A 72,089-nucleotide genomic window follows, 5' to 3' on the forward strand; every position below is an offset into this window, starting at 1 on the left:
ATATTGTCGCACTCCTCTTCAAAGGCAGTGCGAAGTTGCTGGATATTGGCGGGAACTGGAACACGCTGTCGTACACGTTGATCCAGAGCATCTCAATCATGCTCAATGGGTGATATGTCTGGTGAGTATGCATTATCATGCTGAAATGGTAGCGGATGAATGGCACGACAATGGGCCTCAGGATCTCGTCATGGTATCTCTGCATTTAAATTGCCATCGATTTTAAAATGCAGTTGTGTTCGTTGTCTGTAGCTTATGCTTGCCCATGCCCTAACCCCACCGCCACCATGGGGCACTCTGTTCACAACCTTGACATAAGCAAAGGAATTGCCCACTCAACACCATACACGTGGTCTAAGGTTGTGAGGCTGGTTGGAAGTACTGCCAAATTCTCTAAAATGATGTTGGAAGTGGCTTATGGTAGAAAATATACATTAAATTATCTGGCAACAGCCCTGGTGGACATTCCTGCAGTCAGCATGCCAATAGCACACTCCCTTAAAACTTGAGACATCTGTGGCATTGTGCTGTGTACCAAAACTGCACATTTTAGGGTGGCCTTTTATTGTCCCAGCACAAGGTGCACCTGTGTAATAATCATGCTGTTTAATCAGCTTCTTGATATGCCATACCTGTCAGGTGGATGGATTAACTTGGCAGAGGAGAAATGCTCATTAAAGGGATCTATCATTTCAACAATGGCCTAAAAACAAAGGCAAAGGATAGATCCAGTTTTATCTAGTCCCATGTTTGCCCACCCCTCTGTCTCTATAGTCATGAAACCGGCTTTCAAGAATGTGGTCGCGCCTGTTCATTGTGAGCGCATCGCTTTTCCTAGCATTTCCTTCTCAATCTCTGATGATTTATCAAAGTGAATGTAGGGCTAATGGAAATTGGAACGGACGACTTTTATTATAAACGTCTTCGAAAAAAATGTCCAATGGGGACCGTCCATGCATGGTTCATAAAGGTTTCTTACAACATTGAGAAATGTATTATTTTGTTGGATATTCAAAGCTTTACAGAAACTGCATAAAAATAGGTAGGCTTATATGAGGGGTTAAAATTTGCAACAATAAATTAAAACTCCAGCCTAAAATTGCAGACTGTTTCAACTTTTGCTAAATGTTTCCAGATGTTTAGTGACGCACTCGCGGGCTCTATTCTTGAATAGCCTACATTTTAAACGCACAACTCTGTAGGCTACTCTCTGCAAAACGTGGAATACTTCGAAACAAAAGAGAACTTCGCAATAATAGTTAAAGAAGGGTGGTAGGCCTATATGGCTGCATGTAGACGTTTTGCCTCGTGAAGTTTACAGTCCCAATGCATCGAGTTACACTGAGCGCACTATAATTTTCCCCATATCTTTCTCGACTGACACGGAAGGTGGAATCGAATTGCAGTTGGATTTTTTGGGGGGGGAGTGGGAGGATTTAGGAAGCAATGGAACACTGAGCGAGAAAAGTAACAATTAGCATACCGAACGTCGCAGAGAGAAAACTTTACTTTGAAAAAGGACAGCACAAAACGATCCAAATGGCTGAACAGGTAGGCCTACTATACAATTTTAAAATCAGCACTTGTCAAAACGTTGCACTTGAAGAGATGGTGGCTTATCTCGTCCTAGAAGCAAGGAATGGAGTTGTTGCATTCTTTTGGTGATAACTTCCCCCAACTTCTACGCATCGTTCTGATTACCGTTGGAAGTGGCACAAAATGTAGTTTAACCAAAATTCCATTGACATATTATGCTATCCAATTTATATCATGTCACAGTCCATGAGATCGTATTATTTTTATAGGCGCGTTTGCATATAGCCTACTTTATATGCACTCTTAACGCGAGTTCACAAGTTATCATTTCAATGCACTGATCAGTGTGCATGCTAGAACAGCATCAAAGAATATGGCCAATAACAAATTAATCTAGGCCATATGTTGACGAGGGAGCAAGGAGCTATTCTCAGTTGTGTCTATAGACAGAGACCGTGTATGGAAATGGAAAGCACGGGGTGGCAATCAGTCCATTCAGATTCTGTCCCCATGGCCTAGGACACAGAAACGTTCTTTGAATAAAGGCCAGTGTGTGAGGGATGACAGCTAGACGAACAGAAATACAGATAGACATTCATACAATGAGATACTTACTGTCGGTTAGCAAGCGCCGTACCATTGTTACTTACTGTATCAATTGTATGACTTTTGTCGGCTGCTGTGAGCTAACGTTATTTGTGGAAACGTTATAAAATGAACACTGTAGTAGGATTAGGCCTACCACGAGAGTTTTATGGTGGCCTAGTGAGTCAGGCTTTTTATTCTACTTTATTTCCTACCCTGACAACTGAAACAACAACTTCTCTGTTTTTGGATGTGTCAACGAATTTGTTTTAGTGTTTGGGAGAATACAGTTTGAAGTCACCACTGATTCCTCACCCTGTTTCCCAAGCCTCTCATGCACGAATCGGGCACGGACCATAAATCAGACCTGGCATTTCTAAGACACTGGCCAAGTTTTTCCTCGAGGCCCCCACATTGGGCCATTTCCCCCGTTAGGCCCCCATTATTAGCCAGTTCATTTTGCGTGAAAAATCTAAGTTAGACAGACCCAATGGGCTAAAAATTGACCAGCCCATCTGGCCCAGATGGCGACTCCGCCCCTGGCACACCCTGAAAATCAACAGTGAGTGGTTGAGCTGTCATACTGTAGCTACCAACCTGCAGGTATTTCAAGTACCTTCTACATGTAGACAAGTTGTCTGAATTTGCCTTCCAATAGTCTCTTGTTACTGAAGCTTCTCCTCCCGACCCACCCACAGATGCTCACATTTCAATAGCATATTCAAATATCTATTTGAATAAGGGTGAGTGACATAGCAAAGTCCCTGAACAGTTATTTAATGTTAGTGATTTAGGACATAAATAAAAAGTAGTATGAACAAAAAACCCAACAGTTACAATAGATTGGGTGTTTGGTTCTTGGTTTAAAGAGAGTATGGAATGATGTCCTTCACAATGACCAACATAACAAGTCTGTGTGACACAGTTTCATATTCCACTGCCAAACACAAGGTCTACTTTTCAAACAGGTCATTTGCAACCTGGAAGTGTAACTGATCTTGTTGGTTAACCACTAAGCTTTCAGTAACACTGATACTCGTGAAAGGTGCAACACAAACTCAAGTTAATTAACTGAATGGAGCAGTGCGTGATTTGTGCTGAGAAGAAGGCTGCAGTGTTGTTCGAACAGTCACTCAAGGACAGGGTTAAACATCGGAGTGTCGTCTTTGCGTAAACATCCGACGCATGGAGGCATGCTGGATATGCACTTGAGGGCGGATGTGAGTGTGTCTGATTGTTTTGGTATTTGGGACTAAATTGAGTGGAGGTCGGTACACTTCGGCACGCACCTGGGGAGTCTGTCTGATGAATATGTTGACTTTCTTTCTTAATGATCTATTATAATAATAAACGTCACATAATGAACTTTAAAGTACTGTCAGATAATGCTTTTGTTATTGTTATATTATTTGATCCCCCCACCCTAACACGTTTATGTCTCCTCCTCTGGCGCAGCACTCCGACCTGGAAAAGGCCATCAACACTTTGGTCACAAAGTTCCATGCCGCTGCGGCCAATAAAGGTCCCACGCTCCAAACCAAAGAGTTCAAAGACCTCCTCGCCTCCCAGTTGCCCAACTTAGTCAAGGTACATAAGCTGCAACTGTCGGCTACATTGCCCTCGGCGACACCTACCATTGATTCTACCAGTAGGGCGTGACTCTGACTCTTACTACCCCCCCCCCCCCCCCCACACACACACACACACACACACACTCAACCACACACATACAGTACACGCCACATCCTATGACTCCCAAACAAACACTCAGGAAAGGCCTGTAGGCGTTGGTTGCCAGGTTCAATACAAATCCACGATTTATGTGATCTACTGTGCTTCAGTCACCAATTGAGTTTTAAACAAGCTTTATTTCAATCACTGAAAAGGCCAATGTATCTTGCCATGTATTCATGTTGGAACCGGCTGCTTAGTTGTCTCAGGCCCAAGGCGGTTTTCCAGGACGAGTCTGAATCTACCAGAGGGTGACAAAGATAGCTATGCTTTTGAAAAACAGGAAATGGCCGGTTCAAATACATGAGCAAGTGAGGAAGGCTCAAGGTTGATCTTTCATCTAGAGGGGGTGAAACAAACTGACAGATAAATAAATAACTGTTTTCCTAATGAAGAGCAGAAAATTGTTTTATTGTAATATGACTCCTTGCACCAAGTCGACTTCATCCACCATAAACGCGACAACCAAGTACAGTGTTTCTGCTACACAATAGTTAGCCACAACAGCTAGGACATATTTGTTGTGAAAGGCAATTGAGGTCAAGAGGAGGGGGCAGTAAACACAACTGTTGAAGTGAAAATTATGTTTAATTACCAAGTCCATATGTTTTTCATTATGTCCAGTCTTAGACTTATCCAAAACCAGAGTCTATTTCAAAGGAAAAGTAATGATCACATCATTTAAATGGGATTCCAGGAAACAGCTCTCTATATTGTCTCAGCTGTGGTGCAGCGTTCAGGACAGGAAATATTTTCCTAAATCAATTTCCTATTGTTTCCAGCAGACAGAAATATCCACTGTGTTTGCATGTGCCTGGCTGGCAGCTTGATCACATTTCAGAATTAAAATCTATTCCACATTTTGTGGTGTTACAGCCTGAATTCAAAATGGATTAATTTGTTTTGGATTGTTGATCATTGCTTGACATCCATTTTCAGGTCTTGCCATAGATTTTCAAGCCGATTTAAGTCAAAACTTTAACTAGGCCACTCAAAAACATTCAATGTCATATTTTGTAGTATTACTTAAGTACCTTGTTGCAAACAGGATGCATATTCTGTACAGGCATCCTTCTTTTCAATCTGTAATTTAGGTTAGTATTGTGGAGTAACTACAATGTTTTAGGTCATATTTTTTAGTGAAGACATCAAATAATAGTGAAGACATCAAAACTATGAAATAACACATATGGAATCATGTAGTAACCAGAAAAGTGTTAAACAAATCAAAATATATTTTATATTCGAGTTTCTTCAAAGTAGTCACTCTTTGCCTTGATGACAGCTTTGCACACTCTTGGTATTCTCTCAACCAGCTTCATGAGGTAGTCAGCTGGAATGCTTTCCATCATTACTTTAAGACATCTAAACTCAGCAAAAAAAGAAATGTCCTCTCACTGTCAACTGCGTTTATTTTCTGCAAACCTAACATGTGTAAATATTTGTATGAACATGGCAAGATTTAACAACTGAGACATAAACGGAACAAGTTCCACCGACATGTGACTAACAGAAATGGAATAATGTGTCCCTGGACAAAGGGGGAGTCAAAATCAAAAGTAACAGTCAGTATCTGGTGTGGCCACCAGCTGCAATAAGTACTGCAGTGCAGCTCCTCCTCATGGACTGCACCAGATTTACCAGTTCTTGCTGTGAGATGTTACCCCACTCTTCCACCACCACCTACAAGTTCCCGGACATTTCTGGAGGAATGGCCCTAACCCTCACACTCCGATCCAACAGGTTCTAGATGTGCTCAATGAGATTGAGATCTGGGTTCTTCGCTGGCCATGTCAGAACACTGACATTCCTGTCTTGCAGGAAATCACGCACAGAACAAGCAGTATAGCTGGTGGCATTGTCATGCTGGAGGGTCATGTCAGGATGAGCCTGCAGGAAGGGTACCACATGAGGGAGGAGGATGTCTTCCCTGTAACGCACAGCGTTGAGATTGCCTGCAATGACAAGCTCAGTCCGATGATGCTGTGACACACCACCCCAGACCATGACTGACCCTGCACCTCCAAATCGATACCGTTCCAGAGTACAGTTCTCGGTGTAACGCTCATTCCTTCGACGATAAACGCAAATCCGACCATCACCCCTGGTGAGACAAACCCGCGACACGTCAGTGAAGAGCACTTTTTGCCAGTCCTGTCTGGTCCTGCGACTGTGGGTTTGTGCCCATAGGCGACGTTGTTGCCGGTGATTTCTGGTGAGGACCTGCCTTACAACAGGCCTACAAGCCCTCAGTCCAGGTGTTGTTACACGTGGTCTGCCACAGCAGTCCATCCTGTCTCCCTGTAGTGCTGTCTTAGAGGTCTCACAGTATGGACATTGCAATTTATTGCTCTGGCCACATCTGCAGTCCTCATGCCTCCTTGCAGCATGCCTAAGGCACGTTCGCGCAGATGAGCAGGGACCCTGGGCATCTTTCTTTTAGTGTTTTTCAGAATAAGTAGAAGGGCCTCTTTAGTGTCCTAAGTTTTCAGAACTGTGACCTTAATTGCCTACTGTTTGTAAGCTGTTAGTGTCTTAACGACCATTCCACAGGTGCATGTTCATTAATTGTTTATGGTTCATTGAACAAGCATGGGAAACAGTGTTTAAACCCTTTACAATTAAGATTTGTGAAGTTATTTGGATTTTTACAAGTTATCTTTGAAAGACAGGGTCCTGAAAAGGGGATGTTTATAACCACTAGAGGGTTACAAAGCCTGAAACGTGACACAGTTAGTTGACAAAGTACTCACATGCTGTATTTATACAGCTGCATACAGTTGAAGAGATGCCAATAGTAGATTTTGAAGTCAAACATGTTGACAGTAGTTATTCAGTTTAATTATTGATAGAATAATTACTGCTTGGAATAGCAGTACTGTTACGAATGTAACCTACTGAGTAATGTAGGCAACAATGTTATACTCTCAAAAGTGCAATAGACTAATTGCTAACTTGCTTCTAATACATGTCTATGCATGATTACTTTATTTCTTATTGCCTGTCAATAGGTAAAATACTGTGTCCATATCATGAAGAGTTGTTTTTGTGCTCCTTCCCTCCCCCAGACTGGAGGCTCAGAGCAGGGCCTGGGCGAGGTGATGAGACAGATGGGTGTGTCGGACGGCGAGGGAATCACCTTCAAACACTTCTGGGGCTTGATCCAGTCACTGGCCACCACACAGCATGGTCTTCTCAGCAGCGAGAAGGTGTCCAAGTGCAGCTGTGTGCTCCTGTGAGGTCCATGCCTTCTGACGGTGGTGTGAGCCAGGGGGAACCAGACAGCCTCATAGTATCCCACCCAGTGTCAGTACCCCTTCTCACCGTACTGCTCCCATCCAGACCTGGACACTCACATAGTACTCACCCCCTCCACGACAGGCCATTTTATGTACATCTCCCATGCTTGGTAGTGCCAGCAGTGCTCATCTCTTAGCTCTATACCACTTGGTTTACAAGATTTTTGTTGTACTCCCTGAGTGTTATAAGTGTTGGTCTTTCCATCCAAAAAACCCTGAACGGCTTTCCTTTTGGCCTACTACCAGTGTAACCACTACAAAGAATCCTTAGATGACATATGACCCAAAGTGAAATCAGAAAACCATGAGCCAGCTTTAGGTGCTTTGCAAGAAATAAATATGAATTTACATATGGCAGTACACATTAGTGGAAAGCACCTTTGAGCCACCAGTAGTCTCATACATACAGTGCTGGTGATGCAGTGTCCCCATAGCATGTTTCCTTAAACAATGTTTTCCCCACTGTGGTATTGCAGTTTTGTATTTATACTTTGTAATTCTCTTTATACTGGCCATTGTAATAACATCGTAAAACATGACCAAAAATGTTCTAATAAAATATTGCAATAATGGTGACCTCCATTATTATGATTTATTTTGGTTGAATTAGCACTTTCATCATTAATCGACAGATAAGCATTTCACAAAATACGTTTTGTGATCAAACAAAAAAATCATCATATACATATTTCAATGTATGAACTAGGTGTATAGTTGTCACAACTATACAGCACACATTGTATTCAGTGTGTAATTGTTACATTCTTACTACAGTATTATCATTTTGGCAAAATAAGTCTATTGGGCAAATGGCATTTAGTACACATTTTCACACAACCTCTGAACATCACATTGTCTAATGAATCAGCTCATTTTGAATTGTTCAATGGGAATGTCTTATCTAAATGTTCACAGTTTGTAGATTTGCATTCATCCATTACAGCTACTAGAAGCAATATTTTTTGCATGAGTGCTAGCAGGTCCAGTGAATCTCTGTATGGGGAATGCCATTCTAAAATTCTGAACTACAATCCCCAATGCTAAAAGCAATGGTATATTCAACAATACAGTTTTTTACAGTCACATTATGCTTCGCAATTATTCAAATAACAAAGCCAACCCAGCAACTTACTTATTATTTAATTAGGCCTTTGTATTCCTTACGGAACCTAGCCAACACACCAACCCAGAACTGTACTCAAAGGATGAATTCCCGGATGGGTGAATATTTAATAGATAGTACAGAAATTACCCTCAGAAATGATTGTACATTGTTGTGTCAATTAGCTTGTACCAATACTAGCTAGAACCATATTCTGATGTATATAGTTTTGTGCTAAATAAAAGCAAATGGTGCTAAATCTAACAACATTCCTGACAGGTTTGGAAACTTAAATGTTAATGAATGTTTCATTATTTGGACAATTGCCCATAACTGATAACCACACACCACACCAATCACAATTAGGCCTACTTCGTGAAATAAGTGGAGATGGACTTAAATGCCACACACAAATGTTTCTTGAAACAGCATTTTGCCCATGGAGATTAACATAGACATGAGACATTCATTATAAACCAGGTAGTTTGGGTCCTAGATGATGATTGGCTGAAACAGCATTTCAGACAATATACCACGGCTATGACGCAAAAATACTTGTTTACTATTCTATTTACTATTCTATTTATGTTGGTAACCAGTTTATAATAGCAATAAGGCAACTCAGGGGTTTGTGGTTTATGGCCAATATACTGTACCACAGCCATGAGTTGTATCCAGGCACTCCTCTTCACGTTGTGCATAAGAACAGCCCTTAGTCTTGAAATATTGGTCAATATACCACACCCCCTTGGCCCATATTGCTTAATTAGACATTAAACTATAATTTTGCCTCCCATAATTAACAGATATTAGCCAGTAACAATGATTACAATTTTGCAATCTCGTCGAATAGGGTTTAGGTCAACTAGCTGCCATGTACTATCCTCAAGCTCTGCATCCTCTTGCCAGCTTCTTCCCCTCTGGCGTTCCTCGAAAGAATTCAAGGTAAGATGAAAACACATATTTATTCATGACCTTGACCCTCCCAAAGATATCAAGCTCTGTCTCCTGGTCGTGGTCGACGCCACTCATCATCTGCTTGGACTTGGCAAAGAGGGCATTCTCCTTGGAAACAACCTGATCCAGCCAGTCGAGTGTGTCTCGTTTGGTCATCATCTCCTCAGCTTTGCCCACCGTGCAGCCATAGAACCCGCGTCTACTGCGTTCAAGCCAAGGGTCGTCCCCTACCATAGGGTGGTCATCCCCAACAAAGGCTGTACAGAGTGAGCTGTCAGAGCCCTGAGATCGGCCCACCTCGCAAGCGATAACACTCATAAGGAAGAGTGAGAATGTGCGGAAGTTTCGGACAGATGCAGAGAACACAGCAGCCATGAAGTAGTGGCCCCAGCGTTCACAGTCCTGGACACATCGTTGCAGCTGGAACGTCTGGCGGCAGAAGTTGTTGAATTCGGACGCCTTGAGGCCCTGTCTAAGCTCTTGGAGGGAGTAGTCCTCCTTCTGGTGCCTGAAAGCATCAGTGAATTTCTCAATTTCTTCCAGATGGTTAGAATTAATGTACTTCCCCACAAGGGAGGCGTAGAAGGTTCTCCTCTGCACCTTAAAGATGCAGTCGTTCAGAACGTAATACAAGTCAAAGTTGGTGTCTTCCCTGGCATTGTACCTGATCTCCACCAGCAGATCGAGAATGGTGGTGAGGTGCTTGATGGGAATGTCTTCCATGGGTTTGTGGTCAGCCAGCCACACGGACGTGAGGTTCCCCTGTTTGTGTACTGGGATGTAATCTGGAGCGCGCCTTCTTTCATTTTCCTCAAAAAACAGGCTCCATGTCAGCCCCTCTAAACAGTCAATCGAGGTGTACTTCTTACGCAAGTTTGCTGAGACAAACATTTGAGGGTGGGTCGGCCATTCTAAAGTCTGTATGTATAGGGCGTGCCCCTGGTAGTTGGGAATGACCTGTCCTCTGCCGTCTCCTTCCACACTGGTCAGCAGGTTACCTTTCTGGTCCAGCTGGGCGATGACTTTCTTACTGCCGTCTTTATGCCTCCAGACCCCCTCCTCTCTGGTCACCTTCTCTCCGTTGGGCCTGACAGATAGTGCTGAGCTCCTCAGGTGCAGTTTGGTCTCCACGTTGAGTGAGATGAGCGCTCGAAGCAGCCGCTCTGCAAACTTGAGGTCCTTTCCTAGTGCACAGCCCACCAGGCTGAGAGTGTGCAGATGCCCATCTTCTATCTTCATGGCCACCACAACTTTGGCAAGCTCCTCTGGCCCATAACCTCCTAGTCTGGCCACACCATCACTGCCCTTGCTGCCATGACCCACCAGTACGACACGACTGTCTCTGGTCAAAAGGGTCTGAGAGCCCCTGAGGACTTTCAGCGCCCCCTTGTGGTACCTCAGTAGAGTCGACACAGAGGGGCGCTTCTCAAAGAGGAAGGAGGCTGACTCCATCACTACAGGGTCATCCTCCAGGATCACTATATTCTGGTGGTCAGAATAAATCCACATGTCCTTCACATTTACATTATGACCATAGGACACATTTACCTCAGATACAGTATTGTGTTGATCAATTCTATCAGAGTCAATCTGGACTAATGATTGTGGTGTAACTGTCTTAAAAAGACTAGAGAACAAGTGTAAAGACATTGTGACAACCTCTAATAAAGGTGTTATTACTTTCACCACCAAACGAGTAGCTTCTGATTGAAAGAGGGACCAAATCATTTTCAAACCACTTTCACAGTACCTCCTTGGTATAATATGGCTAACACTGACATTTCCAAACAGCCTACAATGTGACTCAGACGTGATAAGGGCTTTCACGGGCCACAAGTTGGCACTATTGGGCACTGCACAGGCTTTCTGTGGCTTGACATGCTCATGCAAATCAGCACTGGATAATGCAGTATCTGAGTATGTTAGTGAGGAGACAAGGTCCTGTGGAGTCTTTTCAGTTGGTGGCAGTGTGTACCTGACAAAACCAAAACTTTGGTTAGAAAAAAAGAACAATATCTTCATAGTTCCTCATTTTCAACAAGGTGATTTAGGCATGTTATTTGGATTATGCTACAAAGGTCCTAAAAAGTTTTACACCCTATGATGCTTATCAAACCTGGATCATTGAAATACTACATTGAAAAAAAATCTATAATGCACGTTACACAATTCAAATAACTGCATTCAAAACACATTTGGAAATAAATGCTGGTGAACAGAGGTTTTGAAAATGTTGTTGATACCTTACCTATCAGTTGTATTGGACTCAAATGCCACATTCTGAGTTCCCCGGTCCACTCCTTTGCAAACAGACATTACAAGCATTTTAAACCCAAAACTCACATGATACCTCTTGTTGTTAGTATAAGGCATATAGGCTCTGTCTAGTATGCTGTCGCTTTGCTGGAGCTAGCTCAGACATAAAGAACACTGGTGCTGTATACTTTTATTTGGTCCCATAAGCAGCTGCAAATTAATGCAATGAACTCCAGGTCAAATTTACTTTCGCTGAATTAAATTTAGCGAGCCGTATCGCATTTTGACATAATAGCATATAATATGATCCCATTGTAATTTCCTTCTTTTTAATTTTTTTATCACGGCTTTAAGCCTATGCAATATAACTTTATATATCTTCAGGTAAAGCAAGGTTATCAGCAATACTCTCACCCTTTTTGATGCTTGTGTTTTGCTCAGCGTGTACCGTTACAGTATATGTGACTCTCTGGCACTGAATATACTGAAATATGTCTCTTCAACCGACCACTGTCTAGACAACAAAAAACGAATATTTCGGGGATGGTACTATTGGGACTATTTACAACTGACATGGACAACTGACATGGTCATTTCTATTGTAAAAGAAAATCATACAAAAATCTGGGAGGAAAAAGTATAATTCTAGACTAGATCAAAATACACACCAATTGAATATCCCAAACAAATAAATGCATGTTGTCAAAGAGGAAGTGTATTTATCTCACCTGTAACATAAGGCTTTGGGGTCAAAGACAACTGAAGGATCAAAGTAAGGGAAAAGCTTAAGGTCCTCATTGTAACACTCAAAGGGTTTTAGTGTCTTTCTGCTGCATTCATCATCGCCAACAAATAGGCAAATAGTGTTCCTGGGGTGTGGTTGCTAATATACAAAGACGGTTACGTTTGGCTCTTGGATACACGTGACTGTTTGACTGTGATAACTCAAGGCAAATTTAACCAGATAATGAAGAAGGTAAAGCTAACCATGACATAGTATAGCAGAGAATGTGCGGATTGCACTACAAGAATATACTTGTAATAAGCATAGTTGGTACTCTAGGGAGTGTGTCTAGGAATTTATAAGAAATTGAATTCATGAGTTAAATGGGCAATGGTTAACGTTCAGGAAAAGTGGGGTAGTATTGAGAAATGTAATATTTCTTCCAACAAGTGTATTCTAACATTACAGTGCACAGCTATAGTGCACAGTTGTTCATATTAACAACATTTCTGGAGAGGATAGAGTCATTGATTCAAATGTCACTCTGCTGTGACCCATGTGAGGGTAGCCTAAGGACCTGGTGGAGTAAAACAGGTGCTACGTGCAGTAAAATACTGGCCTCTTAGAGGCAATTGAGACGTGTCCTTATGAAGAAAAAGCAGTTATTCAAAAGAGATAGTATAGGCCTAATTGCGATCATTGTGCCTTGAATAAATAGTGCTGTGCGATTATTGACTGATTTTGGTTCAATTACTTGAATTCCATTTAATTCTGTATTTTTGTGAGCCCAGCGTGCCAATTCTCTAGAGAGAAATCAAATAATTCACGAGAGAAATCAACTTAAGAACTACGGGATCCTGGACTGAAGGGAGTTCTATTTAAGAAAATATTCAACCTAGTTTAGCGCAGAAACGTTATAATTAGCAGTTGTGGAAAAAGTACCCAATTGTCATACTTGAGTAAAATTATTGATACTTTAATAGAAAGTTACTCAAATAAAAGTAAAGTTACCCAGTAAAATTCTACTTGAGAAAAAGTCTAAAAGTATTTGGTTTTAAATATACTGAAACACAAACTTGGATCACACTTCCAGAAGCTAGCCAGAAGCTAACCAGAAGCTATCCGGAAAGCTAGCCAGTTTACTGGCTGACGTTAGTATTCAGCTAACCACGGTTGATGGTCATCAGCTATCCTTTCGCTCGAAAAGCTATTGCCAGTTTTGTACAACGCGACTCAGACCAGAACATACCGGACCTATTTTTCTCTCCATATCCCCGGATTTCAACCGAAAGCTCTGGTCATTTACACCTGGATCTTGCAGCGAGCTAGCTGCTATCCGTGTGACTATTGGCTTACGTTGATCCCGGAGCAAACATCAATTATTCAGGAGCTAGCCAGCTGAAGAGTTCCATCAGCCACTCCTGGGCTACAATCACCTATCCGGACCCGTTTTACTGCCGATGCGGAGCCTTCGCGACTGGTCTACCAACATTATCTGCCTGAGGGAGTTATCCAACTTGCCCCTCCGTCGCAACGTTACCTGAACGACCATCTGCGGCCCGCTAATCGTTAGCTGACTTATCGGCTGCTATCTGAATAAATCTATCGGACAAATTTTCTTGGGTCACTATAACTATATCTATTTTGCCAATTGGATTGATCCCCTCTACCACACGGAACCCCACTAATCTACCGACGGAAACACACAAGGTGGATAAAAACAGACCTCCATTCTATGCTAGCTTGCTACCGATGGCCCGGCTAGCTGTCAGAATCACCGTTACCCCAACCAACCTCACTACTCACTGGACCCTTATGATCACTCGACTAAACATGCCTCTCCTCAATGTCAATATGCCTTGTCCATTGCTGTTTTGGTTAGTGTTTATTGGCTAATTTCACTGTAGAGCCTCTAGCCCTGCTCATTATACCTTATCCAACCTTTCAGTTCCACCACCCACACATGCGATGACATCACCTGGTTTCAATGATGTTTCTAGAGACAATATCTCTCTCATCATCACAATACCTAGGTTTACCTCCACTATATTCACATCCTACCATACCTTTGTCTGTACTATTTTATCACCCCCCAGAAACCTCCTTTTACTCTCAGTTCCGGACGTTCTAGACGACCAATTCTCATAGCTTTTAGCCGTACCCTTATCCTACTCCTCCTCTGTTCCTCTGGTGATGTAGAGGTGAATCCAGGCCCTGCAGTGCCTAGCTCCACTCCTATTCCCCAGGCGCTCTCTTTTGATGACTTCTGTAACCGTAATAGCCTTGGTTTCATGCATGTTAGCATTAGAAGCCTCCCTAAGTTTGTTTTATTCACTGCTTTAGCACACTCTGCCAACCCGGATGTTCTAGCCGTGTCTGAATCCTGGCTTAGGAAGATCACCAAAAATTCTGAAATCTTCATCCCTAACTACAACATTTACATTTACATATAAGTCATTTAGCAGACGCTCTTATCCAGAGCGACTTACAACATTGTCATACAAGATAGAACGGCCAAAGGGGGCGGTGTTGCAATCTACTGCAGAGATAGCCTGCAGAGTTCTGTCCTACTATCCAGCTCTGTACCCAAATGATTTGAACTTCTACTTTTAAAAATCCACCTCTCTAAAAACAAGTCTCTCACCGTTGTCGCCTGCTATAGACCCCCCTCTGCCCCCAGCTGTGCTCTGGACACCATATGTGAACTGATTGCCCCCCATCTATCTTCAGAGCTTGTGCTGCTAGGCGACCTAAACTGGAACATGCTTAACACCCCAGCCATCCTACAATCTAAGCTTGATGCCCTCAATCTCACACAAATTATCAATGAACCTACCAGGTACCACCCCAAAGCCATAAACACAGGCACCCTCATAGATATCATCCTAACCAACTTGCCCTCTAAATACACCTCTGCTGTTTTCAACCAAGATCTCAGCGATCACTGCCTCATTGCCTGCATCCGTAATGGGTCAGAGGTCAAACTACCTCCACTCATCACTATCAAACACTCCCTGAAACACTTCAGCGAGCAGGCCTTTCTAATCGACCTGGCCGGGGTATCCTGGAAGGATATTGACCTCATCCCGTCAGTAGAGGATGCCTGTTTTTTTATTTTAAATGCCTTCCTCACCATCTTAAATAAGCATGCCCCATTCAAGAAATTTAGAACCAGGAACAGATAAAGCCCTTGCTTCTCTCCAGACCTGACTGCCCTTAACCTCTTGGAACTCTAGGGGCGCAATTTCATTTTTGGATGAAAAACGTTCCCGTTTTAAACAAGATATTTTGTCACAAAAAGATGCTCGACTATGCATATAATTGCTACTGTTCGAAAGAAAACACTCTGACGTGTCCAGAAATACAAAGATCTTCTCTGTGCGTGCCCTTTAACGTGAGCTTCAGGCAAAACCAAGATGAGATGGCATCCAGGAAATGACAAGGATTTTTGAGGCTCTGTTTGTCATGATCTCCTTATATGGCTGTGAACGCAGGAGGAATGAGTCTGCCCTTTCTGTCGTTTCCCCAAGGTGTCTGCAGCATTGTGACGTATTTGTAGGCAGATCATTGGAAGATTGACCATAAGAGACCACATTTACCACGTGTCCGCCCGGTGTCCTGCGCCGAAATTGGTGCGCCTGCCAGTATTTTTCCAAACAATACAGAGAGTAAAGCAAGCTTCCACGAACTGCATGTCAATGAAGAGATATGTGAAAAAACACATTGAGGACCGATTCCAAACAACGTTTGCCATGTTTCGGTCGATATTATGTAGTTAATCCGGAAAAAGTTTTACGTTGTAGGTGACTGCATTTTCGGTTCGTTTCAGTAGCCAGGCGCAATGTAGAAAACGGAGCGATTTCTCCTACACACAGACGCTTTCAGGAAACACTGCGCATTTGGTGTGTAACTGAGAGTCTCCTCATTGAAAACATCAGAAGCTCTTCAAAGGTAAATGATTTTATTTATTTGGTTATCTGGTTTTTGTGAAAATGTTGCGTGCTACATGTTATTCAAAATGCATTGCTAGCTTTGCATACTCTTACACAAATTAGTAAATTTCTATGGTTCAAAAGCATATTTTGAAAATCTGAGATGACAGTGTTGTTAAGAAAAGGCTAAGCTTGAGAGCAAACGCATTATTTTAATTTTATTTGCGATTTTCAGAAATCGTTAACGTTGCGTTATGCTAATGAGCCTGAGGCTTAGTCACAATCCCGGATCCGGGATGGGGAGTTTCAAGAGGTTAACCAACACAAAAACATCCTATGGCGTTCTGCATTAGCATCGAACAGCCCCTGTGATATGCAACTTTTCAGGGAAGCTAGAAAACAATATACACAGGCAGTTAGAAAAGCCAAGGCTAGCTTTTTCAAGCAGAAATTTACTTCCTGCAAAACAAACTCAAAAAAGTTCTGGGACACTGTAAAGAACATGGAGAATAAGAACACCTCCTCCCAGCTGCCCACTGCACTGAGGATAGGAAACACTGTCACCACCGATAAATACACTATAATTGAGATTTTCAAGCATTTTTCTACGGCTGGCCATGCTTTCCACCTGGCTAACCCTACACCGGTCAACAGCACTACACCCCCCACAGCAACTCGCCCAAGCCTTCCCCAAATCCAGTCAGCTGATGCTCTGAAAGAGCTGCGAAATCTGGACCCCTACAAATCAGCCGGGCTAGACAATCTGGACCCTTTCTTTCTAAAAATTATCTGACGAAATTGTTGCAACCCCTATTACTAGCCTGTTCAACCTCTCGTGTCATCTGAGATTCCCAAAGATTGGAAAGCAGCTGCGGTCATCCCCCTCTTCAAAAGGGGGACACTCTTGACCCAAACTGCTACAAACCTATATCTATCCTACCCTGCCTTTCTAAGGTCTTCGAAAGCCAAGTCAACAAACAGATTACCGACCATTTCGAATCCCACCATACTTTCTCCGCTATGCAATCTGGTTTCAGAGCTGGTCATGGGTGCACCTCAGCCAAGCTCAAGGTCCTAAATGATATCTTAACCGCCATCGATAAGAAACAATACTGTGCAGCCGTATTCATTGATCTGACCAAGGCTTTTGACTCTGTCAATCACCACGTCCTCATCGGCAGACTCAACAGCCTTGGTTTCTCAAATGATTGCCTAGCCTGGTTCACCAACTACTTATCTGATAGAGTTCAGTGTGTCAAATAGGAGGGTCTGTTGTCCGGACCTCTGAAAGTCTCTATGGGGGTGCAACAGGGTTCAATTCTCGGGCCGACTCTCTTCTCTGTATACATCAATGATGTTGCTCTTGCTGCTGGTGAGTCTTTGAGCCACCTCTACCCAGACGACACCATTCTGTATGCTTCTGGCCCTTCTTTGGACACTGTTAACAACCCTCCAGACAAGCTTCAATGTCATACAACTCTCCTTCCGTGGCCTCCAATTGCTCTGAAATACAAGTAAAACTAAATGCATGCTCTTCAACCGATCGCTGCCTGCACCTGCCCGCCCATCCAACATCACTACTCTAGACGGTTCTGACTTAGAATATGTGGACAAACTACAAATACCTAGGTGTCTGGTTAGACTATAAACTCTCCTTCAAGACTCACATCAAACATCTCCAATCCAAAGTTAAATCTAGAATTGGCTTCCTATTTCGCAACAAAGCATCTTTCACTCATGCTGCCAAACATACCCTTGTAAAACTGACAATCCTACCGATCCTCGACTTTGGCGATGTCATTTATAAAATAGCTTCCAATACCCTATTCAATAAATTGGATGCAGTCTATCACAGTGCCATCCATTTTATCACCAAATCCCCATATACTACCCACCACTGCGACCCCTACGCTCTTGTTGGCTGGCCCTCGCTTCATAGTCGTCGCCAAACCGACTGGCTCCAGGTCATCTACAAGACCCTGCTAGGTAAAGTCCCCCCTTATCTCAGATCGCTGGTCACCATAGCAGCACCCACTGTAGCATGCGCTCCAGAAGGTTTATCTCTCTGGTCACCCCCAAAACCAATTATTCCTTTGGCCGCCTCTCCTTCCAGTTCTCTGCTGCCAATGACTGGAATGAACTACAAAAATCTCTGAAACTGGAAACACTTATCTCCCTCACTAGCTTTAAGCACCAGCTGTCAGAGCAGCTCACAGATTACTGCACCTGTACATAGCCCATCTATAATTTAGCCCTAACAACTACCTCTCCCCCTACTGTATTTATTTATTTAGTTCCTTTGCACCCCATTATTTCTATCTCTACCTTGCACATTGTTCCACTGCAAATTCCAGTGTTTTACTTGCTATATTGTATTTACTTCACCACCATGGCCTTTTTTGCCTTTACCTCCCTTATCTCACCTCATTTGCTCACATTGTATATAGACTTATTTTTCTACTGTTTTATTGACTGTATGTTTGTTTTACTCCATGTGTAACTCTGTGTTGTTGTATGTGTTGAACTGCTTTGCTTTATCTTGGCCAGGTCGCAATTGTAAATGAGAACTTGTTCTCAACCTGCCTACCTGGTGAAATGAATAAAGGTGAAATAAACTTCCACTCCACTGAATAGCAGGCTAGTGATTGCTTTGCAACTATTGCCGTTAGCCACTGATTCCTTCCAAACCACTCATTGTTGAATTTGCAATTTCCAACTTGTTGTGTAATGTTTATGTCCAATGGCCGATGAGCACCGATACTTTTTATCTATAATTTCTCTTCATATGACTAGGATTGAAAAGGATTTGCCAGTAGATTTTTGACGTGATTCATGAAGATGAGTGCTTGTCTAGCTTGCTAGCTCCGATTTTGAAAGTATGTTGTTGACATGATCAATCCAATCCAATCTATGGTAGATATATAACTCTATCCTCCTAATTCCTGTTTACAAGCAAAAATTAAAGCAGGGGGCACCAGTGACTCAGTCTATAAAAAACGTGGTCAGATGAAGCAGATGCTAAACTACTGGACTGTTTTGCTAGCACAGACTGGAATATGTTCCGGGGTTCTTCCGATGGCAATGAGGAGTACACCACATCAGTCACTGGCTTTATCAATAAGTGCATTGAGGATGTCGTTCCTACAGTGACTGTACGTACATTCCCTTAACCAGAAGCCATGGATTACAGGCAACATTCGCTTTCAAGGAGCGGGACTTTAACCCAGAAGCTTATATGAAATCGCGCTATGCCCCCCGACGAACCATCAAACAGGCAAAGTGTCAATACAGGACTAAGATCGAATTGTACTACACCGGCTCCGACGCTCCTCAGATGTGGCAGGGCTTGCTAACTATTACAGACTACAAAGGGAAGCACAGCCGAGAGTTGCCAGATGAGCTAAAAAACGTCTATGCTCGCTTCTAGGCAAGTAACACTGAAACATGCATGAGAGCATCAGCTGTTCCGGGTGACTGTGTGATCAAGCTCTCCGCAGCCGATGTCAGTAAGAACGTTTAAACAGGCCAACATTCACAAGGTCGCTGGGCCAGACGGATTACCAGGACGTGTGCGTGCTCAGTCCCCTCCTGTACTCCCTGTTCACTCATGACTGCACAGCCAGGCACAACTCCAACACCATCATTAATTTTGCTGAGGACACATCAGTGGTTGGCCTGATCACCGACAATGAAGAGACAGACTATAGGGAGGAGGTCAGAGACCTGACCGTGTGGTGCAAGGACAACAATCCCTCTCTCAACGTGATCAAGTCAAAGGAGATGATTGTACAGGAAAAGGATGACCGAGCACGCACCCATTCTCATTGACGAGGCTGTAGTGGAGCACGTTGAGAGCTTCAAGTTCCTTGGCGTCCACATCACCAACAAACTAACATGGTCCAAAAACACCAAGACAGTCGTCAAGAGGGCACGACAAAAGCTATTCCCCCTCAAGAGACTGAAAAGATTTGGCATGGGTCCTCAGATCCTCAAAACGTTTTACAGCTGCACCATCGAGAGCATCCTGATGGGTTGATTCACTGCCTGGTATGGCAACTGCTTGGCCTCCGACCGCAAGGCACTTCTGAGGTCGTGCTTATGGCCCAGTACACCTCTATACCAGGCGGTGTCATAGGAAGGCCCTAAAAATTGTCAAAGACTCCAGCCAGACTGTTCTCTCTGCCACCGCACGGCAAGCGGTACCGGAGAACCAAGCCTCGGTCCAAGAGGCTTCTAAACAGCTTCTACCCCCAAGTCATAAGACTCCTGAACAGTTCATCAAATGGCTACCCAGACTATTTGCACCCCCCCCCCCATGCTGCTGCTACTCCCTGTCATCATCGATGCATAACCACTTTAATAACCCTACCTGCATGTACATAATTACCTCAACTACCTTGACACCGGTGCCCCCGCACATTGGCATATTGACTCTGAACTGGTACCCCTGTATATAGCCCTGCTATTGTTATTTACTGCTGCTCTTTAATAATTTTTTTTATGGGGGGGTATTTTCTCAAAACTGCATTATTGGTTTATTAAGGGCTTGTAAGTAAGCATTTCACTGTAAGGTCTACACCTGTTGGATTCGGCACATGTTACAAACCAAATTGGATTACATTTTATAACGTGATTTGACATAATTTTATCTGTGGCCAATGACCTTGAGCACTTCTAATGTAACTATGGCAGCACCCAAGGGGCTTGAATTTTCGAGCTCTACCTGCAGATTTTGCAGTGACATTGTTTCCCCATGATTGGCAGAACACTGAGCCAATCACGATGCAACTAGAGAACATTACCAACCCCTACACTCCGTATTTTCTGCTGGCTGCCCCACCACCACAGAAAGCACTGAGCTAGGCTTAAACACCTGCATTTTGGAGCTGCCTTACTCATGAAACCATGTTTGTATGGGGCTTTATTAACTCAAACTTATTAACTCAAGTGTTTTACATTGTTTGAAAACTGATATGTGACAGGTACTAATGCCAAAATGACATGCAAAGCAGGCACCACCTGCCCTGAATGACAGGTCGCCACTGCAATACATATAGGCCTAGGGTAACATATAGACAGTACATATAGGCCTAGGGTAACATATAGACAGTACATATAGGCCTAGGGTAACATATAGACAGTACATATAGGCCTAGGGTAACATATAGACAGTACATATAGGCCTAGGGTAACATATAGACAGTACATATAGGCCTAGGGTAACATATAGACAGTACATATAGGCCTAGGGTAACATATAGACAGTACATATAGGCCTAGGGTTACATATAGACAGTACATATCGGCCTCGAGTTACATATAGACAGTACATATAGGCCTCGGGTTACATATAGACAGTACATATAGGGGAAGGGGGGGGGGTAATTATGTAATTATGAGGTCTTGTGTTTTCAGAACATCAAAATCAGTAGTGTTTTTAATAAATATTTTCATGGCTGGAAAATAAAATACAAAGAAACAGATCATGATGATACTGTAATGTGGAGAATTTACACTGCATGTATAATGGTCATGGTAACATTTACCATGAAGAGCAATGTATCAGCAATGCAATGTTACTGTACTGTCATCGTGACTGTCACGCCTTGGTCTTAGTATTTTTGTGTTTTCGTTAATTAGTTGGTCAGGCCAGGGTGTGACATGGGTTTATGTTGTTGTATTTCATAGTGGGGTTTTTGTAGTATTTGGGATTGCGGCTGAGTAGGGGTGTTGTATAGGCTTGGCTGCCTGAGGCGGTTCTCAATCAGAGTCAGGTGATTCTCATTGTCTCTGATTGGGAACCGTATTTAGGTAGCCATGGTTTCACTTTGTATTTCGTGGGTGATTGTTCCTGTCTCTGTGTTAGTGTTCACCAGACAGGCTCGGTCACTTTGGATTTTCTTTTTTTCTTGTATTGGAAGAGAAGAGAACGAGCGCCATTCTCCTTGCGGAGATGGTGCTAAATACATCAACACGGTCGATCCCTGGGATTGGGCTGGCCAACACAATTCTTTTTGCTTGGAAGGAAAAGGAGTTGGAGCCTTTAGGACGAGAATCTTTTGGAAGGATAATATTGATGGGGATTCTAAAGCTGACGGTGAAGGACGTGTTTTGTTTCCAAGGCAACTCGTTGGAGGGAGCATACGACGTCGCGCTATATACAGAAGAAAAACACGATGATATCCTGAGAAGGGCAAGAGCAGTGGGAGGTGAGAGGCCGATGTGCCACTACGAAATATCAAGCCTGGCGAAGAATAACTTTAGGGTTGTAACTGTCAACATTTACAACCCTTACGTTAAGGACGAAGAGGTGAGGGCTTTTCTGGAGAGATACATGGATAACGTCTCCTCAGCTAGGCACCTCAAAGACTCCCTTGGGTTTTGGAATGGGAGGAGAGGTTTCCAGGCCCTCCTCAGGGAGGACCCAAAGGGACATGGTGGCTACCTCCATCCTCCTGCTATGTTCTCCTTTGGGGCTGATTGGGGGACGTTGTTTTATGCACGTCAGCCCCCATTTTGCAGGCGCTGTATGGCCTACGGACACATTTTTGCCTCGTGCAGCATGAGAAAATGCAGATTTTGTGGATCTGAGGATCACGAGGCGAGGGATTGTGACAAGCCTAAGACATGCCATGGGTGTGGCTCGTCAGCACACCTGTGGCGGGGGTGCCCGGCCCGTCAGAGGTCATATGCGTCTGCGGCTGGGGGGGGAGCAGGAGCGGGGGATGCGGGAAGAAGAGGAGGGGAAGGAAACACGCCTCATGACAAGAATACAAGTCCAGAGGGGAAGGCCACAAGGAAGGAAGAGGAGCAAGAAGCGGTGGATGGAAGAGAGAAGGAAACGGAAGGCACGGGAGTAGGAGAACCAGGAAAAGCGGTGGAAGAAGGCAACCGAGTGGAGGAGCATGAGAGAGAAGAAAGCGAGGGAGGAGTGGTGGAGAAGGAGACGGTGGAAGAGCAAGTGGACTGGGGGAAAGTGACATGGTGGAAGAGATGAGGGGTATGGTGGAGGAGCTGGCGGGGTGGTATCTCTCCACTGCCGCCATCACCAAAGAAGAGAATGAAGAGGAGGGTGCGATTGGCCGACAGTGAGGGGGAGGGGATGGCCAAGAGAGTGATGGGGGTGGGAGAAACCTCTGGGTTGTTGCTGGTTTCCCAAAGCTCTCAACTTCATTTGGGTGGAGACACACCTAACAAGACTCAGGACTGGGTACAGGAGGAGGTGGGGAGTTTTTTGTTTGGGGACTCAGCCTCCCCAATTTTTTTCCAAACCAGCTGCAACACTAGGAAGGGTGAGGATTGTGGGGGTAGACCCAGGGTGCAGGGCACCCCGGAGCCAAACACTATTCCTGCATCCTGGGATGGTGTGATGGAGGAAGAGGGGGGGATGTCGGGATTACGGATGGTGTTCTCACCGGTAGATATGGAGCAGGGGAGCTTTTTTTTTTTTTCTGTCTGGGTTTAGAATTTGAGTGTATTACATGTTTTATTTTTTTCATGGAGTCTAATTTTACTTTTGTTAGTTTAAATGTAAGGGGTGTTAAGAGATAATGTTAAGAGGAGGGTGGTTTTTAGTTATTTGGAGGGTGTGGGGTTTGATTTTTGTTTTTTTACAGGAGGTTCACCTGAGGGATGGAGGGGATGTTAGTAGATTTAAGAGGGAGTGGGACAAGGGGGAGTCGGTTTGGGGTGTAGGGGGGGGGTGCACTCATCGGGGGTAGGGATTTTGTGTGTGCACAGGGAGGTAAAAGTGGAGGATTCTTTTGTGGTAATGCAGAGGAGGGTTATAGGGGTGGATGTCACGATAAGGGATTGTAAATTTAGATTAGTGGTGGTGTATGGGCCACAGGTGGTGGCAGACAGGAAGGAGATGGTGGACTGTCTGACGCCCCTGTGTGTCACAAAAAGGAAATTAGTGATAGGGGGGGATTTTAATACAGATTTAGGAAGAGGGGGGGATTGCAGTGCAGGCACCATTGCTAGGCTAATGGCTTGCCATGGTCTGGTAGATGGTGGTATGCACACTACTCCGAAAATGGACGGTCCTACATGGCGTAACTCCAGGGGGGTTGAGCGGAGGCTCGATTATATTTTTGTACCCAGGTCTTTGGGTAAGTTGTCTGGGCGGCTGTTGCCTGTTTTCTTTTCGGATCACGACGGGGTGCTCCTGCAGGTGGGGTCGCCAGTCTGTCTCTTTGGTAAGGGGTACTGGAAGCTAGATCGGGATGTGCTGGAGGAGCAGGCTTTTGTTGACAGGTTTTATGGTTTCTTTAGGAGGCTTGAGGGCCTCCGGTCCATGTGCGAAGGGGTGTTAGAGTGGTGGGAATTAGTTAAGGTGAGGATTAGGGCTTTTATAATAGGGTATTGCAAGAGGAAAAAAAGGGAGGAGAGGAGGGAGGTGGATCGTATCCAAAGGTTAATTGAACTCGAATACGAGGCAGGCAACCTCGGCGGGTCGTTTGACTGGGAGAGATCCGCAACCCTAAAGGCGCAGCTCAGGGAGTTGCAGGAGCGGAAGGCTCGAGCTTTCCTGGAGCGTGCGCATAGTGGCTTTCTAGAACATAATGAGACTTGTTCTGCTATGTTCTTTAAGTTGGTTAGGGCAAGACAGAGTAGGAAGGTAATGCATGGTGTTAGGGAAGAAAATGGTAGTATAGTTAGAGAACCAGAGGATATGGTCAGGGTGACAACTGATCATTTCCAAGGTTTATTTAAGGAAAGGGAAATAGATGTAGAGCAGGGATATGTGTTTTTAGAACACTTGTCCAGGCGGTTGCCGGAGGACATTAGAGAAGTGATGGAGGCCCAGATCTCACTAGAAGAGGTTGAGAGCGCTCTTAGGAGGATGGGAAAAGGGAAGGTGCCTGGGATGGATGGGCTGCCGGCTGAGTTTTATCTCAAGTTTTGGGGTATACTTGGACCAGTGGTCCTCGAAGTCTTGAAGGCCATCCTTAAGACGGGGGTCCTGGGGGGATCAATGGCTGTTGGTGTGCTGTCACTTTTATATAAGAAGGGGGAAGTAACAGACCTTGGCAACTGGCGGCCGTTGACCATGCTGTGTGTAGATTACAAGCTACTTACAAAGGTTTTAGCAGACCGGTTGCGCACAGCCCTTCCCTACGTCGTTCATGAGGATCAGACGTGCGGGGTAGAGGGCCGCTCTATTAGATGGAACCTACAGTTAATCAGGGACTCCATTGCTTGGGTTGAAGATAGAGGATTGCCTTTTATGGTAGCAGCGCTAGATCAGGCGAAAGCCTTCGATCGCGTGAATAGATCCTTTTTATTCAGAGTGTTAGGTCGATTAGGATTTGGGGAGATGTTTATAGGATGGATTCGTACATTATATGTCGGAGCGGGGTGCCGAGTTAGTGTAAATAGTCACTTGGGTGACGTTTTTGACCTCTCGTCTGGGGTCAGGCAGGGGTGCCCACTCTCGGCTCTCCTCTTCGTTCTGTACATGGAGCCTCTGGGGGCTGCCATTAGGGCAGACACAGGGGTGGAAGGTTTGCTGATCCCTGGAAGTGGTGGACTGCGTCTTAAGATGACGCAGTACGCCGACGACACTTCCTTGCTGTTGTGCAAGGACTCGTGCCTGACAAGGTCCCTTGCCATCTTTGGGGATTTCACTCGAGCGTCGGGAGCAGTTCTGAACCATGCAAAGTCTTCCGTCATGTTTTTCGGAAGATGGCGCGGTAGAACGGATGTGCCTGGGGGGTTCTCTCTCTGTGAGGGGGCCCTGAGGATTCTCGGGGTCCATTTTGAGACCTCCGGCTCAGCGACGCTAAACTGGATCATGCGTATCGCAGTGGTACAGAGGAAGCTAGCAATGTGGAAAGCTAGGTATTTGTCTTTTATAGGCAAAGTCCTGGTCCTAAAGGTGGATGTGTTGCCGTTGCTTTTGTATTTGGCATACATCTTCCCATTGCCGGCTTGTCTGAGAAGGCCTCTAGTGAGGCTTGTGTTTCAGTTTATGTGGAGTGGCAGGTATGAGTGGGACGCCAGGGCACGCATGATCTGTCCCATCGGGGAGGGAGGTAGGGGGGTACCACATTTCCCCCTCAAGCTGGACACAATTTTTGTTTCTTTCTTGTTAATGGAGCTTGCTCAGCCAGTGATACACCTGTCCGGTTACCTCTTGCGGGTATTTTTCTCGTATCAGGCGAGAAGCATAATGGTGTGGTCTAACACGGGTCCTCGGGCGGAACAGCTGCCGTGGCACTTTGGTCATGCGGCCAAGTGGCTGCATGCGCACCCTGAGGTTGAAGTTGCCCGAGTAGGTTTAGATCATAGGCACCTGTACGAGGAGGTCAGAAAGGCAGAGAGTCCGGCGCCTGTAGTAGGCTTCTCGGAAGTGGTCTGGGAGGGAGTGCAGGTGCGGGGTCTGGACAACAGGCTCAAGGACCTGAATTGGTTGAGCCTTCATAAGTGTCTGCCGGTACGTTCCATCTTGTACCGGTATAGTTTAGTGCAATCCCCAACCTGTCCAAGATCCTCTTGTGGCAGGGAGGAGACTGTGCGCCATGTCTTTTGGGACTGTGCCTTTGCCGGAGTAGTATGGGCTAGGGCACGGGTGTTGTTAGGTTTGGTAAAGGGGGATTTTGTATTGACGTGGGCCAGGTTAGAGAGGGGTGTAGGGAGAGCGAGAGGGACGGATAGGGACAGGTTTCTGCTCTGGCTTCTCATTACATTTAAGTCATTTAGCAGACGCTCTTATCCAGAGCGACTTACAAATTGGTGAATTCACCTTCTGACATCCAGTGGAACAGCCACTTTACAATAGTGCATCTAAATCATTAAGGGGGGGGTGGTGAGAAGGATTACTTATCCTATCCTAGGTATTCCTTGAAGAGGTGGGGTTTCAGGTGTCTCCGGAAGGTGGTGATTGACTCCGCTGTCCTGGCGTCGTGAGGGAGTTTGTTCCACCATTGGGGGGCCAGAGCAGCGAACAGTTTTGACTGGGCTGAGCGGGAACTGTACTTCCTCAATGGTAGGGAGGCGAGCAGGCCAGAGGTGGATGAACGCAGTGCCCTTGCTTGGGTGTAGGGCCTGATCAGAGCCTGGAGGTACTGCGGTGCCGTTCCCCTCACAGCTCCGTAGGCAAGCACCATGGTCTTGTAGCGGATGCGAGCTTCAACTGGAAGCCAGTGGAGAGAGCGGAGGAGCGGGGTGACGTGAGAGAACTTGGGAAGGTTGAACACCAGAGGGCTGCGGCGTTCTGGATGAGTTGTAGGGGTTTAATGGCACAGGCAGGGAGCCCAGCCAACAGCGAGTTGCAGTAATCCAGACGGGAGATGACAAGTGCCTGGATTAGGACCTGCGCCGCTTCCTGTGTGAGGCAGGGTCGTACTCTGCGGATGTTGTAGAGCATGAACCTACAGGAACGGGCCACCGCCATGATGTTGGTTGAGAACGACAGGGTGTTGTCCAGGATCACGCCAAGGTTCTTAGCGCTCTGGGAGGAGGACACAATGGAGTTGAGTCTCTTTAAACGGGGGCTGTGGGAAGCAAGGCTGAACATGGAGAAGACAGGGAGAGATTGGGGGGGTGGAAGTTATAGTGAGGAGAGTGGAAGGAGATTTGAGGGGGAGGATGAAGAGGGAGGAGAGGAAGTGGGGGCAGCATGCTGCTCGGGAGAGGTGGAAGGGGGGTTTAGGGCTGGGTGTCATTTAGATTTGTAAGAGGATAGATTAGGGACGGGGAGATAGGGAAAGGTATTTTGTAGGGTGACGGGGAGGGAAGATGCTCCCCTGAGGTTTTGTTTGGGGTTTATGTTTAGTTTAATTTAATTAATTTATTTAAAAATACCATTATTTGAGTATGTATGTAAATTATGAGTTGTAAAGAATGAATGGTATTGAAGATAATACATTATTTTTTATTTTAAAAAAAACAGGCTGTATAGGTTTTTTCACGTTCCGTTTGTTGTTTTTTGTATTTATAAGTTATTTCGTGTATCGTCATTTGTTCCATTAAAAACATGAGTGACCAACACGCTGCATTTCGGTCCGACTCTCTTTCGACAAACGAAGAACGCCGTTACAGTGACTTAACATTTCAACTAGTAGTACTATTGGCAGTAATTTATCCTGTAAGAGAATGTGAATGTCCCAGCACTGTGGTAAAGCAAATTGACTAGTTTGATTTAAAAATGTTGATAGACCTTCAATCATTTTGACTTGTAATAGGAGATGTGTAGTAGCTACACTACCGTATTCTTCATGCACACAAGCTGTACTCACTGCACCTGTGCTCTGACTGAACAAATAATGGAAACACTTAGCTACACTGCTAACCTCATGTGATATGTCAACTTTTACATTATGAACATGTGCTCATGTAACACAAAATGCACAGATGGGACATCATCAAATGTAAGAGGATGCATATATTTTCAAAACATTGCATATTTCAAAATGCTGGATGTGGCCTAGACTATAGGTCTACAGTATCATCACACCATTCGCTAATCATCAGTCGAGCCCTACGATAAACATATTTTTGCCCCCTCAGTTTTTAAGCTTGCCCTCCTCCACCTTCCCCTCAGCAACCAGTTCAGTTTCCATCTCTGGCCTTTGTGGCTGAAGTGGTTTATTTTGCAACATTAAGGAGAAGCCAGTGCAATATCCATGTATTCTGAAGTCACTGACACCCACAGGGATACACTGCTGCCCAAAATGTCTCACGAAGCGCTCTGTATCAGTAATGGTGGCTGTAGTGAGGGTAAAGTGTGAGAAGATTGTGTGTGAGTGACTCAAAGGAAGATGTGTTAGATTTAAATAATTACAGAGCAAGAACATCATTGAAGATATTTCTGTCAAAGTAAAATGAAACTACGTCTTTCAACCATATGAAATCATCCTTAAATATTTTTTACTTGAAACAGAACCATATTTGGCATAATCAAACTCCTAAAACTCTTTGTTTTTGCATTCTAATGCTAAAACCACCAACTGACTTGTCACCCAATTACAACAGGAGAATGTGCTTTTTTTTTGCATTGAAATTTGGGGTTTGCCACGAAATATTCTGTGAAAATGACCAGCGAAAAAAACTCAAGCTACCCAGCAGTGTATTTAAAGGCTCTTCTCTCTCATCCAGTATAGAATCAAGAAACATCTCTTCGTTTTACATCTCCAAGAGAAAGAGCACATGGTATGATATGAAGTCTCAATTTTTATACATGTTATCTTTTGATCTCTAGTCATAAAACCTGAAGGACAACAATTCTTCATACAGATCTTAAGGTATATTGTCCTATTTCTTAAAACTTTATTTCATGTGCACTGTACTGTAATTGATAAATACGTAGTGCTTGGAACAGCAATACATTTCACTGATCAAATGGATTAGTACAACACATTTACTCATAAATTACCATTACAAGCTCACTACAGTGTGTCACTACAGTGTGTGGTGGCAGGTAGCCTAGCGGTTAAGAGCATTGAGCCAGTGACCGAAAGGTTGCTGTTTCAAATCCCAGAGCTGACCCTTACTAGGTGAAAAATCTGTTGATGTGCTCTTGAGCAAGGCACTCAATCCTAATTGCTCTGGATAAAAGTGTCGGCAAAATGATTTTGATTACTTCTACTTTTTTCTATTAAGAAGGTGATGAAGGAGCTGTGTCTACTTCTACTGATCTGCTGGGCAGGCACACTCCAGTTCCTGGCAGGGAGTTTGAGGGGAAAGATTCCTGGCAAGCCACAGGAATGTGAGCAGGCCGAGTTTGTCCCTGGTTACAACCTGGCAGGGGAAGGTTTCGACATTGTGAAGATGCAGCGAAAAGGTTCTTATGTGATCGACATGGAAAATTGAGAGCGGGAGGGAGACACTTGTGAGTTAGCTGTCAATTTCTATTTGGGTGGAATAAAACAGAAGCTTCGAGCAGCCATGGCAAACTGGAGAGCCCTCACCGACTGCAAGCGGGAGGTCTCAAGCAGCATCTATGAATCCAGTGAGTCCCTCATCAATACCACAACTTCAGCCGTGACCAACAACTGGAAACTTGGCCTGGACCTTGAGATTCCTGAAGTAAAGTTCAAGACAATCATTGGAGGGACAGATTCCAGAGAAGCAACATATGCCATTGCAAAGTCGAAGCAGGACAGATACAGTTTCACCAGGCATGAAGTCCATTGTAGCATCTACAGGTGATGCGCTCAACTTCAGTGACTAAACTAAAAGATTCTTAAAGAGGCTGTAATATGAGGCTAATATAATGCTTTTCATGAATATTGTGTATCCATTGCATGATAAGTTCACATACAATACCATCACATGCTTACCAATTGCGTTCAACTTAACTGCTATTAAAGGCTAAAATACAACCGATTATTGTTAAATGTTCACCAAACCATTGTCACTTTTGTCTTCAGATATAGCCTGGTCGAAGATCCTCCTCTTCACAAACAATTTCTGAATTCGATGAAGAAGCTCCCCACTGTTTATGACCTCAAGTCTAAGCCGGCCTATAGAAACGCGATAGACACATACGGCACTCATTTCACCTCTCAAGTCAAGCTGGGAGGGAAAGTGAGCGCTGTAACTTCCATCAAGTCTTGTCAGGCAACTATGAACGGAGTGACAGTCACTGCAGTGAAGGACTGTCTCGATGTCGAGGCCTCCTTGTCATATCAATTCAGCGCTAGTTTGACCGCCGAGCTTCACTACTGTAATGAACTAAAGAAGAAACTTGGCACCAACCGAAGTTTCAGCAGCATGTTCAGTGACCGCCACTCGGAAATTAAAGGAGGGGTACTAAATGGAGGCGACCTGCTGTTCTCAGGTGCGTTGGACGCAAACGCCTACAAAGAGTGGCTGGAGTCCTTGAAAACAATCCCTGACGTGGTGCACTACTTCCTTAAGCCCCTTCACTTCCTGTTGAAAAGTGGACATCCTGCTCAACCTGGGCTGAAGAAAGCAGTGGAGGAGTACATCCTTGAAAACACCATGATCAAGAAATGCTCAGAGTCCTGTCAGATAGGTACGAGGTCCAGCAAATATAGGTACATATAGGCCTAGGGTTACATATAGACATTACATATAGGCCTAAGGTTACATATATACACTACATATAGGTCTAGGGTTACATATAGACACTACATATAGGCCTAGGGTTACATATAGACACTACATATAGGCCTAGGGTTACATATAGACAATACATATAGGCCTAGGGTTACATATAGACACTACATATAGGCCTAGGGTTACATATAGACACTACATATAGGCCTAGGGTTACATATAGACACTACATAGAGGCCTAGGGTTACATATAGACACTACATAGAGGCCTAGGGTTACATAGACACTACATATAGGCATAAGGTAACATATAGACACTACATATAGGCCTAAGGTTACATATAGACATTACATATAGAGCTAAGGTTACATATAGACACTACATATAGGCCTAGGGTTACATATAGACACTACATATAGGCCTAGGGTTACATACAGACATTACATATAGGCCTAGGGTTACATATAGACATTACATATAGGCCTAGGGTTACATATAGACATTACATGAAGGCCTAGGGTTACATATAGACAGTACATATAGGCCTAGGGTTACATATAGACACTACAAATAGGCCTAGGGTTACATACAGACACAACATATAGGCCTAAGTTTACATATAGACACTACATATAGGCCTAGGGTTACAAATAGACATTACATATAGGCCTAGGGTTACATGTAGACATTACATATAGGCCTAAGTTTACATATAGACACTACATATAGGCCTAGGGTTACATATAGACATTACATATAAGGCCAGACGCTCTTATCCAGGGTTACATATAGGCCTAAGGTTACATATAAACACTACATATAGGCATAGGGTTACAAATAAACATTACATATATGCCTAGGGTTACATAAAGACACTACATATAGGCCTAAGGTTACATATATACACTACATATAGGTCTAGGGTTACATATAGACACTACATATAGGCCTAGGGTTACATATAGACACTACATATAGACCTAGGGTTACATATAAACACTACATATAGGCCAAGGGTTACATATAGACATTACATATAGGCCTAGGGTTACATATAGACACTACATATAGGCCTAAGGTTACATATAGACACTACATATAGGCCTAGGGTTACATATAGACACTACATATAGGCCTAAGGTTACATATAGACACTACATATAGGCCTAAGGTTACATATAGACACTACATATAGGCCTAAGGTTACATATAGACACTACATATAGGCCTAAGGTTACATATAGACACTACATATAGGCCTAAGGTTACATATAGACACTACATATAGGCCTAAGGTTACATATAGACACTACATATAGGCCTAGGGTTACATATAGACACTACATATAGGCCTAAGGTTACATATAGACACTACATATAGGCCTAAGGTTATATATTAACATTTCATATAGGCCTAGGGTTTCATATAGACACTACATGTAGGCCTAGGGTTACATATAGACAGTACATATAGGCCTAGGGTTACATATAGACAGTACATATAGGCCTAGGGTTACATATAGACAGTACATATAGGCCTAGGGTTACATATAGACAGTACATATAGGCCTAAGGTTACATATAGACACTACATAGAGGCCTAGGGTTACATATAGACACTACATAGAGGCCTAGGGTTACATAGACACTACATATAGGCATAAGGTAACATATAGACACTACATATAGGCCTAAGGTTACATATAGACATTACATATAGAGCTAAGGTTACATATAGACACTACATATAGGCCTAGGGTTACATATAGACACTACATATAGGCCTAGGGTTACATATAGACACTACATATAGGCCTAGGGTTACATACAGACATTACATATAGGCCTAGGGTTACATATAGACACTACATATAGGCCTAGGGTTACATATAGACACTACATATAGGCCTAGGGTTACATATAGACACTACATATAGGGCTAGGGTTACATATAGACACTACATATAGGCCTAGGGTTACATATAGACACTACATATAGGCCTAAGGTTACATATAGACATTACATATAGAGCTAAGGTTACATATAGACACTACATATAGGCCTAGGGTTACATACAGACATTACATATAGGCCTAGGGTTACATATAGACACTACATAGAGGCCTAGGGTTACATATAGACACTACATAGAGGCCTAGGGTTACGTAGACACTACATATAGGCATAAGGTAACATATAGACACTACATATAGGCCTAAGGTTACATATAGACATTACATATAGAGCTAAGGTTACATATAGACACTACATATAGGCCTAGGGTTACATATAGACACTACATATAGGCCTAGGGTTACATATAGACACTACATATAGGCCTAGGGTTACATACAGACACTACATATAGGTCTAGGGTTACATATAGACAGTACATATAGGTCTAGGGTTACATATAGACAGTACATATAGGCCTAGGGTTACATATAGACACTACATATAGGCCTAGGGTTACATATAGACACTACATATAGGCCAAGGGTTACATATAGACATTACATATAGGCCTAGGGTTACATATAGACACTACATATAGGCCTACGTTTACATATAGACACTACATATTGGCCTAGGGTTACATAAAGACATTACATATAGGCCTAGGGTTACATATAGACATTACATATAGGCCTAAGGTTACATACAGACATTACATATAGGCCTAGGGTTACATGTAGACATTACATAAAGGCCTAGGGTTACATATAGACACTACATATAGGCCTAGGGTTACATACAGACATTACATATAGGCCTAGGGTTACATGTAGACATTACATATAGGCCTAAGGTTACATATAGACACTACATAGGCCTAGGGTTTCATATAGACACTACATGTAGGCCTAGGGTTACATATAGACACTACATAGAGGCCTAGGGTTACATATAGACATACATAGAGGCCTAGGGTTACATAGACACTACATATAGGCATAAGGTAACATATAGACATTACATATAGAGCTAAGGTTACATATAGACATTACATATAGAGCTAAGGTTACATATAGACACTACATATAGGCCTAGGGTTACATATAGACACTACATATAGGCCTAGGGTTACATATAGACACTACATATAGGCCTAGGGTTACATATAGACATTACATATAGGCCTAAGGTTACATATAGACACTACATATAGGCCTAGGGTTACATATAGACACTACATATACTAGGGTTACATATAGACGTTACATATAGGCCTAGGGTTACATATAGACACAACATATATGCCTAAGTCTACATATAGACACTACATATAGGCCTAGGGTTACATATAGACATTACATATAGAGCTAAGGTTACATATAGACACTACATATAGGCCTAGGGTTACATATAGACACTACATATAGGCCTAGGGTTACATATAGACACTACATAGAGGCCTAGGGTTACATATAGACACTACATAGAGGCCTAGGGTTACGTAGACACTACATATAGGCATAAGGTAACATATAGACACTACATAAAGACCTAAGGTTACATATAGACATTACATATAGAGCTAAGGTTACATATAGACACTACATATAGGCCTAGGGTTACATATAGACACTACATATAGGCCTAGGGTTACATATAGACACTACATATAGGCCTAGGGTTACATACAGACACTACGATAGGTCTAGGGTTACATATAGACAGTACATATAGGCCTAGGGTTACACATAGACACTACATATAGGCCTAGGGTTACATATAGACACTACATATAGGGCTAGGGTTACATATAGACACTACATATAGGCCAAGGGTTACATATAGACATTACATATAGGCCTAGGGTTACACATAGACACTACATATAGGCCTAGGGTTACATATAGACACTACATATAGGCCTAGGGTTACATATAGACACTACATATAGGCCTAGGGTTACATATAGACACTACATATAGGCCTAGGGTTACATATAGACACTACATATAGGCCTAAGGTTACATATAGACACTACATATAGGCCTAAGGTTACATATAGACACTACATATAGGCCTAAGGTTACATATAGACACTACATATAGGCCTAAGGTGACAAATAAACACTACATATAGGCCTAAGGTTACATATAGACACTACATATAGGCCTAAGGTTACATATTAACATTACATATAGGCCTAGGGTTACATATAGACACTACATATAGGCCTAGGGTTACATATAGACAGTACATATAGGCCTAGGGTTACATATGGACAGTACATATAGGCCTAGGGTTACATATAGACAGTACATATAGGCCTAGGGTTACATATAGACACTACATATAGGCCTAAGGCTACATATAGACACTACATATAGGCCTAAGGTTACATATAGACACTATATATAGGCCTAGGGTTACATATAGACACTACATATAGGGCTAGGGTTACATATAGACACTACATATAGGCCTAAGGTTACATATAGACAGTACATATAGGCCTAAGGTGACATATAGACACTACATATAGGCCTAAGGTTACATATAGACACTACATATAGGCCTAAGGTTACATATAGACCCTACATATAGGCATAAGGTTACATATAGACACTACATATAGGCCTCAGGTTACATATAGTCACTACATATTGGCCTATGGTTACATTTCATTAGAATCTATAGAGATTTTCCATTTTCCACTTTATTTACCAATGTCTGGTTAAGGTGCCCTTCCCCTAACTCAGAGGAGCTTGCTGTGTTTCTCTGTGTGCAAACAATCAATCACAGGAGATGGTGAATGGATTACAGTCGACTGTCTGTGTACATGTGCTCTTAGGCCACAGAGGAAATAGAATTCCTGGGCATATTGAAACGGACACTACAACGGATTGCTCAATGACAGGGCTTAGTCCAATGACTGGTATGTGTAATGTAATGAAACTGAGAGTCATGATCAAGGGAGCAACCCTTGTGGTGACACCTGGAGGACCTACTGGACCACTGGGCCACCTCCTCTCTCTGCTCAATGTCGTTCCCTCTTGACTCTCGCTCCATCTGTTGGAGGCTTGAAATAACAAAACTTTTAACTGTTGCCGAAAATTGAAGCCGAGATATACTCTGTCATATACCATTTTTATTTTATTGTTCGTTTTGCCTTTTCAAGCGCTTTGAGATTCTTTCTGTAATGAAAAGCGCTATAGAAGTTGAATAAATGAATGAAAATGACACTGCAGGTGGTGAATGTATTGTTTGTGTAAGGTAAATGAGCATTAGACTGCAGTAGACCTTAGACTGACTAGTATATTAACTCTGTATTTCCCTCGTTCCTCTGACTTTTTGATCATCTCCATGGTGTGCGTATTGTTTTTTTATAGAACGTGTTTGATGCACAAGTGCATGTATTGTCTTTTACGAGCAAAACTGTGATAGATGATCCTTTACGCACTTCCGTCATATACATTCATGTGCATTTAATTTTCATGTTGCCTCTATACATTAACGTGATCATGTTATATTTATGTTTTGTACATAATTTATTTTCCTGACATGCGACATTTACTTGCCCCCGCCACATCAGCTTCACTCTACAACGCTGCCTGAGGAAGACTAGTAGTCAAAATGCGTGCAGTTGTTCGTCCTGATGTATAATGCTGACTGCTGCTATATGTATTATTTTGTAAATATATTCCATAAAAGTTTACTACAACATACTGGCCTCCTACTCGTCTTCTTTTTTAGATTTAAAAAAATTACCACTTACTTTTTTCTTAAAATTGCGTTGTTGGTTAAGGGTTGTAAGTAAGCATTTCAAGGTGTCTTATGTAACAAGACCAGACGTGACATAGTAAATGTAAATCCGGGATACTCAAATTAGTATGATACTGTATATTTTGTTTGATATGATTACATAGGACAGATGGTTGGTTGTATAACGAACACCTCGCAACCCAAATGTTTGTGTAAGGTCAATGCATTTTGATAGTCTATACATGAGAGCTTTCCTTTGCCATACTTTTCAATCTCGATATGCTGATAAAACTACATCCTGTTTATTTGTGCTTGAGGTTTGCTCATTCTGTTAAAATGTGATTAAAAGGAAAACAGGAACTTACAGGGATGATATAAGTTGAATGGTATTGTTGGAGCTAAGAGAAATTACTTAAATTTGCAGACAGGTGAAGACTCATGGAAGATAAACTTGTGTTTGGCATTAGTGCTACAATGGTTTAAATTAAAGGGAAAGAGTCATGTACTCTGAAAGACTAATTGCCCATACTTGGCTGAAATGAAATACAAACAATATTGATTCTGTGCTCTTATCTTGTTTTCACTATTTGACTTAGATTATCCTAAATCAACATTTAATAAAGCATTGGGGGGGGGGGGGGGTAATTATGAGGTCTTGTGTTTTCAGAACATCAAAATCAGTAGAGTGTTTTTAATAAATATTAACATGGCTGGAAAATAAAATACAAAGAAACAGGATGATACTGTAATGTGGAGAATTTACACTGCATGTATAATGGTCATGGTAACATTTACCATGAAGAGCAATGTATCAGCAATGCAATGTTACTGTACTGTCATCGTGACTTAACGTTTCGAACAGTAGTACTACTGGCAGTAGTTTATCCTGTAAGAGAATGTGAATGTCCCAGTACTGTGGTAAAGCAAATTGACCAGTTTGATTTAAAAATGTTGATAGACCTTCAATCATTTTGACTTGTAATAGGAGATGTGTAGTAGCTACACTACCGTATTCTTCATCCACACAAGCTGTACTCACTGCACCTGTGCTCTGACTGAACAAATAATGGAAACACTTAGCTACACTGCTAACCTCATGTGATATGTCAACTTTTACATTACGAACATGTGCTCCTGTAACACAAAATGCACAGATGGGACATCATCAAATGTAAGAGGATGCATATATTTTCAAAACATTGCATATTTCAAAATGCTGGATGTGGCCTAGACTATAGGTCTACAGTATCATCACACCATTCGCTAATCATCAGTCGAGCCCTACGATAAACATATTTTTGCCCCCTCAGTTTTTAAGCTTGCCCTCCTCCACCTTCCCCTCAGCAACCAGTTCAGTTTCCATCTCTGGCCTTTGTGGCTGAAGTGGTTTATTTTGCAACATTAAGGAGAAGCCAGTGCAATATCCATGTATTCTGAAGTCACTGACACCCACAGGGATACACTGCTGCCCAAAATGTCTCACGAAGCGCTCTGTATCAGTAATGGTGGCTGTAGTGAGGGTAAAGTGTGAGAAGATTGTGTGTGAGTGACTCAAAGGAAGATGTGTTAGATTTAAAAAATTACAGAGCAAGAACATCATTGAAGATATTACTGTCAAAGTAAAATGAACCTACGTCTTTCAACCATATGAAATCATCCTTAAATATTTTTTACTTGAAACAGAACCATATTTGGCATAATCAAACTCCTAAAACTCTTTGTTTTTGCATTCTAATGCTAAAACCACCAACTGACTTGTCACCCAATTACAACAGAGGAGAATGTGCTTTTTTTTGTTGCATTGAAATTTGGGGTTTGCCACGAAATATTCTGTGAAAATGACCAGCGAAAAAAACTCAAGCTACCCAGCAGTGTATTTAAAGGCTCTTCTCTCTCATCCAGTATAGAATCAAGAAACATCTCTTCGTTTTACATCTCCAAGAGAAAGAGCACATGGTATGATATGAAGTCTCAATTTTTATACATGTTATCTTTTGATCTCTAGTCATAAAACCTGAAGGACAACAATTCTTCATACAGATCTTAAGGTATATTGTCCTATTTCTTAAAACTTTATTTCATGTGCACTGTACTGTAATTGATAAATACGTAGTGCTTGGAACAGCAATACATTTCACTGATCAAATGGATTAGTACAACACATTTACTCATAAATTACCATTACAAGCTCACTACAGTGTGTCACTACAGTGTGTGGTGGCAGGTAGCCTAGCGGTTAAGAGCATTGAGCCAGTGACCGAAAGGTTGCTGTTTCAAATCCCAGAGCTGACACTGACTAGGTGAAAAATCTGTTGATGTGCTCTTGAGCAAGGCACTCAATCCTAATTGCTCTGGATAAAAGTGTCGGCGAAATGATTTTGATTACTTCTACTTTTTTCTATTAAGAGGGTGATGAAGGAGCTGTGTCTACTTCTACTGATCTGCTGGGCAGGCACACTCCAGTTCCTGGCAGGGAGTTTGAGGGGAAAGATTCCTGGCAAGCCACAGGAATGTGAGCAGGCCGAGTTTGTCCCTGGTTACAACCTGGCAGGGGAAGGTTTCGACATTGTGAAGATGCAGCGAAAAGGTTCTTATGTGATCGACATGGAAAATTGGGAGCGGGAGGGAGACACTTGTGAGTTAGCTGTCAATTTCTAAACAGAAGCTTCCAGCAGCCATGGCAAACTGGAGAGCCCTCACCGACTGCAAGCGGGAGGTCTCAAGCAGCATCTATGAATCCAGTGAGTCCCTCATCAATACCACAACTTCAGCCGTGACCAACAACTGGAAACTTGGCCTGGACCTTGAGATTCCTGAAGTAAAGTTCAAGACAATCATTGGAGGGACAGATTCCAGAGAAGCAACATATGCCATTGCAAAGTCGAAGCAGGACAGATACAGTTTCACCAGGCATGAAGTCCATTGTAGCATCTACAGGTGATGCGTTCAACTTCAGTGACTAAACTAAAAGATTCTTAAAGAGGCTGTAATATGAGGCTAATATAATGCTTTTCATGAATATTGTGTATCCATTGCATGATAAGTTCACATACAATACCATCACATGCTTACCAATTGCGTTCAACTTAACTGCTATTAAAGGCTAAAATACAACCGATTATTGTTAAATGTTCACCAAACCATTGTCACTTTTGTCTTCAGATATAGCCTGGTCGAAGATCCTCCTCTTCACAAACAATTTCTGAATTCGATGAAGAAGCTCCCCACTGTTTATGACCTCAAGTCTAAGCCGGCCTATAGAAGCCTGATAGACACATACGACACTCATTTCACCTCTCAAGTCAACCTGGGAGGGAAAGTGAGCGCTGTAACTTCCATCAAGTCTTGTCAGTCGACTATGAACGGAGTGACAGTCACTGCAGTGAAGGACTGTCTCGATGTCGAGGCCTCCTTGTCATATCAATTCAGAGCTAGTTTGACCACCGAGCTTCACTACTGTAATGAACTAAAGAAGAAACTTGGCACCAACCAAAGTTTCAGCAGCATGTTCAGTGACCGCCACTCGGAAATGAAAGGAGGGGTACGAAATGGAGCGACCTGCTGTTCTCAGGTGCAATGGACGCAAACGCCTACAAAGAGTGGCTGGAGTCCTTGAAAACAATCCCTGATGTGGTGCACTACTTCCTTAAGCCCCTTCACTTCCTGTTGAAGTGGACAACCTGCTCAACCTGGGCTGAAGAAAGCAGTGGAGTACATCCTTGAAATCACCATGATCAAGAAATGCTCAGAGTCCTGTCAGATAGGTACGAGGTCCAGCAAATATAGGTACATATAGGCCTAGGGTTACATATAGACATTACATATAGGCCTAAGGTTACATATATACACTACATATAGGTCTAGGGTTACATATAGACACTACATATAGGCCTAGGGTTACATATAGACATTACATATAGGCCTAAGGTTACATATATACACTACATATAGGTCTAGGGTTACATATAGACACTACATATAGGCCTAGGGTTACATATAGACACTACATATAGGCCAAGGGTTACATATAGACAGTACATATAGGCCTAGGGTTACATATAGACAGTACATATAGGCCTAGGGTTACATATAGACAGTACATATAGGCCTAGGGTTACATATAGACACTACAAAGAGGCCTAGGGTGACATATAGACACTACATAGAGGCCTAGGGTTACATAGACACTACATATAGGCATAAGGTAACATATAGACACTACATATAGGCCTAAGGTTACATATAGACATTACATATAGAGCTAAGGTTACATATAGACACTACATATAGGCCTAGGGTTACATATAGACACTACATATAGGCCTAGGGTTACATATAGACACTACATATAGGCCTAGGGTTACATATAGACATGACATATAGGCCTAAGGTTACATATAGACATTACATAAAGGCCTAGGGTTACATATAGACAGTACATATAGGCCTAGGGTTACATAGACACTACATATAGGCATAAGGTAACATATAGACACTACACATAGGCCTAGGGTTACATAAAGACATTACATATAGGCCTAAGGTTACATATAGACACTACATATAGGCCTAGGGTTACCTATAGACACTCCATATAGGCCTAAGGTTACATATAGACACTCCATATAGGCCTAAGGTTACATATATACACTACATATAGGCCTAAGGTTACATATAGACACTACATATAGGCCTAGGGTTACATATAGACACTGCATATAGGCCTAGGGTTACATATAGACACTACATATAGGCCTAGGGTTACATATAGACACTACATATAGGCATAAGGTAACATATAGACACTACATATAGGCCTAAGGTTACATATAGACATTACATATAGAGCTAAGGTTACATATAGACACTACATATAGGCCTAGGGTTACATATAGACACTACATATAGGCCTAGGGTTACATATAGACACTACATATAGGCCTAGGGTTACATATAGACATTACATATAGGCCTAGGGTTACATATAGACATTACATAAAGGCCTAGGGTTACATATAGACAGTACATATAGGCCTAGGGTTACATAGACACTACATATAGGCATAAGGTAACATATAGACACTACACATAGGCCTAGGGTTACATAAAGACATTACATATAGGCCTAAGGTTACATATAGACACTACATATAGGCCTAGGGTTACCTATAGACACTCCATATAGGCCTAAGGTTACATATAGACACTCCATATAGGCCTAAGGTTACATATAAACACTACATATAGGCCTAAGGTTACATATAGACACTACATATAGGCCTAAGGTTACATATAGACACTACATATAGGCCTAAGGTTACGTATAGACACTACATATAGGCCTAAGGCTACATATAGACACTACATATTGGCCTAGGGTTACATATAGACACTACATATAGGCCTAGGGTTACATATAGACACTACATATAGGCCTAAGGTTACATATAGACATTACATATAGAGCTAAGGTTACATATAGACACTACATATAGGCCTAGGGTTACATATAGACACTACATATAGGCCTAGGGTTACATAGACACTACATATAGGGCTAGGGTTACATATAGACACTACATATAGGCCTAGGGTTACATATAGACACTACATATAGGCCTAGGGTTACATATAGACACTAAATAGGACTAGGGTTACATAGACACTACATATAGGCATAAGGTAACATATAGACACTACTTATAGGCATAAGGTAACATATAGACATTACATATAGGCCTAAGTTTACATATAGACACTACATATAGGCCTAGGGTTACATATAGACATTACATATAGGCCTAGGGTTACATATAGACATTACATATAGGCCTAAGGTTACATATAGACACTACATATAGGCCTAGGGTTACATATAGACACTACATATAGGCCTAGGGTTACATATAGACACTACATATAGGCCAAGGGTTACATATAGACACTACATATAGGCCTAGGGTTACATATAGACAGTACATATAGGCCTAGGGCTACATATAGACACTACAAAGAGGCCTAGGGTGACATATAGACACTACATATAGGCCTAAGGTTACATATAGACACTACATATAGGCCTAAGGTTACATATAGACACTACATATAGGCCTAAGGTTACATATAGACATTACATATAGAGCTAAGGTTACATATAGACACTACATATAGGCCTAGGGTTACATATAGACACTACATATAGGCCTAGGGTTACATATAGACACTACATATAGGCCTAGGGTTACATATAGACACTACATATAGGCCTATGGTTACATATAGACATTACATAAAGGCCTAGGGTTACATATAGACAGTACATATAGGCCTAGGGTTACATAGACACTACATATAGGCATAAGGTAACATATAGACACTACATATAGGCCTAGGGTTACATAAAGACATTACATATAGGCCTAAGGTTACATATAGACACTACATATAGGCCTAGGGTTACCTATAGACACTCCATATAGGCCTAAGGTTACATATAGACACTCCATATAGGCCTAAGGTTACATATATACACTACATATAGGCCTAAGGTTACATATAGACACTACATATAGGCCTAGGGTTACCTATAGACACTCCATATAGGCCTAAGGTTACATATAGACACTCCATATAGGCCTAAGGTTACATATATAGACACTACATATAGGCCTAAGGTTACATATAGACACTACATATAGGCCTAAGGTTACATATAGACACTACATATAGGCCTAAGGTTACGTATAGACACTACATATAGGCCTAAGGTTACATATAGACACTACATATAGGCCTAGGGTTACATATAGACACTACATATAGGCCTAGGGTTACATATAGACACTACATATAGAGCTAAGGTTACATATAGACATTACATATAGAGCTAAGGTTACATATAGACACTACATATAGGCCTAGGGTTACATATAGACACTACATATAGGCCTAGGGTTACATATAGACACTACATATAGGGCTAGGGTTACATATAGACACTACATATAGGCCTAGGGTTACATATAGACACTACATATAGGCCTAGGGTTACATATAGACACTAAATAGAGGACTAGGGTTACGTAGACACTACATATAGGCATAAGGTAACATATAGACACTACATATAGGCCTAAGGTTACATATAGACATTACATATAGAGCTAAGGTTACATATAGACACTACATATAGGCCTAGGGTTACATATAGACACTACATATAGGCCTAGGGTTACATAGACACTACATATAGGGTTACTAGACACTACATATAGGTTACATATAGACACTACATATAGGCCTAGGGTTACATATAGACACTACATATAGGCCTAGGGTTACATATAGACACTACTTATAGGCCTAGGGTTACATATAGACACTACTTATAGGCCTATGGTTACATATAGACATTACATATAGGCCTAAGGTTACATGTAGACATTACATAAAGGCCTAGGGTTACATGTAGACACTACATATAGGCCTAGGGTTACATATAGACACTACATATAGGCCTAAGGTTACATATAGACACTACATATAGGCCTAAGGTTACATATAGACACTACATATAGGCCTAGGGTTACATATAGTCACTACATATTGGCCTATGGTTACATTTCATTAGAATCTATAGAGATTTTCCACTTTGTATTTACCAATGTCTGGTTAAGGTGCCCTTCCCCTAACTCAGAGGAGCTTGCTGTGTTTCTCTGTGTGCAAACAATCAATCACAGGAGATGGTGAGTGGATTACAGTCGACTGTCTGTGTACATGTGCTCTTAGGCCACAGAGGAAATAGAATTCCTGGGCATATTGAAACGGACACTACAACGGATTGCTCAATGACAGGGCTTAGTCCAATGACTGGTATGTGTAATGTAATGAAACTGAGAGTCATGATCAAGGGAGCAACCCTTGTGGTGACACCTGGAGGACCTACTGGACCACTGGGCCACCTCCCTCTCTCTGCTCAATGTCGTTCCCTCTTGACTCTCGCTCCATCTGTTGGAGGCTTGAAATAACAAAACTTTTAACTGTTGCCGAAAATTGAAGCCGAGACATACTCTGTCATATACCATTTTTATTTTATTGTTGTTCGTTTTGCCTTTTCAAGCGCTTTGAGATTCTTTCTGTAATGAAAAGCGCTATAGAAGTTGAATAAATGAATGAAAATGACACTGCACGTGGTGAATGTATTGTTTGTGTAAGGTAAATGAGCATTAGACTGCAGTAGACCTTAGACTGACTAGTATATTAACTCTGTATTTCCCTCGTTCCTCTGAGTTTTTGATCATCTCCATGGTGTGCGTATTGTTTTTTATAGAACGTGTTTGATGCACAAGTGCATGTATTGTCTTTTACGAGCAAAACTGTGATAGATTATCCTTTACGCACTTCCGTCGTATACATTCCTGTGCATTTAATTTTCATGTTGCCTCTATACATTAACGTGATCATGTTATATTTATGTTTTGTACATCATTTATTTTCCTGACATGCGACATTTACTTGCCCCCGCCACATCAGCTTCACTCTACAACGCTGCCTGAGGAAGACTAGTAGTCAAAATGCGTGCAGTTGTTCGTCCTGATGTATAATGCTGACTGCTGCTATATGTATTATTTTGTAAATATATTCCATAAAAGTTTACTACAACATACTGGCCTCCTACTCGTCTTCTTTTTTAGATTTAAAAAAATTAACACTTATTTTTTTCTTAAAATTGCATTGTTGGTTAAGGGTTGTAAGTAAGCATTTCAAGGTGTCTTATGTAGCAAGACCAGACGTGACATAGTAAATGTAAATCCGGGATACTCAAATTAGTATGATACTGTATATTTTGTTTGATATGGTTACATAGGACAGATGGTTGGTTGTATAAGAACACCTCGCAACCCAAATGTTTGTGTAAGGTCAATGCATTTTGATAGTCTATACATGAGAGCTTTCCTTTGCCATACTTTTCAATCTCGATATGCTGATAAAACTACATCCTGTTTATTTGTGCTTGAGGTTTGCTCATTCTGTTAAAATGTGATTAAAAGGAAAACAGGAACTTACAGGGATGATATAAGTTGAATGGTATTGTTGGAGCTAAGAGAAATTACTTAAATTTGCAGACAGGTGAAGACTCATGGAAGATAAACTTGTGTTTGGCATTAGTGCTACAATGGTTTAAATTAAAGGGAAAGAGTCATGTACTCTGAAAGACTAATTGCCCATACTTGGCTGAAATTAAATACAAACAAAATTGATTCTGTGCTCTTATCTTGTTTTCACTATGTGACTTAGATCATCCTAAATCAACATTTAATAAAGCATTAGGGGGGGGGGGGTAATTATGAGGTCTTGTGTTTTCAGAACATCAAAATCAGTAGTGTTTTTAATAAATATTTTCATGGCTGGAAAATAAAATACAAAGAAACAGGATGATACTGTAATGTGGAGAATTTACACTGCATGTATAATGGTCATGGTAACATTTACCATGCAGAGCAATGTATCAGCAATGCAATGTTACTGTACTGTCATCGTGACTTAACGTTTCAACTAGTAGTACTACTGGCAGTAGTTTATCCTGTAAGAGAATGTGAATGTCCCAGTACTGTGGTAAAGCAAATTGACCAGTTTGATTTAAAAATGTTGATAGACCTTCAATCATTTTGACTTGAAATAGGAGATGTGTAGTAGCTACACTACCGTATTCTTCATGCACACAACAAATAATGGAAACACTTAGCTACACTGCTAACCTCATGTGATATGTCAACTTTTACATTACGAACATGTGCTCCTGTAACACAAAATGCACAGATGGGACATCATCAAATGTAAGAGGATGCATATATTTTCAAAACATTGCATATTTCAAAATGCTGGATGTGGCCTAGACTATAGGTCTACAGTATCATCACACCATTCGCTAATCATCAGTCGAGCCCTACGATAAACATATTTTTGCCCCCTCAGTTTTTAAGCTTGCCCTCCTCCACCTTCCCCTCAGCAACCAGTTCAGTTTCCATCTCTGGCCTTTGTGGCTGAAGTGGTTTATTTTGCAACATTAAGGAGAAGCCAGTGCAATATCCATGTATTCTGAAGTCACTGACACCCACAGGGATACACTGCTGCCCAAAATGTCTCACGAAGCGCTCTGTATCAGTAATGGTGGCTGTAGTGAGGGTAAAGTGTGAGAAGATTGTGTGTGAGTGACTCAAAGGAAGATGTGTTAGATTTAAAAATTACAGAGCAAGAACATCATTGAAGATATTACTGTCCAAGTAAAATGAAACTACGTCTTTCAACCATATGAAATCATCCTTAAATATTTTTTACTTGAAACAGAACCATATTTGGCATAATCAAACTCCTAAAACTCTTTGTTTTTGCATTCTAATGCTAAAACCACCAACTGACTTGTCACCCAATTACAACAGGAGAATGTGCTTTTTTTTTGCATTGAAATTTGGGGTTTGCCACGAAATATTCTGTGAAAATGACCAGCGAAAAAACTCAAGCTACCCAGCAGTGTATTTAAAGGCTCTTCTCTCTCATCCAGTATAGAATCAAGAAACAACTCTCTTCGTTTTACATCTCCAAGAGAAAGAGCACATGGTATGATATGAAGTCTCAATTTTTATACATGTTATCTTTTGATCTCTAGTCATAAAACCTGAAGGACAACAATTCTTCATACAGATCTTAAGGTATATTGTCCTATTTCTTAAAACTTTATTTCATGTGCACTGTACTGTAATTGATAAATACGTAGTGCTTGGAACAGCAATACATTTCACTGATCAAATGGATTAGTACAACACATTTACTCATAAATTACCATTACAAGCTCACTACAGTGTGTCACTACAGTGTGTGGTGGCAGGTAGCCTAGCGGTTAAGAGCATTGAGCCAGTGACCGAAAGGTTGCTGTTTCAAATCCCAGAGCTGACACTGACTAGGTGAAAAATCTGTTGATGTGCTCTTGAGCAAGGCACTCAATCCTAATTGCTCTGGATAAAAGTGTCGGCGAAATGATTTTGATTACTTCTACTTTTTTCTATTAAGAGGGTGATGAAGGAGCTGTGTCTACTTCTACTGATCTGCTGGGCAGGCACACTCCAGTTCCTGGCAGGGAGTTTGAGGGGAAAGATTCCTGGCAAGCCACAGGAATGTGAGCAGGCCGAGTTTGTCCCTGGTTACAACCTGGCAGGGGAAGGTTTCGACATTGTGAAGATGCAGCGAAAAGGTTCTTATGTGATCGACATGGAAAATTGGGAGCGGGAGGGAGACACTTGTGAGTTAGCTGTCAATTTCTAAACAGAAGCTTCCAGCAGCCATGGCAAACTGGAGAGCCCTCACCGACTGCAAGCGGGAGGTCTCAAGCAGCATCTATGAATCCAGTGAGTCCCTCATCAATACCACAACTTCAGCCGTGACCAACAACTGGAAACTTGGCCTGGACCTTGAGATTCCTGAAGTAAAGTTCAAGACAATCATTGGAGGGACAGATTCCAGAGAAGCAACATATGCCATTGCAAAGTCGAAGCAGGACAGATACAGTTTCACCAGGCATGAAGTCCATTGTAGCATCTACAGGTGATGCGTTCAACTTCAGTGACTAAACTAAAAGATTCTTAAAGAGGCTGTAATATGAGGCTAATATAATGCTTTTCATGAATATTGTGTATCCATTGCATGATAAGTTCACATACAATACCATCACATGCTTACCAATTGCGTTCAACTTAACTGCTATTAAAGGCTAAAATACAACCGATTATTGTTAAATGTTAACCAAACCATTGTCACTTTTTTCCTCAGATATAGCCTGGTCGAAGATCCTCCTCTTCACAAACAATTTCTGAATTCGATGAAGAAGCTCCCACTGTTTATGACCTCAAGTCTAGTCTAAGGCCTATAGAAGCCTGATAGACACATACGACACTCATTTCACCTCTCAAGTCAACCTGGGAGGGAAAGTGAGCGCTGTAACTTCCATCAAGTCTTGTCAGTCGACTATGAACGGAGTGACAGTCACTGCAGTGAAGGACTGTCTCGATGTCGAGGCCTCCTTGTCATATCAATTCAGAGCTAGTTTGACCACCGAGCTTCACTACTGTAATGAACTAAAGAAGAAACTTGGCACCAACCAAAGTTTCAGCAGCATGTTCAGTGACCGCCACTCGGAAATGAAAGGAGGGGTACGAAATGGAGGCGACCTGCTGTTCTCAGGTGCAATGGACGCAAACGCCTACAAAGAGTGGCTGGAGTCCTTGAAAACAATCCCTGATGTGGTGCACTACTTCCTTAAGCCCCTTCACTTCCTGTTGAAGTGGACAACCTGCTCAACCTGGGCTGAAGAAAGCAGTGGAGTACATCCTTGAAATCACCATGATCAAGAAATGCTCAGAGTCCTGTCAGATAGGTAGAGGTCCAGCAAATATAGGTACATATAGGCCTAGGGTTACATATAGACATTACATATAGGCCTAGGGTTACATATAGACACTACATATAGGCCTAGGGTTACATATAGACACTACATATAGGCCTAGGGTTACATATAGACATTACATATAGGCCTAAGGTTACATATATACACTACATATAGGTCTAGGGTTACATATAGACACTACATATAGGCCTAGGGTTACATATAGACACTACATATAGGCCAAGGGTTACATATAGACAGTACATATAGGCCTAGGGTTACATATAGACAGTACATATAGGCCTAGGGTTACATATAGACAGTACATATAGGCCTAGGGTTACATATAGACACTACATAGAGGCCTAGGGTGACATATAGACACTACATAGAGGCCTAGGTTACATATAGACACTACATATAGGCATAAGGTTAACATATAGACACTACATATAGGCCTAAGGTTACATATATAGACATTACATATAGAGCCTAAGGGTTACATATAGACACTACATATAGGCCTAGGGTTACATATAGACACTACATATAGGCCTAGGGTTACATATAGACATACATATAGGCCTAAGGTTACATATAGACACTACACATAGGCCTAGGGTTACATATAGACACTACATATAGGCCTAGGGTTACATATAGACACTACATATAGGCATAAGGTAACATATAGACACTACACATAGGCCTAGGGTTACATAAAGACATTACATATAGGCCTAAGGTTACATATAGACACTACATATAGGCCTAGGGTTACCATATAGACACTCCATATAGGCCTAAGGTTACATATAGACACTCCATATAGGCCTAAGGTTACATATATACACTACATATAGGCCTAAGGTTACATATAGACACTACATATAGGCCTAAGGTTATATAGACACTACATATAGGCCTAAGGTTACATATAGACACTACATATAGGCCTAGGGTTACATATAGACACTACATATAGGCATAAGGTAACATATAGACACTACATATAGGCCTAAGGTTACATATAGACATTACATATAGAGCTAAGGTTACATATAGACACTACATATAGGCCTAGGGTTACATATAGACACTACATATAGGCCTAGGGTTACATATAGACACTACTTATAGGCCTATGGTTACATATAGACATTACATATAGGCCTAAGGTTACATGTAGACATTACATAAAGGCCTAGGGTTACATGTAGACACTACATATAGGCCTAGGGTTACATATAGACACTACATATAGGCCTAAGGTTACATATAGACACTACACATAGGCCTAGGGTTACATAAAGACATTACATATAGGCCTAAGGTTACATATAGACACTACATATAGGCCTAGGGTTACCTATAGACACTCCATATAGGCCTAAGGTTACATATAGACACTACATATAGGCCTAAGGTTACATATAGACACTACATATAGGCCTAAGGTTACATATAGACACTACATATAGGCCTAAGGTTACATATAGACACTACATATAGGCCTAAGGTTACGTATAGACACTACATATAGGCCTAAGGTTACATATAGACACTACATATAGGCCTAGGGTTACATATAGACACTACATATAGGCCTAGGGTTACATATAGACACTACATATAGGCCTAAGGTTACATATAGACATTACATATAGAGCTAAGGTTACATATAGACACTACATATAGGCCTAGGGTTACATATAGACACTACATATAGGCCTAGGGTTACATAGACATTACATATAGGCCTAGGGTTACATATAGACACTACATATAGGCCTAGGGTTACATATAGACACTACATAGAGGCCTAGGGTTACATATAGACACTACATAGAGGCCTAGGGTTACGTAGACACTACATATAGGCATAAGGTAACATATAGACACTACATAAAGACCTAAGGTTACATATAGACATTACATATAGAGCTAAGGTTACATATAGACACTACATATAGGCCTAGGGTTACATGTAGACATTACATATAGGCCTAAGGTTACATATAGACATTACATATAGGCCTAGTGTTACATATAGACACTACATATAGGTCTAGGGTTACATATAGACACTACATATAGGTCTAGGGTTACATATAGACAATACATATAGGCCTAGGGTTACATATAGACACTACATATAGGCCTAGGGTTACATATAGACAGTACATATAGGCCTAAGGTTACATATAGACACTACATAGAGGCCTAGGGTTACATATAGACACTACATATAGGCCTAGGGTTACATATAGACACTACTTATAGGCATAAGGTAACATATAGACACTACATATAGGCCTAAGGTTACATATAGACATTACATATAGAGCTAAGGTTACATATAGACACTACATATAGGCCTAGGGTTACATATAGACATTACATATAGGCCTAAGGTTACATATAGACATTACATATAGGCCTAGGGTTACATGTAGACACTACATATAGGCCTAGGGTTACATATAGACACTACATATAGGCCTAGGTAACATATAGACACTACACATAGGCCTAGGGTTACATAAAGACATTACATATAGGCCTAAGGTTACATATAGACACTACATATAGGCCTAGGGTTACCTATAGACACTCCATATAGGCCTAAGGTTACATATAGACACTCCATATAGGCCTAAGGTTACATATAGACACTACATATAGGCCTAAGGTTACATATAGACACTACATATAGGCCTAGGGTTACATATAGACACTCCATATAGGCCTAAGGTTACATATAGACACTCCATATAGGCCTCCATATAGGTTACATATAGACACTACATATAGGCCTAAGGTTACATATAGACACTACATATAGGCCTAAGGTTACATATAGACACTACATATAGGCCTAAGGTTACATATAGACACTACATATAGGCCTAAGGTTACATATAGACACTACATATAGGCCTAGGGTTACATATAGACACTACATATAGGCCTAGGGTTACATATAGACACTACATATAGGCCTAGGGTTACATATAGACATTACATATAGGCCTAGGGTTACATATAGACACTACATATAGGCCTAGGGTTACATATAGACACTACATATAGGCCTAGGGTTACATATAGACACTACATATAGGCCTAGGGTTACATATAGACACTACTTATAGGCATAAGGTAACATATAGACACTACATATAGGCCTAAGGTTACATATAGACATTACATATAGAGCTAAGGTTACATATAGACACTACATATAGGGCTAGGGTTACATATAGACACTACATATAGGCCTAGGGTTACATATAGACACTACATATAGGCCTAGGGTTACATATAGACACTACATATAGGCCTAGGGTTACATATAGACACTACATATAGGCCTAGGGTTACATATAGACACTAAATATAGGCCTAGGGTTACATAGACACTACATATAGGCTAAGGTTACATATAGACACTACATATAGGCCTAGGGTTACATATAGACACTACATATAGGCCTAAGGTTACATATAGACACTACATATAGGCCTAGGGTTACATATAGACATTACATATAGGCCTAGGGTTACATATAGACACTACATATAGGCCTAAGGTTACATATAGACATTACATATAGGCCTAAGGTGACATATAGACACTACATATAGGCCTAAGGTTACATATAGACACTACATATAGGCCTAAGGTTACATATAGACACTACATATAGGCATAAGGTTACATATAGACACTACATATAGGCCTAGGGTTACATATAGTCACTACATATTGGCCTATGGTTACATTTCATTAGAATCTATAGAGATTTTCCACTTTGTATTTACCAATGTCTGGTTAAGGTGCCCTTCCCCTAACTCAGAGGAGCTTGCTGTGTTTCTCTGTGTGCAAACAATCAATCACAGGAGATGGTGAATGGATTACAGTCGACTGTCTGTGTACATGTGCTCTTAGGCCACAGAGGAAATAGAATTCCTGGGCATATTGAAACGGGACACTACAACGGATTGCTCAATGACAGGGCTTAGTCCAATGACTGGTATGTGTAATGTAATGAAACTGAGAGTCATGATCAAGGGAGCAACCCTTGTGGTGACACCTGGAGGACCTACTGGACCACTGGGCCACCTCCCTCTCTGCTCAATGTCGTTCCCTCTTGACTCTCGCTCCATCTGTTGGAGGCTTGAAATAACAAAACTTTTAACTGTTGCCGAAAATTGAAGCCGAGATATACTCTGTCATATACCATTTTTATTTTATTGTTCGTTTTGCCTTTTCAAGCGCTTTGAGATTCTTTCTGTAATGAAAAGCGCTATAGAAGTTGAATAAATGAATGAAAATGACACTGCAGGTGGTGAATGTATTGTTTGTGTAAGGTAAATGAGCATTAGACTGCAGTAGACCTTAGACTGACTAGTATATTAACTCTGTATTTCCCTCGTTCCTCTGACTTTTTGATCATCTCCATGGTGTGCGTATTGTTTTTTATAGAACGTGTTTGATGCACAAGTGCATGTATTGTCTTTTACGAGCAAAACTGTGATAGATTATCCTTTACGCACTTCCGTCATATACATTCATGTGCATTTAATTTTCATGTTGCCTCTATACATTAAAGTGATCATGTTATATTTATGTTTTGTACATCATTTATTTTCCTGACATGCGACATTTACTTGCCCCCGCCACATCAGCTTCACTCTACAACGCTGCCTGAGGAAGACTAGTAGTCAAAATGCGTGCAGTTGTTCGTCCTGATGTATAATGCTGACTGCTGCTATATGTATTATTTTGTAAATATATTCCATAAAAGTTTACTACAACATACTGGCCTCCTACTCGTCTTCTTTTTTAGATTTAAAAAAAATTAACACTTATTTTTTTCTTAAAATTGCGTTGTTGGTTAAGGGTTGTAAGTAAGCATTTCAAGGTGTCTTATGTAACAAGACCAGACGTGACATAGTAAATGTAAATCCTAGGGATACTCAAATTAGTATGATACTGTATATTTTGTTTGATATGGTTACATAGGACAGATGGTTGGTTGTATAACGAACACCTCACAACCCAAATGTTTGTGTAAGGTCAATGCATTTTGATAGTCTATACATGAGAGCTTTCCTTTGCCATACTTTTCAATCTCGATATGCTGATAAAACTACATGCTGTTTATTTGTGCTTGAGGTTTGCTCATTCTGTTAAAATGTGATTAAAAGGAAAACAGGAACTTACAGGGATGATATAAGTTGAATGGTATTGTTGGAGCTAAGAGAAATTACTTAAATTTGCAGACAGGTGAAGACTCATGGAAGATAAACTTGTGTTTGGCATTAGTGCTACAATGGTTTAAATTAAAGGGAAAGAGTCATGTACTCTGAAAGACTAATTGCCCATACTTGGCTGAAATGAAATACAAACAATATTGATTCTGTGCTCTTATCTTGTTTTCACTATTTGACTTAGATTATCCTAAATCAACATTTAATAAAGCATTGGGGGGGGGTAATTATGAGGTCTTGTGTTTTCAGAACATCAAAATCAGTAGAGTGTTTTTAATAAATATTAACATGGCTGGAAAATAAAATACAAAGAAACAGGATGATACTGTAATGTGGAGAATTTACACTGCATGTATAATGGTCATGGTAACATTTACCATGAAGAGCAATGTATCAGCAATGCAATGTTACTGTACTGTCATCGTGACTTAACGTTTCAACTAGTAGTACTACTGGCAGTAGTTTATCCTGTAAGAGAATGTGAATGTCCCAGTACTGTGGTAAAGCAAATTGACCAGTTTGATTTAAAAATGTTGATAGACCTTCAATCATTTTGACTTGTAATAGGAGATGTGTAGTAGCTACACTACCGTATTCTTCATCCACACAAGCTGTACTCACTGCACCTGTGCTCTGACTGAACAAATAATGGAAACACTTAGCTACACTGCTAACCTCATGTGATATGTCAACTTTTACATTATGAACATGTGCTCCTGTAACACAAAATGCACAGATGGGACATCATCAAATGTAAGAGGATGCATATATTTTCAAAACATTGCATATTTCAAAATGCTGGATGTGGCCTAGACTATAGGTCTACAGTATCATCACACCATTCGCTAATCATCAGTCGAGCCCTACGATAAACATATTTTTGCCCCCTCAGTTTTTAAGCTTGCCCTCCTCCACCTTCCCCTCAGCAACCAGTTCAGTTTCCATCTCTGGCCTTTGTGGCTGAAGTGGTTTATTTTGCAACATTAAGGAGAAGCCAGTGCAATATCCATGTATTCTGAAGTCACTGACACCCACAGGGATACACTGCTGCCCAAAATGTCTCACGAAGCGCTCTGTATCAGTAATGGTGGCTGTAGTGAGGGTAAAGTGTGAGAAGATTGTGTGTGAGTGACTCAAAGGAAGATGTGTTAGATTTAAAAATTACAGAGCAAGAACATCATTGAAGATATTACTGTCAAAGTAAAATGAACCTACGTCTTTCAACCATATGAAATCATCCTTAAATATTTTTTACTTGAAACAGAACCATATTTGGCATAATCAAACTCCTAAAACTCTTTGTTTTTGCATTCTAATGCTAAAACCACCAACTGACTTGTCACCCAATTACAACAGAGGAGAATGTGCTTTTTTTTGTTGCATTGAAATTTGGGGTTTGCCACGAAATATTCTGTGAAAATGACCAGCGAAAAAAACTCAAGCTACCCAGCAGTGTATTTAAAGGCTCTTCTCTCTCATCCAGTATAGAATCAAGAAACATCTCTTCGTTTTACATCTCCAAGAGAAAGAGCACATGGTATGATATGAAGTCTCAATTTTTATACATGTTATCTTTTGATCTCTAGTCATAAAACCTGAAGGACAACAATTCTTCATACAGATCTTAAGGTATATTGTCCTATTTCTTAAAACTTTATTTCATGTGCACTGTACTGTAATTGATAAATACGTAGTGCTTGGAACAGCAATACATTTCACTGATCAAATGGATTAGTACAACACATTTACTCATAAATTACCATTACAAGCTCACTACAGTGTGTCACTACAGTGTGTGGTGGCAGGTAGCCTAGCGGTTAAGAGCATTGAGCCAGTGACCGAAAGGTTGCTGTTTCAAATCCCAGAGCTGACGCTGACTAGGTGAACATTCTGCTGATGTGCTCTTGAGCAAAGCACTCAATCCTAATTGCTCTGGATAAAAGTGTCGGCGAAATGATTTTGATTACTTCTACTTTTTCTATTAAGAGGGTGATGAAGGAGCTGTGTCTACTTCTACTGATCTGCTGGGCAGGCACACTCCAGTGCCTGGCAGGGAGTTTGAGGGGAAAGATTCCTGGCAAGCCACAGGAATGTGAGCAGGCCGAGTTTGTCCCTGGTTACAAACTGGCAGGGGAAGGTTTCGACATTGTGAAGATGCAGCGAAAAGGTTCTTATGTGATCGACATGGAAAATTGGGAGCATAGGGAGGGAGACACTTGCGAGTTAGCTGTCAATTTCTATTTGGGTGGAATAAAACAGAAGCTTCCAGCAGCCATGGCAAACTGGAGAGCCCTCACCGACTGCAAGCGGGAGGTCTCAAGCAGCATCTATGAATCCAGTGAGTCCCTCATCAATACCACAACTTCAGCCGTGACCAACAACTGGAAACTTGGCCTGGACCTTGAGATTCCTGAAGTAAAGTTCAAGACAATCATTGGAGGGACAGATTCCAGAGAAGCAACATATGCCATTGCAAAGTCGAAGCAGGACAGATACAGTTTCACCAGGCATGAAGTCCATTGTAGCATCTACAGGTGATGCGCTCAACTTCAGTGACTAAACTAAAAGATTCTTAAAGAGGCTGTAATATGAGGCTAATATAATGCTTTTCTTCAATATTGTGTATCCATTGCATGATCAGTTCACATATAATACCATCACATGCTTACCAATTGCGTTTAACTTAACTGCTATTAAAGACTAAAATACAACCGATTATTGTTAAATGTTAACCAAACCATTGTCACTTTTTTCCTCAGATATAGCCTGGTCAAAGATCCTCCTCTTCACAAACAATTTCTGAATTCGATGAAGAAGCTCCCCACTGTTTATGACCTCAAGTCTAAGCCGGCCTATAGAAACGCGATAGACACATACGGCACTCATTTCACCTCTCAAGTCAACCTGGGAGGGAAAGTGAGCGCTGTAACTTCCATCAAGTCTTGTCAGTCGACTATGAACGGAGTGACAGTCACTGCAGTGAAGGACTGTCTCGATGTCGAGGCCTCCTTGTCATATCAATTCAGAGCTAGTTTGACCACCGAGCTTCACTACTGTAATGAACTAAAGAAGAAACTTGGCACCAACCAAAGTTTCAGCAGCATGTTCAGTGACCGCCACTCGGAAATGAAAGGAGGGGTACGAAATGGAGGCGACCTGCTGTTCTCAGGTGCAATGGACGCAAACGCCTACAAAGAGTGGCTGGAGTCCTTGAAAACAATCCCTGATGTGGTGCACTACTTCCTTAAGCCCCTTCACTTCCTGTTGAAGTGGACAACCTGCTCAACCTGGGCTGAAGAAAGCAGTGGAGTACATCCTTGAAATCACCATGATCAAGAAATGCTCAGAGTCCTGTCAGATAGGTACGAGGTCCAGCAAATATAGGTACATATAGGCCTAAGGTTACATATAGACATTACATATAGGCCTAGGGTTACATATAGACATTACATATAGGCCTAAGGTTACATATAAACACTACATATAGGCCTAGGGTTACATATAGACACTACATATAGGCCTAGGGTTACATATAGACACTACTTATAGGCATAAGGTAACATATAGACAGTACATATAGGCCTAGGGTTACATATAGACAGTACATATAGGCCTAGGGTTACATATAGACAGTACATATAGGCCTAGGGTTACATATAGACACTACATATAGGCCTAGGGTTACATATAGACACTACATATAGGCCTAGGGTTACATATAGACACTACTTATAGGCATAAGGTAACATATAGACACTACATATAGGCCTAAGGTTACATATAGACATTACATATAGAGCTAAGGTTACATATAGACACTACATATAGGCCTAGGGTTACATATAGACACTACATATAGGCCTAGGGATACATATAGACACTACATATAGGCCTAGGGTTACATATAGACATGACATATAGGCCTAAGGTTACATATAGACATTACATAAAGGCCTAGGGTTACATATAGACAGTACATATAGGCCTAGGGTTACATAGACACTACATATAGGCATAAGGTAACATATAGACACTACACATAGGCCTAGGGTTACATAAAGACATTACATATAGGCCTAAGGTTACATATAGACACTACATATAGGCCTAGGGTTACCTATAGACACTCCATATAGGCCTAAGGTTACATATAGACACTCCATATAGGCCTAAGGTTACATATATACACTACATATAGGCCTAAGGTTACATATAGACACTACATATAGGCCTAGGGTTACATATAGACACTACATATAGGCCTAGGGTTACATATAGACACTACATATAGGCCTAGGGTTACATATAGACACTACTTATAGGCATAAGGTAACATATAGACACTACATATAGGCCTAAGGTTACATATAGACATTACATATAGAGCTAAGGTTACATATAGACACTACATATAGGCCTAGGGTTACATATAGACACTACATATAGGCCTAGGGTTACATATAGACACTACTTATAGGCCTAGGGTTACATATAGACACTACTTATAGGCCTATGGTTACATGTAGACATTACATAAAGGCCTAGGGTTACATGTAGACACTACATATAGGCCTAGGGTTACATAGACACTACATATAGGCATAAGGTAACATATAGACACTACACATAGGCCTAGGGTTACATAAAGACATTACATATAGGCCTAAGGTTACATATAGACACTACATATAGGCCTAGGGTTACCTATAGACACTCCATATAGGCCTAAGGTTACATATAGACACTCCATATAGGCCTAAGGTTACATATATACACTACATATAGGCCTAAGGTTACATATAGACACTACATATAGGCCTAAGGTTACATATAGACACTACATATAGGCCTAAGGTTACGTATAGACACTACATATAGGCCTAAGGCTACATATAGACACTACATATTGGCCTAGGGTTACATATAGACACTACATATAGGCCTAGGGTTACATATAGACACTACATATAGGCCTAAGGTTACATATAGACATTACATATAGAGCTAAGGTTACATATAGACACTACATATAGGCCTAGGGTTACATATAGACACTACATATAGGCCTAGGGTTACATAGACACTACATATAGGGCTAGGGTTACATATAGACACTACATATAGGCCTAGGGTTACATATAGACACTACATATAGGCCTAGGGTTACATATAGACACTAAATAGAGGACTAGGGTTACATAGACACTACATATAGGCATAAGGTAACATATAGACACTACATATAGGCCTAGGGTTACATATAGACATTACATATAGGCCTAAGGTTACATATAGACACTACATATAGGCCTAGGGTTACATATAGACATTACATATAGGCCTAGGTTACATATATACACTACATATAGGTCTAGGGTTACATATAGACACTACATATAGGCCTAGGGTTACATATAGACACTACATATAGGTCTAGGGTTACATATAGACACTACATATAGGCCTAGGGTTACATATAGACACTACATATAGGCCTAGGGTTATATAGACACTACAAATAGGCCTAGGGTTACATATAGACACTACATATAGGCCTAGGGTTACATATAGACAGTACATATAGGCCTAGGGCTACATATAGACACTACAAAGAGGCCTAGGGTTACATATAGACACTACATAGAGGCCTAGGGTTACGTAGACACTACATATAGGCATAAGGTAACATATAGACACTACATAAAGGCCTAAGGTTACATATAGACATTACATATAGAGCTAAGGTTACATATAGACACTACATATAGGCCTAGGGTTACATATAGACACTACATATAGGCCTAGGGTTACATACAGACACTACATATAGGCCTAGGGTTACATATAGACATTACATATAGGCCTAAGGTTACATGTAGACATTACATAAAGGCCTAGGGTTACATATAGACAGTACATATAGGCCTAGGGTTACATAGACACTACATATAGGCATAAGGTAACATATAGACACTACACATAGGCCTAGGGTTACATAAAGACATTACATATAGGCCTAAGGTTACATATAGACACTACATATAGGCCTAGGGTTACCTATAGACACTCCATATAGGCCTAAGGTTACATATAGACACTCCATATAGGCCTAAGGTTACATATATACACTACATATAGGCCTAAGGTTACATATAGACACTACATATAGGCCTAGGGTTACCTATAGACACTCCATATAGGCCTAAGGTTACATATAGACACTCCATATAGGCCTAAGGTTACATATATACACTACATATAGGCCTAAGGTTACATATAGACACTACATATAGGCCTAAGGTTACATATAGACACTACATATAGGCCTAAGGTTACATATAGACACTACATATAGGCCTAAGGCTACATATAGACACTACATATAGGCCTAGGGTTACATATAGACACTACATATAGGCCTAGGGTTACATATAGACACTACATATAGGCCTAAGGTTACATATAGACATTACATATAGAGCTAAGGTTACATATAGACACTACATATAGGCCTAGGGTTACATATAGACACTACATATAGGCCTAGGGTTACATAGACACTACATATAGGGCTAGGGTTACATATAGACACTACATATAGGCCTAGGGTTACATATAGACACTACATATAGGCCTAGGGTTACATATAGACACTAAATAGGACTAGGGTTACATAGACACTACATATAGGCATAAGGTAACATATAGACACTACATATAGGCCTAAGGTTACATATAGACATTACATATAGAGCTAAGGTTACATATAGACACTACATATAGGCCTAGGGTTACATATAGACACTACATATAGGCCTAGGGTTACATAGACACTACATATAGGGCTAGGGTTACATATAGACACTACATATAGGCCTAGGGTTACATATAGACACTACATATAGGCCTAGGGTTACATATAGACACTAAATAGAGGACTAGGGTTACATAGACACTACATATAGGCATAAGGTAACATATAGACACTACATATAGGCCTAAGGTTACATATAGACACTACATATAGGCCTAGGGTTACATATAGACACTACATATAGGCCTAGGGTTACATATAGACATTACATATAGGCCTAGGGTTACATATAGACATTACATGAAGGCCTAGGGTTACATATAGACAGTACATATAGGCCTAGGGTTACATATAGACACTACAAATAGGCCTAGGGTTACATACAGACACAACATATAGGCCTAAGTTTACATATAGACACTACATATAGGCCTAGGGTTACATATAGACATTACATATAGGCCTAAGTTTACATATAGACACTACATATAGGCCTAGGGTTACATATAGACATTACATATAGGCCTAGGGTTACATATAGACATTACATATAGGCCTAAGGTTACATATAAACACTACATATAGGCCTAGGGTTACATATAGACACTACATATAGGCCTAGGGTTACATATAGACACTACATATAGGCCTAGGGTTACATATAGACACTACATATAGGGCTAGGGTTACATATAGACACTACATATAGGCCTAAGGTTACATATAGACACTACATATAGGCCTAAGGTTACATATAGACACTACATATAGGCCTAAGGTTACATATAGACACTACATATAGGCCTAAGGTTACATATAGACACTACATATAGGCATAAGGTTACATATAGACACTACATATAGGCCTCGGGTTACATATAGTCACTACATATTGGCCTATGGTTACATTTCATTAGAATCTATAGAGATTTTCCACTTTGTATTTACCAATGTCTGGTTAAGGTGCCCTTCCCCTAACTCAGAGGAGCTTGCTGTGTTTCTCTGTGTGCAAACAATCAATCACAGGAGATGGTGAGTGGATTACAGTCGACTGTCTGTGTACATGTGCTCTTAGGCCACAGAGGAAATAGAATTCCTGGGCATATTGAAACGGACACTACAACGGATTGCTCAATGACAGGGCTTAGTCCAATGACTGGTATGTGTAATGTAATGAAACTGAGAGTCATGATCAAGGGAGCAACCCTTGTGGTGACACCTGGAGGACCTACTGGACCACTGGGCCACCTCCTCTCTCTGCTCAATGTCGTTCCCTCTTGACTCTCGCTCCATCTGTTGGAGGCTTGAAATAACAAAACTTTTAACTGTTGCCGAAAATTGAAGCCGAGACATACTCTGTCATATACCATTTTTATTTTATTGTTGTTCGTTTTGCCTTTTCAAGCGCTTTGAGATTCTTTCTGTAATGAAAAGCGCTATAGAAGTTGAATAAATGAATGAAAATGACACTGCACGTGGTGAATGTATTGTTTGTGTAAGGTAAATGAGCATTAGACTGCAGTAGACCTTAGACTGACTAGTATATTAACTCTGTATTTCCCTCGTTCCTCTGAGTTTTTGATCATCTCCATGGTGTGCGTATTGTTTTTTATAGAACGTGTTTGATGCACAAGTGCATGTATTGTCTTTTACGAGCAAAACTGTGATAGATTATCCTTTACGCACTTCCGTCGTATACATTCCTGTGCATTTAATTTTCATGTTGCCTCTATACATTAACGTGATCATGTTATATTTATGTTTTGTACATCATTTATTTTCCTGACATGCGACATTTACTTGCCCCCGCCACATCAGCTTCACTCTACAACGCTGCCTGAGGAAGACTAGTAGTCAAAATGCGTGCAGTTGTTCGTCCTGATGTATAATGCTGACTGCTGCTATATGTATTATTTTGTAAATATATTCCATAAAAGTTTACTACAACATACTGGCCTCCTACTCGTCTTCTTTTTTAGATTTAAAAAAAATTAACACTTATTTTTTTCTTAAAATTGCGTTGTTGGTTAAGGGTTGTAAGTAAGCATTTCAAGGTGTCTTATGTAACAAGACCAGACGTGACATAGTAAATGTAAATCCGGGATACTCAAATTAGTATGATACTGTATATTTTGTTTGATATGATTACATAGGACAGATGGTTGGTTGTATAACGAACACCTCGCAACCCAAATGTTTGTGTAAGGTCAATGCATTTTGATAGTCTATACATGAGAGCTTTCCTTTGCCATACTTTTCAATCTCGATATGCTGATAAAACTACATCCTGTTTATTTGTGCTTGAGGTTTGCTCATTCTGTTAAAATGTGATTAAAAGGAAAACAGGAACTTACAGGGATGATATAAGTTGAATGGTATTGTTGGAGCTAAGAGAAATTACTTAAATTTGCAGACAGGTGAAGACTCATGGAAGATAAACTTGTGTTTGGCATTAGTGCTAAAATGGTTTAAATTAAAGGGAAAGAGTCATGTACTCTGAAAGACTAATTGCCCATACTTGGCTGAAATTAAATACAAACAAAATTGATTCTGTGCTCTTATCTTGTTTTCACTATGTGACTTAGATCATCCTAAATCAACATTTAATAAAGCAGTAGGGGGGGGGGGTAATTATGAGGTCTTGTGTTTTCAGAACATCAAAATCAGTAGTGTTTTTAATAAATATTTTCATGGCTGGAAAATAAAATACAAAGAAACAGGATGATACTGTAATGTGGAGAATTTACACTGCATGTATAATGGTCATGGTAACATTTACCATGCAGAGCAATGTATCAGCAATGCAATGTTACTGTACTGTCATCGTGACTTAACGTTTCAACTAGTAGTACTACTGGCAGTAGTTTATCCTGTAAGAGAATGTGAATGTCCCAGTACCGTGGTAAAGCAAATTGACTAGTTTGATTTAAAAATGTTGATAGACCTTCAATCATTTTGACTTGAAATAGGAGATGTGTAGTAGCTACACTACCGTATTCTTCATGCACACAACAAATAATGGAAACACTTAGCTACACTGCTAACCTCATGTGATATGTCAACTTTTACATTACGAACATGTGCTCCTGTAACACAAAATGCACAGATGGGACATCATCAAATGTAAGAGGATGCATATATTTTCAAAACATTGCATATTTCAAAATGCTGGATGTGGCCTAGACTATAGGTCTACAGTATCATCACACCATTCGCTAATCATCAGTCGAGCCCTACGATAAACATATTTTTGCCCCCTCAGTTTTTAAGCTTGCCCTCCTCCACCTTCCCCTCAGCAACCAGTTCAGTTTCCATCTCTGGCCTTTGTGGCTGAAGTGGTTTATTTTGCAACATTAAGGAGAAGCCAGTGCAATATCCATGCATTCTGAAGTCACTGACACCCACAGGGCTACACTGCTGCCCAAAATGTCTCACGAAGCGCTCTGTATCAGTAATGGTGGCTGTAGTGAGGGTAAAGTGTGAGAAGATTGTGTGTGAGTGACTCAAAGGAAGATGTGTTAGATTTAAATAATTACAGAGCAAGAACATCATTGAAGATATTACTGTCCAAGTAAAATGAAACTACGTCTTTCAACCATATGAAATCATCCTTAAATATTTTTTACTTGAAACAGAACCATATTTGGCATAATCAAACTCCTAAAACTCTTTGTTTTTGCATTCTAATGCTAAAACCACCAACTGACTTGTCACCCAATTACAACAGGAGAATGTGCTTTTTTTTTGCATTGAAATTTGGGGTTTGCCACGAAATAGTCTGTGAAAATGACCAGCGAAAAAAACTCAAGCTTCCCAGCAGTGTATTTAAAGGCTCTTCTCTCTCATCCAGTATAGAATCAAGAAACAACTCTCTTCGTTTTACATCTCCAAGAGAAAGAGCACATGGTATGATATGAAGTCTCAATTTTTATACATGTTATCTTTTGATCTCTAGTCATAAAACCTGAAGGACAACAATTCTTCATACAGATCTTAAGGTATATTGTCCTATTTCTTAAAACTTTATTTCATGTGCACTGTACTGTAATTGATAAATACGTAGTGCTTGGAACAGCAATACATTTCACTGATCAAATGGATTAGTACAACACATTTACTCATAAATTACCATTACAAGCTCACTACAGTGTGTCACTACAGTGTGTGGTGGCAGGTAGCCTAGCGGTTAAGAGCATTGAGCCACTGACCGAAAGGTTGCTGTTTCAAATCCCAGAGCTGACGCTGACTAGGTGAACATTCTGCTGATGTGCTCTTGAGCAAAGCACTCAATCCTAATTGTGCTGGATAAAAGTGTCGGTGAAATGATTTTGATTACTTCTACTTTTTTCTATTAAGAGGGTGATGAAGGAGCTGTGTCTACTTCTACTGATCTGCTGGGCAGGCACACTCCAGTGCCTGGCAGGGAGTTTGAGGGGAAAGATTCCTGGCAAGCCACAGGAATGTGAGCAGGCCGAGTTTGTCCCTGGTTACAAACTGGCAGGGGAAGGTTTCGACATTGTGAAGATGCAGCGAAAAGGTTCTTATGTGATCGACATGGAAAATTGGGAGCGGGAGGGAGACACTTGTGAGTTAGCTGTCAATTTCTAAACAGAAGCTTCCAGCAGCCATGGCAAACTGGAGAGCCCTCACCGACTGCAAGCGGGAGGTCTCAAGCAGCATCTATGAATCCAGTGAGTCCCTCATCAATACCACAACTTCAGCCGTGACCAACAACTGGAAACTTGGCCTGGACCTTGAGATTCCTGAAGTAAAGTTCAAGACAATCATTGGAGGGACAGATTCCAGAGAAGCAACATATGCCATTGCAAAGTCGAAGCAGGACAGATACAGTTTCACCAGGCATGAAGTCCATTGTAGCATCTACAGGTGATGCGCTCAACTTCAGTGACTAAACTAAAAGATTCTTAAAGAGGCTGTAATATGAGGCTAATATAATGCTTTTCTTCAATATTGTGTATCCATTGCATGATCAGTTCACATATAATGCCATCACATGCTTACCAATTGCGTTTAACTTAACTGCTATTACAGACTAAAATACAACCGATTATTGTTAAATGTTAACCAAACCATTGTCACTTTTTTCCTCAGATATAGCCTGGTCAAAGATCCTCCTCTTCACAAACAATTTCTGAATTCGATGAAGAAGCTCCCCACTGTTTATGACCTCAAGTCTAAGCCGGCCTATAGAAGCCTGATAGACACATACGACACTCATTTCACCTCTCAAGTCAACCTGGGAGGGAAAGTGAGCGCTGTAACTTCCATCAAGTCTTGTCAGGCGACTATGAACGGAGTGACAGTCACTGCAGTGAAGGACTGTCTCGATGTCGAGGCCTCCTTGTCATATCAATTCAGAGCTAGTTTGACCGCCGAGCTTCACTACTGTAATGAACTAAAGAAGAAACTTGGCACCAACCAAAGTTTCAGCAGCATGTTCAGTCACCGCCACTCGGAAATGAAAGGAGGGGTACGAAATGGAGGCGACCTGCTGTTCTCAGGTGCAATGGACGCAAACGCCTACAAAGAATGGCTGGAGTCCTTGAAAACAATCCCTGACGTGTTGCACTACTTCCTTAAGCCCCTTCACTTCCTGTTGAAGTGGACATCCTGCTCAACCTGGGCTGAAGAAAGCAGTGGAGAACATCCTTGAAATCACCATGATCAAGAAATGCTCAAAGTACTGTCAGATAGGTACGAGGTCCAGCAAATATAGGTACATATAGGCCTAGGGTTACATATAGACATTACATATAGGCCTAGGGTTACATATAGACATTACATATAGGCCTAAGGTTACATATATACACTACATATAGGTCTAGGGTTACATATAGACACTACATATAGGCCTAGGGTTACATATAGACACTACATATAGGCCTAGGGTTACATATAGACACTACATATAGACCTAGGGTTACATATAGACAGTACATATAGGCCTAGGGTTACATATAGACAGTACATATAGGCCTAAGGTTACATATAGACATTACATATAGAGGCCTAAGGTTACATATAGACACTACATATAGGCCTAGGGTTACATATAGACACTACATATAGGCCTAGGGATACATATAGACACTACATATAGGCCTAGGGTTACATATAGACATTACATATAGGCCTAAGGTTACATATAGACAGTACATATAGGCCTAGGGTTACATATAGACACTACATATAGGCTAAGGTAACATATAGACACTACACATAGGCCTAGGGTTACATAAAGACATTACATATAGGCCTAAGGTTACATATAGACACTACATATAGGCCTAGGGTTACATATAGACACTACATATAGGCCTAAGGTTACATATAGACACTACATATAGGCCTAAGGTTACATATAGACATTACATATAGGCCTAAGGTTACATGTAGACATTACATAAAGGCCTAGGGTTACATGTAGACACTACATATAGGCCTAGGGTTACATATAGACACTACATATAGACACTACATATAGGCCTAAGGTTACATATAGACACTACATATAGGCCTAGGGTTACATATAGACACTACATATAGGCCTAGGGTTACATATAGACACTACATATAGGCCTAAGGTTACATATAGACATTACATATAGAGCTAAGGTTACATATAGACACTACATATAGGCCTAGGGTTACATATAGACACTACATATAGGCCTAGGGTTACATATAGACACTACATATAGGCCTAGGGTTACATATAGACACTACATATAGGCCTAGGGTTACATATAGACACTACATATAGGCCTAGGGTTACATATAGACACTACATATAGGCCATATAGGCCTAGGGTTACATATAGACACTAAGTAGAGGACTAGGGTTACATAGACACTACATATAGGCATAAGGTAACATATAGACACTACATATAGGCCTAAGGTTACATATAGACATTACATATAGAGCTAAGGTTACATATAGACACTACATATAGGCCTAGGGTTACATATAGACATTACATATAGGCCTAGGGTTACATATAGACATTACATGAAGGCCTAGGGTTACATATAGACAGTACATATAGGCCTAGGGTTACATATAGACATTACATATAGGCCTAGGGTTACATATAGACACTACATATAGGCCTAGGGTTACATATAGACATTACATATAGGCCTAGGGTTACATGTAGACATTACATATAGGCCTAAGGTTACATATAGACATTACATATAGGCCTAGGGTTACATATAGACATTACATATAGGCCTAAGGTTACATATAAACACTACATATAGGCCTAGGGTTACATATAGACACTACATATAGGCCTAGGGTTACATATAGACACTACTTATAGGCCTAGGGTTACATATAGACACTACTTATAGGCCTAGGGTTACATATAGACACTACATATTGGCCTAGGGTTACATAAAGACATTACATATAGGCCTAGGGTTACATATAGACGTTACATATAGGCCTAAGGTTACATACAGACATTACATATAGGCCTAGGGTTACATATAGACACTACATATAGGCCTAAGGTTACATATAGACACTACATATAGGCCTAAGGTTACATATAGACACTACATATAGGCCTAGGGTTACATATAGACACTACATATAGGCCTAGGGTTACATATAGACACTACATATAGGCCTAGGGTTACATATAGACACTACATATAGGCCTAGGGTTACATACAGACATTACATATAGGCCTAGGGTTACATACAGACACTACATAGAGGCCTAGGGTTACATATAGACACTACATAGAGGCCTAGGGTTACATAGACACTACATTTAGGCATAAAGTAACATATAGACACTACATATAGGCCTAAGGTTACATATAGACATTACATATAGAGCTAAGGTTACATATAGACACTATATATAGGCCTAAGGTTACATATAGACACTACATATAGGCCTAGGGTTACATACAGACATTACATATAGGCCTAGGGTTACATATAGACATTACATATAGGCCTAGGGTTACATATAGACATTACATATAGGCCTAGGGTTACATATAGACATTACATATAGGCCTAAGGTTACATATAAACACTACATATAGGCCTAGGGTTACATATAGACACTACATATAGGCCTAGGGTTACATATAGACACTACATATAGGCCTAGGGTTACATATAGACACTACTTATAGGCATAAGGTAACATATAGACACTACATATAGGCCTAGGGTTACATATAGACACTACTTATAGGCCTAGGGTTACATATAGACACTACATATAGGCCTAGGGTTACATATATACATTACATATAGGCCTAGGGTTACATATAGACGTTACATATAGGCCTAGGGTTACATATAGACAGTACATATAGGCCTAAGGTTACATATAGACACTACATATAGGCCTAAGGTTACATATAGACACTACATATAGGCCTAGGGTTACATATAGACACTACATATAGGCCTAGGGTTACATATAGACACTACATATAGGCCTAGGGTTACATATAGACACTACATAGAGGCCTAGGGTTACATAGACACTACATTTAGGCATAAAGTAACATATAGACACTACATATAGGCCTAAGGTTACATATAGACATTACATATAGAGCTAAGGTTACATATAGACACTACATATAGGCCTAGGGTTACATATAGACACTACATATAGGCCTAGGGTTACATACAGACATTACATATAGGCCTAGGGTTACATATAGACATTACATATAGGCCTAGGGTTACATATAGACATTACATGAAGGCCTAGGGTTACATATAGACAGTACATATAGGCCTAGGTTTACATATAGACACTACATAGGCCTAGACACCTAGGGTTACATATAGACATTACATATAGGCCTAGGGTTACATATAGACATTACATATAGGCCTAAGGTTACATATAAACACTACATATAGGCCTAGGGTTACATATAGACACTACATATAGGCCTAGGGTTACATATAGACATTACATATAGGCCTAAGGTTACATATAGACATTACATATAGGCCTAGGGTTACATGTAGACACTACATATAGGCCTAGGGTTACATATAGACACTACATATAGACACTACATATAGGCCTAAGGTTACATATAGACAATACATATAGGCCTAGGTTTACATATAGACACTACATATAGGCCTAAGGTTACATATAGACATTACATAAAGGCCTAGGGTTACATATAGACATTACATATAGGCCTAGGGTTACATATAGACACTACATATAGGCCTAGGGTTACATATAGACATTACATATAGGCCTAGGGTTACATGTAGACATTACATATAGGCCTAAGGTTACATATAAACACTACATATAGGCCTAGGGTTACATATAGACACTACATATAGGCCTAGGGTTACACATAGACATTACATATAGGCCTAGGGTTACATATAGACACTACATATAGGCCTAGGGTTACATATAGACACTACATATAGGCCTAGGGTTACATATAGACACTACTTATAGGCCTAGGGTTACATATAGACACTACATATAGGCCTAGGGTTACATATAGACATTACATATAGGCCTAGGGTTACATATAGACATTACATATAGGCCTAGGGTTACATATAGACATTACATATAGGCCTAGGGTTACATATAGACATTACATAAAGGCCTAGGGTTACATATAGACAGTACATATAGGCCTAGGGTTACATATAGACACTACAAATAGGCCTAGGGTTACATACAGACACAACATATAGGCCTAAGTTTACATATAGACACTACATATAGGCCTAGGGTTACAAATAGACATTACATATAGGCCTAGGGTTACATGTAGACACTACATATAGGCCTAGGGTTACATATAGACACTACATATAGGCCTAGGAATACACATAGACATTACATATAGGCCTAAGGTTACATATAGACACTACATATAGGCCTAGGGTTACATATAGACACTACATATAGGCCTAGGGTTACATATAGACACTACTATAGGCCTAGGGTTACATATAGACACTACACACTATAGACATATAGGCCTAGGGTTACATATAGACATTACATATAGGCCTAGGGTTACATATAGACATTACATATAGGCCTAGGTTACATATATACACTACATATAGGCCTAGGGTTACATATAGACATTACATATAGGCCTAGAGGTTACATATAGACACTACATATAGGCCTAGGGTTACATATAGACATTACATATAGGCCTAAGGTTACATATAGACACTACATATAGGCCTAGGGTTACATATAGGCCTAAGGTTACATATAGACACTACATATAGGCCTAGGGTTACATATAGACACTACATATAGGCCTAGGGTTACATATAGACACTACATATAGGCCTAGGGTTACATATAGACACTACATATAGGCCTAGGGTTACATATAGACATTACATATAGGCCTAAGGTTACATATATACACTACATATAGGCCAAGGGTTACATATAGACATTACATATAGGCCTAGGGTTACACATATACATTACATATAGGCCTAGGTTACATATATACACTACATATAGGCCTAGGGTTACATACAGACATTACATATAGGCCTAAGTTTACATATAGACACTACATATAGGCCTAGGGTTACACATAGACATTACATATAGGCCTAAGGTTACCTATAGACACTACTTATAGGCCTAGGGTTACATATAG

General features: G+C 40.9%; 2 protein-coding genes and 5 pseudogenes across 2 annotated transcripts; 6 read left to right on the plus strand and 1 right to left on the minus strand.

The window, feature by feature from the left end:
• Positions 1 to 1,203: 1,203 nt before the first annotated feature.
• On the plus strand, positions 1,204 to 7,733 carry LOC135549894 (protein S100-A13-like). The gene is made up of 3 exons (XM_064980269.1): positions 1,204 to 1,551; positions 3,577 to 3,708; positions 6,921 to 7,733. Exons 1-3 carry the CDS (start codon positions 1,540 to 1,542, stop codon positions 7,089 to 7,091), a joined length of 315 nt encoding a protein of 104 aa, XP_064836341.1. The 5' UTR covers positions 1,204 to 1,539; the 3' UTR covers positions 7,092 to 7,733.
• Positions 7,622 to 12,310, minus strand: LOC135549892 (uncharacterized). Its single transcript, XM_064980267.1, has 3 exons — positions 12,195 to 12,310; positions 11,459 to 11,510; positions 7,622 to 11,185 (listed from the first exon to the last, which is right to left on the minus strand). The coding sequence occupies exons 1-3, from the start codon at positions 12,262 to 12,264 to the stop codon at positions 9,139 to 9,141; spliced, it is 2,169 nt and encodes a 722-aa protein (XP_064836339.1). The 5' UTR covers positions 12,265 to 12,310; the 3' UTR covers positions 7,622 to 9,138.
• A 17,423-nt stretch (positions 12,311 to 29,733) lies between these two features.
• LOC135549296 (perforin-1-like) lies at positions 29,734 to 31,137 on the plus strand (annotated as a pseudogene).
• A 7,656-nt stretch (positions 31,138 to 38,793) lies between these two features.
• On the plus strand, positions 38,794 to 40,689 carry LOC135549074 (perforin-1-like; annotated as a pseudogene).
• Positions 40,690 to 47,404: 6,715 nt separating this feature from the next.
• On the plus strand, positions 47,405 to 53,329 carry LOC135549297 (perforin-1-like; annotated as a pseudogene).
• A 2,757-nt stretch (positions 53,330 to 56,086) lies between these two features.
• Positions 56,087 to 57,974, plus strand: LOC135549298 (perforin-1-like; annotated as a pseudogene).
• Positions 57,975 to 65,220: 7,246 nt separating this feature from the next.
• Positions 65,221 to 72,089, plus strand: part of LOC135549299 (perforin-1-like) — an 11,776-nt pseudogene continuing 4,907 nt past the window's right edge.

This window comes from Oncorhynchus masou, chromosome 12 (genome assembly GCF_036934945.1).
Source record: "Oncorhynchus masou masou isolate Uvic2021 chromosome 12, UVic_Omas_1.1, whole genome shotgun sequence".
NCBI lineage: Eukaryota > Metazoa > Chordata > Actinopteri > Salmoniformes > Salmonidae > Oncorhynchus > Oncorhynchus masou.

What these genes read in the sequence shown, in the direction of transcription:
- LOC135549894 (XM_064980269.1), top strand. An exon ending in AGTTGCCCAACTTAGTCAAG is followed by an intron (nt 3,709 to 6,920) that starts GTACATAAGCTG and finishes TCCCTCCCCCAG; the next exon opens with ACTGGAGGCTCAGAGCAGGG.
- LOC135549892 (XM_064980267.1), bottom strand. Translation starts at nt 12,264, where the DNA reads ATGAGGACCTTAAGCTTTTCCCTTACTTTGATCCTTCAGTTGTCTTTG. An exon ending in CCCAAAGCCTTATGTTACAG is followed by an intron (nt 11,511 to 12,194) that starts GTGAGATAAATA and finishes CTGTTTGCAAAG; the next exon opens with GAGTGGACCGGGGAACTCAG. An exon ending in GAGTCCAATACAACTGATAG is followed by an intron (nt 11,186 to 11,458) that starts GTAAGGTATCAA and finishes TGGTTTTGTCAG; the next exon opens with GTACACACTGCCACCAACTG.